Source organism: Ischnura elegans, chromosome 10, assembly GCF_921293095.1.
Source record: "Ischnura elegans chromosome 10, ioIscEleg1.1, whole genome shotgun sequence".
Classification (NCBI taxonomy): domain Eukaryota; kingdom Metazoa; phylum Arthropoda; class Insecta; order Odonata; family Coenagrionidae; genus Ischnura; species Ischnura elegans.
This window is the reverse complement of record NC_060255.1, coordinates 5,730,263-5,791,166: the sequence shown is the minus strand read 5'-3', so window position 1 is coordinate 5,791,166 and position 60,904 is coordinate 5,730,263. Positions and strand designations below refer to the sequence as shown.

Sequence of the window (60,904 nt, the reverse complement as noted above, 5' to 3'; positions counted from 1 at the left end):
AACGTGCTCTTATTATTAAATGCATGCATTCTCAGGAAGAAAACTATATGTCCACTGGTGTGATAAAGAGGTATTCAGAGACTCCACCCAAAGGTTGGTTTGGATAGGTGATGGTAAAGCTCACCCCAGACTAAACTACAGGTATGTGAATATGCCACAATTGAAAAAGGGGGGCTTTCCCTGGACCACCTAAAGGATTTTGTTTGGGTTTGTCTCAAGGCTTCATCCAGGACATGAACCCAGGACCCTTTCATCAGCAGCCAATTGCTTTGCCAACTAGGCTACCAAACTCCTCCCTAACAAGAAATGAAGTTCTAAAAAAAAGGCAGTTTCAAATATCCAAGAGGAAGAGAAATTATTTTGCCTAAAACAAAAAAGAAGTAATCATCATCCTGAATTTATGCCAGTCATCATTAGTCAGCATAATCAATTCTGAGGAAAATTTAAAATTATTAGGAACAATTTATTAAATAAGGTTGATACATGCCATTAAAAAACATCCAATGTGGGTCTGTATATTGTGAAGTCAACAACAATTAAGGAAAAAAACAATTACAAATACATACATAAATGCTAATACTGCATTTACATTATGAACTGTCATGGTCAGTCATAATAACTGCTGCCCTTTAAACTTTATTGAAAAATAAAATATCATCAGCCTATTAAAAAAATAACTTCGTTGCATTCATCACAGGAACAATATCGTTAACAACCAAGTCGCAACTATTTGGCAAAAAATAAACTTAGTTCATTCCTAACAGAAGTCACTGATATTACAATACATTCCTAGACATCAAGTTAGAATGTGATAAAATAAACCATATCTTCCTCAGCAGTAGGCTACAAATATAAATTCCAAATAATTCCACATAAATGCATATATAGATAACCAATAGCTCAATAGCAATGCTTTGAAAAATCACAGATAATAAATACATAAAAAATGTATTTTGAGAGCTTCCCAAACAGTCATAATTTCGTAGCAACTGAACACATCAAGTGCTTTTACACATTAAAATAAATAATTTGATTCCTCCTCCCTGAACTAAAGCTTACTCCTTTTCCCACATTGGTAGGGCCAATCAAAATTCAATAAAAATCACAATTTGATCAGCATTAGAATGTTCTCAGATGAATTCCCCTAAGGATTCCTAAGATTTAAAACCATATTACTACCATTTCAAAATGTTCTAGCTGATGCCAGAAACACACTCGTTACCATGAAGGAACATATTAATAATAAAGTAGGAGGATGCACAAAAAAGAGCATATCAACAAGATTAGTTGAATTATTACTCAATAGATATCATATCACAAAAAATAAACTTCAAAATTCATGCATTCATGAGCAATAATGAGTGACTCATTCAATTATGATACATGATGGCACAACCATAGTTGGACACACATTAGATCCTGAGGTTTAAGAAAACAAAAGAAAAATATAATTAGTGCTGTCGCCCAAAGGAATCAGCATTTCGAGAAGATATGCCACCACCACCACCTCCTCCTACCCAACCCGGACTGCCCACGTGACCCCTGATTGGACGGCCGTGGTGAATGGAGCGATCTGCGGGCCTCAGCGGGTAAGAGCCGCCCATGCCGTGAGACGGAGGAGATGAGTGCGGACCGGGCGACGCTCCCAGTCGATCAAAGAGAGTCGCTTTTGGCACAAAAGGCGGCACTTTGTCCCACAGGCTACAAAGCAGGTTGCCCACACTCGGCTCAATTTCCTGCGGGTTGCAATGCAGAGAGATAAGTACCCACATAATTCCACTAGGCTCACAGTTATTATCCTCCTGGCACAAAATATGTAATAGACTTTCTCAGCCACTTCATAACACATTCAAGGCAGGCTCAATTTTCATGAATGTTGTCAGAATCGTCCGATAAAATAAAGAGAAAAAAATAGAGAGAGATTTTCCCTCCATAACTTATGCTCAAGTACTGCTATTTTCAAACGGCACACACACGGGTCGAAAGAGGCAAGCTTGCTGAAGGCCATGCAAACAATCGGAGGACTCGGAAGTGGATATTAGTGACACAAAGGCTGCCTGTCTGACGTCAGTTGACATGCTCTGCCCTGAATGTGTTAAGCATCTTTCACACCACTCAAGATACCTTGAACAAGGAACGCAGAACAAGTCGTCATGAATGCTAAAATGAGATTCAAGACGGTCTTTCAAGAGTGACTGCTTGACATATCTTCAATTGTGTTGAACAACCTTTCACACTGTAGTAAAAAGCTTGAACTGACTTGAATAAGGATAGCACACATGATCGACAAAGGACTAATGTAAAGTGAGGCCCTGAGAGAATAATAATCATAATTTTAAGTACAGGCAACAAATTTGCTATAATTTCTATCAGAGCTGAACTTCTCTTCTGCTTCATGTGGTAGTTCACTGAATATAAACACCTTTGCTCATCATAAAATTTAATGAGGATGGTCACAATACTCATCCCATCTCCAAGGGAGTGCTGGGAAGCCTAGAAAACCTGCACTGATTGGTCAAAACTAGAGATGTGTGAATAGTATCCACGAAAACTTGAATACCTCAAATACTGGAAAGTATTCGATATTCGAGATCTCGAATAATTATGCTAAAGGTACGACCTCGATACATTGAATTTCGTGCCATACACTGCTGCATGCACATCGTTTGTAGTTGACTCGGAAAAATGTAGATAACTCTAGTCGTTTAGTGCATGCAGCGCCGTTTTAGGCAAGTTGACGAACTACATCAGAGTCGGTGAATTAAATAGGTGAAAAGAGTTCGGCGTGGGGAACCGAAAACGATTGGGTGAAAAAATCTAAAAACCCCCACCAGGAAAACCTCAGTGCCATGGGATAGTAACTACGTTATATTACATTTCGACAATTGAGACAGGGGCAAAACATAATTTCTTAACCGGTAATGCCGGAATTAAAAAGTTTCTGTGATTGTAGTGGTAATTTTATATTTTAATATCAATGAAATTCTGAATCATAAGATGCAAATTTTATTCTTTTCGCACTAACAGTTATGGAGATACAGCCTGGTACCATATGGTACTGCTAGGTGTTTAAGGGGTCAAGCAATCGAAATTTAAAAAACATTTGGAAAATCACATTTTAATGCCAAAAACATTAATTATTTATTATTTTTGCAATTTAAATTCAATTTCATCCAGAAGTACTCAAAAATATTGGTTATATTTTAATAATTATTAAATATTAGAGATGGGTTGAATAGTAGATTTCTCGAACTGTAATATCAAATTTGAATATTAAATCAATGCTTGAATATTCGAATACCTTTAATTTCAAATACCTCGAATACTAGAATTGTGCAAAGCATCTTAAACGTACGTTTTTTCTTCTATTTCACTCGATGAATGTATAAATAAAAAGGTATACATATATCAAATGCATTTTAAAAATCAACTTTTTTATTTTGAATAAATTCCCAACATTGATTGTTGTTGCTTTACATCAGCTATTTTCGGTTGCACTTTTTCTAAGGTATCTGTTTTTTTTGGGTGACTTTGTTTAGACAGACTTGTCATCTCCAAAGCCAACTGATTTTTTATCATCCCAACTTATTTTTAATAGAATGAGAAGTTTGAGCATAGAATGAGAAGTTTGAGCAAAGAATGAGAAGTGGTGAAAATAGTTTTTTTGAATGCTGCTGTATTGATGCATTCAGCCAAGAACCCACGCATATGTCATTTTTTAATAATATTTTAATGAAAATTTCAATCCTTTTTCAGCTTCGACGCATTATTGCAGATCCGTTTTTTGGCATAAAGAAACAAAACTAATGTCAGGGGCAGCCCGCATCCTTGCAGTCTTCAAATTTGTGATGATCTTCCCGATGAGTTCCCCAAGAAGGTACCCCAAAAGTCGATTTTTTTTTCCCGCCATTTTAAATTTTTTTGGAGGGGTTTTGTGGGGGAAACTGGGGATTTTCGGATTTTTGCCCGATCATTTTCGATTCCCCATGTCAAACGATATCTTTTCACCACTGTCATCCGTGAATCTGATGTAGTTCGTCAACTTGCATAAAACGGCGCTGCATGCACTAAACAGCTTGAGTCTTCAATGTGTCGTCATGGCACACGGACCTGTAATTTCACTTAGAATATACTTGTGCAGATAATTGCGTGGACAGTGTCGTGACTGACCTTGACATTTGATCGAAAAACCAATTTTTCTTTTGAACTGTCAATTGTAGAACTAAAATCTAGTTTGAGAGATTTTTTAAGGTTTAATGATAAAATTCACGGCTTTTTACAGGTTATTTCACGGTGCACAAAATTCATGGCTTATTCACAGTGTTAAGGTTTTCATGGTTGAGTGGGAACCCTGATTAATTACAGCTTGAAAAAAGCAAACTTTTAGGAAAAATGTAATTAAAAACATTTCCATCAATTTAAAACTCTAAAAAACCCAACAAAATTACGGTTAATGGCAAAAAAGTTTCATTTAGCATTGGACTACCATCTGGTACCATACGGTACTGCTAGGCGTTAAGATCCTCTGAAACTTAAACCCTCCTAGTTGCAAACATAACACAGTCACAGTCTAAACATAATAGAAAAATCATCTATCAATTGGAGCAATTCAGATTTTAGAGGATAATTAAATAAGACTGGTATGACTGACGTGATAAATTACTCTGTCTAGTAAAAATGACAGCAAAAGATAAATTATTTTCCCATGTAACAAGCTTCAAAACCAATCAAGGAAATACATGATCACAAAGCACAAGAAGGGTGAGTCTGAAAAATGAATCTTTTCCTCATTGGTATCTCTCCATGATCTCACTTCACTTGTTCCATCATATGAAATCTTGTTACCAACATACCTGTCCATCACGGCTGCTTTGCACTTTCCGGTTTTCGTTGAATGGATTGAGGAGATGACGACAGGCTTGGAAAGGGATGTTTGCTCGCTTGAGCCACTCTACAGGCCGAGGAGCTCCCAAGTTTGGCGCGGTGAGTTCTGGACACCTCTCACCTTCAACAGTTCCTTCGCCACGCAAGCGGGCAAAACCTTGGAAGTGACCACTACCCTGTACACTGAAAATTAGCAAAACAATCTTCCCTTCCTGGAAGAAAAAATAATAGTAAATAGATCACGAATATGGAGGGGAACCATGCAACATTGGAGACAATATTGACAAAAGCATTGATATGTCAAGAGATTAACTGCTAAAAATATGGGGCATTTCAAAGCACGTACAAAGACAGCACAAATTCAAAAATTTTTAAATAAAATAATTCCTCCTTTGAGTAAACTAAATTACAAAACATAAACTCACAGAGCTTACATCTGAAGAAGGTCATAATCTTTACTGAGAGGAGCTGATGCAAAAAAATATATCACTAAATATAAAAACATTGAAAGAAGGCATTTTTGACAGCATGCATTACAGGCAAACTAGGTGAAATGCTTTACCTTCAATGGTTTAAGGAGCTTCCGTTCCGTAGTTGGAGTAAATGCCCAAACACCTCGACCCAAAGATGCCTCAATCGCCTTTTGGCTGTTGGCTTTTATAACAAAGTACCTCACAGCGGCAGATATTGTATTCCCTTGGGCCATTTCTAGAAATACATTTCAATAAAGAAAGCAATGAACAAATAAATTCCATTGATTGAATAATAGTAAATCCTCAAATTTCATGCACAAATTATTTAATCATTCATACTGCGAAAAAGGTTAGTGTTTAGTTTGGAGGAGCATGATGCACTGTCCTCCTTGAAAAATTAAACGTAGCTGCCATCTAGCATTGAAAAAAATGGTTCCAAATCACTGTTAAACTGATACATATGGTTGAGGGATTGGACAATCAGAACAAGATAAAGTAAAAAGAGTGAATGGCAATCATGGGGTACACAGAAAATGGTGAGTTGCTTAGCCCACTGATACAATGAGATTTGCATTTGAAGTTTAAAGAAAAGTAAACCTTGTACAAAAGGTCACAAAGATTCTTCATGATAAAACTGTAATGGCCCGAAATTCGGGGGCCATTTGCAAATTATTTCGCGAAGGACAGGGCTGTTTGCGAGGCAGAGGACGATACACAAACAGCCCTGTTTTGTCATAAAATGGGAGATCCGGGAGGAGGAGAAGGAAAGGCAATGACCGAAAGACTGGCAGATAAGAATAAACACCATTAATGGAACGCTCACGGGTTCTAACTTTTCGAAGGGGGGGTTTAGTTTAAAAGATATGTTTTCGCGGAATACCCCCCACCTGGGCTTTTTGAACGTCTCTACGTCATTCGAGAGATACTATATAAAGGTAAACCGGGAGATACTTGAGGTCTTCTACTTCGAGTCTTCGACTACTTCGGGGTGAAGTTTTGATCGCGAAAGGCGTTATTGTGCACGCCTTGATTATTGTAAACTCTTGTCTCGCGCCTGCTTGGCTCGTCGATACCCGCTTCCCGGGATCTGGTATTTTTGCTTTCACTCTCTGCATACCTTGCTTTTAGGCCCTCTCTTGTGGGCCATTTTCGCCATCAGCTTCCGTTACTTGCGAAATCTAGACTTCATAATCCCTTCCCCCTCCGGGAACTTGGGAAATTCCTCGCGACCTATGCATCGCTAGGCCAGTATTTGCCAGTCCATCGCTCGTCGCCACAGCGTGCTGCCGCCTTCTCCTGCCTCCAGCCTCCCAGTGTGGTTCGTGCCGTGCCGAAACAAAAGGTAGAGTTCCTTTTTCTTTTATTAAAATGCAATCCATGTGCTATCATTGATACCCGACGCCAAGGGCAAGAGCCCACGTTAAAATAGTTCGGATTCGAGTCCGGCTTATCCGGGGCCGGGTCGCGACAATGGTGGCTTGCAGTGGGATTTTCTTCTTGAAACGCTCATAAGGGGTGGGATAATTCTGTTTGTGGGGAAGAATCAAGTTAATTTACTATTTTATTTGCCTCCGACTTGCTTGCCAGTGATTAACTTTTTGCCTTTTGCTCGGTCAATAAATTTTCAAATAACTACCGCTACCGTGGGTTTCTTCTTTTAAAAGAAAGGGATCGCGAATAACAAGACATAATTCGTAGGAATGTCTCAGTTTTTCTTTTAAACCGGTGTTAAGTTTTACTTCGTAATTTATTTTTTTGATCACGGGGAAAGTAACGTAACTTTCGCAGAATTTATCTGTGTGTGGTTTTTACTTCTTCAATCCCCCTTTTCTCTTGTATATTTGCGGGAATATTCCGCGTGAGCTTACGCTTTGTAACGTTCCCCCCCTTAAGGACCTCTTCCACGAGGGAAGTAGGCCCATGAGCAGCCTAGGTACTGTAAGACCCCAATTTTGGGACCCCTTACAAATGTCGGGATCGTGATATGTCTGTGGATTGTGTTTTAATGGCTCTATCTTTTTTGTAAAGCTTAGAAGTGTTCCCCCTTTTTTTCGTTTCCTTTTTTCCCGATTGCGTGTTGGCCGTGTAAGGGTTACATATGCTAGATTTCTTTTGTTTTGATAGTTCCGTATTGAATATTTTTTCTTTTGTTAGTGGTTTCATTGATTTCTTAACGGTATACTAGCCGGAATAAAATTTTATATGTCAGTTCAGTTATTTAAAGTACTTTAAACTCAACCGAAAATGCCGGAAACAACCGCGGCTGCCCCCCCAAACGTAACGGGTTTATTGTACGCGATAGACACCTACGAGGGTGAGGGTAATATAGAAGATTTTCTGTTATCAATTGAAACCGCGGCCACTTTGGGCCAATGGGAGGACGCGCATAGAGTAATGGTATTGAAACTCCGCGTAAAAGGGAAAGCGCGGCAATTCACCAATACTTTTGCCCTTGAAGGAGGTCTAGATTGGGCTAAATGGAGACGGGCGATGACGGACAGGTTTTCCGAGCGCGAAACACCCGCAATTAAATTACGCCGGTTACTTGATTGCAAGCAAGGGCCGCGCGAATCAGTTAGAGATTTCGCGGAAAGGGTTCAGGCTCTCGGCGAGTCCCCTCAGGACGCCGCGACCGATCCACAAGAACGGAAGTGGAAGGATAAAGCGAGGGACGAAATGGTTTTGATGCAATTTTTGCAAGGGTTACGGGAAGGAATTAGACGTTTTGTCATGATTCGGGAGCCCGCGACTCTCGCGGAGGCGGTACGATTAGCCAAGATGGAGGAGACGAACGATGAACAAAATAGGCATGGGCTATGTTTAGCCACCGGCCATGCTCCTTCCGAGCAAGCCCCGGAAAATCCGCGGAGACAAACATTGGCGCCTTCAGCGCAACCTCCGATGTGTTTTTCGTGCGGACAGTTGGGACACATTTCACGTGATTGTGGACGAAAAACAGTGCGTTGTTTTCGCTGTAATACTAATGGACATATGGTTCGAGATTGCCGAGAAACTCTTGCCCCGCGGCGACCACCCCCCACCCACGAAACCTACATACCACCCCAGCAACGAGGGACCGGACGAAATTGGGAAACCAGGAACACCCCTCCACCACCCCTCCCGCGCGAAAGACGGCCTCAACCCCCTCCGGCCAGGGATGCGATGAACCGACGTCGAGGCCAGGCGCCAGGTGGACCTCAACCTTCCCCAAACGGCAGTCCCTCCGGGCACTTCCCCCACCGCGCGGAGAGGAATTCCCAATGGTGAAAGCTGAGCGGGGGAGAATAACACAAAACTGTGGGTCACCAATGGGAGTGGGTTACGGTTCGGATTAATGAGACTTGTAAAACTCTTCTTGTGGACACGGGCGCCACATTATCCATCATTACCGAAGCAATTGCCCACCCCTACCGACCCCTTATGCCTCCTACGACACAACTTTGTGGCGTAACTGGACATCCTCTCGCCCTCCTGGGCTCCGTCACCCTTCCGGTGCGTATAGGTAACGCAATTTTCGTGCATGATTTTCAAGTCGTAGGACCGGACTTTAAGTTATCCACAGACGGTATAATTGGACTCGATCTCCTTAAAAACATTGGGGCGAGCCTGGACTTAAAAGCCGAGACATTGCAAGTGAGTAGCCAGGTCCTCCGCCTGAAATCAGTGACATTTAATGCAGGGACCGGTGTGTGCACGGGAGTGAAGGGTAAACGAAAGACAAAGCCTAGGAGGAGAAGACGCAGAAAGGTGACGATGAAGGAAGAGACAAAGGAATCGCCGGAGGCTTCACCTCCGACGGAAGAGACAAGACGTGTCGAACCGCGTAAAGACATTAGTGGACTAGTGAAAGTGAAAGAAAGACTTATTCTCTCACCGCGGAGCGAAACTCTAGTCGAAGGTAGCGTGTTCGGACTCGAAGGGCATGCGCCCGGAGAAATGTTAATGGAACCCGCGCAGATTTTTAATCACGGAATTATGGTGGGAAGAGGGATCGTAATGTGTGATGAAAACCAGCAGATCCCAGTAAAATTAATTAACGTTTCTCGGGAAAAAATTGAACTCCCCGCTAATACCATCGTAGGAGCGATCACGCCCAATTTCGTTATAAAACCTCAGTCACTCGTAGGTAACGGGAATAAGGGAAAGCGCCTCCCGATAGAGTTAGAAAATAGCTGTGCTGCTTTGCCGGAGGACGAAGGAAAGCAGTTACGACGCGTTTTGCTCGAATATGCCGATGTATTTCATTCGGAAGACGTTCCGTTAGGAAAAACGGCGCGAGTTAAACACGCTATTAATACCGGTGATCATCCCCCGATATTTCGGCCCCCGTATCGAGTCCCTCAGACTCAGAGAGAAACGGTCAGAGAACATGTCGCAGAAATGCTAGCGTAGGGGATTATTCGCGACTCCACGTCACCATGGAGCGCGCCGGTAGTACTGGTCACGAAGAAATCAGAAAGCGGAGAAGAAAAACTCCGTTTTTGCACTGATTTTAGGGCCCTTAATAAAATTACGCGGAGGGATGAGTATCCTTTGCCTAATATACAGGAGACCCTCGACCAGTTAGGAGGTGCCAAGTATTTTTCCACTCTTGATATGGCTAGTGGGTATTGGCAGATCAAAGTAGAGCCACGGGACAAACCGCTTTCTCTACACCCGATGGACATTATGAATATCAGAGAATGCCTTTCGGTCTTGCAAATAGCACTAGTACATTTCAGCGCCTAATGGATACGGTATTATCGGGATTAAAGGGTAATGAATGCCTTGTATATCTAGACGATATAATTGTTTTCGAGCGTAATGTTAACGAGCACCTCGCTCATTTGAGTGACGTCTTCGGACGATTAAGGGATTCGGGATTAACGTTAAAACCTGCCAAATGCACGTTTTTGCAGCGCTCGGTGAAATATTTGGGTCATATTATTTCATCCGAGGGAGTAGAGCCCGATCCGAGTAAGATTGTAGCAATTAAAAATTTTCCCCCACCACATAATTTGAAAACCCTTAGAGGATTTTTGGGGTTGGTGGGATATTATCACCGATTCATTCCAAATTTCGCACAAATAGCCAAACCTCTCACGGAATTAACGAGAAAAGGAGTAAAATTTGATTGGGCGCCGGAGGTTAATATTGCTTTCGAGACGCTTAGGAATATTTTATGTCAGGAGCCGGTTTTGCGGTATCCTGAATTTACAAAACCTTTTGTCTTGCACACAGATGCATCCGGAGAGGCTTTAGGCGCGGTATTGGCACAGAAAGATGCCACCGGCGAATACGTGGTCGCGTACGCTAGCCGACAATTGAATAGAGCGGAGCGAAATTATAGCGCCACTGAAAGGGAATGTCTCGCCGTAGTATGGGCTATTAAGTATTTTAGGTGCTATCTGTATGGAAGAGCGTTTACCGTGGTCACGGATCACCGCCCACTTAAATGGTTATTTTCATTAAAAGACGCTTCATCGCGCCTTACGTGATGGTCGTTACTCCTAAGTGAGTACGATTTCGAGATACAGCACCGGCCCGGAAAAACACACCAAAACGCAGACGCTTTGTCTCGAAACCCTGTGGGAGCCATTCAGCCCCCGTTCGAACCCGTATGGGATCGTCAATTAATTAGGGACGAACAAGCGAATGATCAGAGGTGTAAAAGAGAGAGAGAGAGAGTGAATGAGAGAGAGAGTAATTTGTTTGTGGAGAATGAGCTCCTATACAGAAAGAACCTTCGGGGGGAAGGTCAATTAGTAGCTCCTGCGAGCATGAAGGATAGAATTTTGAGAGCCTATCATGACTCACCATGGGCAGGACATATGGGGATTAAGCGTACACTCGGTACGATCCGCGCGAGGTTTTGGTGGCCGAAAATGCATCAGGACGTAGTTAAGTTTTGCATGCAGTGCCGGTCATGCCAGCTGAGGAAAGATCCTCAGAAATTAAATAGGCCCCCATTACAACCCTTACCAGAGGTAAATGGACCCCTACAGAGGGCCGCCATGGATATAGTGGGTCCCCTTCCGCGGACAGATAGAGGAAATAAGTACATACTCACTTTCCAAGACGCATTTACGAAGTACCCAGAAGCCATTGCAATACCCGATCAAAAGGCAGAGACCGTGGCTAGGGCCTTCGTAGAGACAATTATTACGTGTCATGGAGTCCCTCGGCAATTGCTGACGGATAGAGGTGCTAATTTCACGTCGCAACTCATGTGCGAGATATGTCGCATTTTAGGAATAAAGAAACTCCAGACTACTGCGTATCACGCAGCAGGAAACGGTTTAATTGAGCGGAGCCACAGAACATTGATGGATATTCTATCCCATTTTGTGGATAAATATCAAAGGACCTGGGATATTTGGTTGCCATTCGCCCTTTTAGCATATCGGAGCTCCCCTCACGCCGTTACTCAAGAAACTCCTTATTTCTTAATGCATGGACGCCATATTGAGTTGCCGTTTGATGATATTACCTCGCCTTATGAAGTAAATTACGCTACGGACCATAACTACGCGGCCGAACTTCAGGCGCGTTTAAAACTCGCGTTTCAGGCAGTGACGGAACGATTACGCGCAGGTCAAGTAGCGCAGGCGAAGGAATATAATAAACGTGCCGCGGAAGCACAATTTCGAATAGGGGATTCAGTGTATTTAAAGAAAGAGGTGGTACGTCCAGGGACGACTCGGAAACTCGATAAGCATTGGGTAGGTCCGTATAAAGTGACGGAACAGACTAGCCCAGTGAACTATAGGATTCACAGTACTATAGACCCTAGGGATAAACAATTAGTGCATGTGAACCGTTTGAAGGTGTGTAGAGAGCCCGAGATTGGTGGTACCCCTCTAAACACTCCCCTCCGACGACGGGAAATAGTGAAAGTGAAAGAAGACAACGCTAAGAAGTCTTCCCCTCCCGTCCCCCCTCCCTGTGTATTCCCTGGTGAAGTGACAGGAGTCCCCTCCCCTCAACCAGCACCACACCCTCCCCCGGCACCGCCGTACGCACTACGCAGCCGAGGATCTCTTCCTCCGCAGTGGTGACATCAGTTCCGGCATGGGTGATGGAAATGACTAGAATTTTAATTTTGTTTTCTTTTTATCCTCCAATTCAGAGGAAGTGATTATTGAAATATTTTAAATATTTGATTGTCCTTTTGTTTTATTTTCTGATTCCTGGGTTTTTGTGATGTTTTGACAATCAAAAGACTTGCTTAATAGCATGACCAATTAGGATATCTTGTTGCTATGTCGTCAAGTTATGAACAAAAACTGACAAAACAAGATATCATACACAATATTTTTTGGTGTTTGCTCTTTTGTATAGTAACTTATTTTACTCCTTGTTTATGATGGGTTTACAGTGTGTTTATTTCCAATTGTGGTTGATTCTCAATGCTTATCTTACAGAACTAAAAGTTTCTTTTCCTGATCAACCGCAAAGTTAACCCAATGCCTTTCTCTTTCCGGTGTCACAGTCGAATCAAATTTGTCTTCTCAGGGGGCATAATGAAAAAACTAAATCAACTAAGGCAGCAATTACAGATTCAGATTTAGTGATTAAAGGAAGAAGAGGATTAATTCAAATCACGCTGATAGTTAGGTGTCGTTGCTCTCCCACACGTAAATTTAAAATATATATATCTGCAATGCAATGTCCTCTTAGCAATTTAAATATACTGCTTTGAGTATATTGGTTTCGTAACGCTCAGGTAAACTCTGCTTTGAAATTCCTTTTTTTTTGTTGCATTCAGTTATGGGTACGATTAGATTATAGAAATTAATGACAAAATAATGGCAATGTTTTTTTGAAAACATGTTTCAGCCAACACCAAGGATGACTACCTGGTGGATGGTGGTCCGGGCCGTTTGCGCGGTGACCAGCGCAAAACAGGAGGAGACGGAATATGTAGGGAAGGGCGTAGCCTTTTTGGAGGAAGGAAAATTCCTCCTGGGAGGTGAAACCTGGGTATTGGGATTTAGTATCGACATCGACCACTACATTGACGTGACAAGCCACCTCATGACGGAGGTGCAGACGTTATTAGCGAAGGGTAAGGGGACCACACCGACTGACGTTGGAAACCAAACCCTTTTGACAGCCGATTTCAAATCCATTGTCCAGGATATCCTCATAACGGAGGGTAGTCGATTAGAAACGGCCGTAAATAAGCTGTTAATTAAACTATGGAAATTTGAAGATTCGTTGAAAAGACAACGGAGAGGCCTTATTAACGTTGGCGGCGATATTATGAAATTTTTATTCGGGACCGCGACAGAGGCAGATTTAACAAAATTAATGAAGGAAGATGGCATTCTCCATTCCGCAATCAATAAAAACATTCACGTGATTAAGCTACAGGCGTCACTTATAAATTCCACTTACACCATGGCCAAGAAAAATAAAGCAATCATCGAGAAAATCGCGAGTGTAACCGAACGACTCGCAAAGGAAGTTAACCTTATTAACATTGATTTGGGTGAAGATTTGAGAGTTATGGCTCACCGCCTGGCGAGTACGTTCGCGATTTCGTCTTGCTTCCGTCAATTAGAAGCAGTACTGACTGAAATCAGGGAAGACCTCATCCTCCTTGAACACGCCTGGGAGAGCACAATTCATAATCAGCTTAGCCCTTATTTATTAGCTCCGCGGACTTATTATCATCCTTAAAACAAGTCCAGTCACACCTTGCGACTGGAACAAAATTCCCCTTCCCCCTCACTCCTTCGGAGATTTACAAATATTACGCGTTGGCACGCGTATCTTACGCCATCGTAGAAGGGAAAATCAGAATTATGGCGGAGATCCCGATGCAATCGGGTAATCAATTATTTCGGCTTTTCAAAGTAGTGCCACTCCCCGTCAGATTGCCAAACGTAAACGCATCAATTGAAATAGTCCCGGAGGTGCCTTATCTAGCCGTTTCAGAAAATAGGTTAAGACACATGCTGCTGTATGATGGAGACATGTATGCATGTACTTATGGCCCCTTGACCATCTGCCCCCCTAGGCAACAAGTGACGGAGTATCCATACTCATCTTGCCTGTATGGAATTTACACGGGGGAGGACAAACCCCTTGACTGTGACACCCGGATTATCACCCACCCCAGTCCCCGCTTCTTCCGAAGCAAAGGCACCAACCGCTGGGTCTTCAGCGTGCCGCACCGCAGCCGCCTCCTGCAGCGATGCCCCGCGGGAAAGGAGTCGCTCAACGTGACCGAGACCTTTCTCGCCGAGACGGGCGTCGTAGAACTAAACGAAGGTTGCTCGGCCTACAGCGAGGGGCAGGTGCTAACGGCATATCAGCACCGCAGCCAACGCGTCTCGCCAAGAGCAGAGGAGGTCGCTATGCCGGACATCCACCGGATTTTGCCGGCAAGACTTCGCGACTACATCAACACCCCCACCATCGAACGTCAGCAACGGCTCGCATACATCATCGAGGCAGCGAAAGCAGCGCCCGGCGGAGGAGCTGACATCCCGACGGCGCAGGTGGAGAGGATGCTGTCGGAGGCTGAGGACCTGGAGGAGACAACGGGGATAGGCGGCACCACATCATTTCTCCCTTACATTGGAGGGGCACTGCTGCTACTCGTCATCCTACTCATCGTAGGTGGCCTGATCATCCGCCGATGGAGGAGGAGGGCGACGAAGCCGACACCACTGCCAGCGGCCCGGGAAGAAACGGAATGGCTGCAACTCCATTCGGCGCCTACCCCAAGGCTCATCCCAGCGGCTATTGAGGAGACGGTGTGGCGGCACACGCGCGCACCGCCCACCGCCCCCCCCGGCCCCAGCGGAAGAAGAAGAGACGAAAACGGCCCCGGAACCAGAGAGCCCCCTTCTTCAGCGGGGAAGAATACCCCGCCCCCATAGATTAATTTCATTTTTTTTTAAATCTGTTTTCTCGTCGTTTGTTTATTTTATTTTTTTGGGATCTGTGTCACAGACTTTCGCACGGGATGTGGGATACTGTTTTGTTGTATCTATGAACATTTTTTTTTGTCTTTTCCAATTGCCTGATGTGTTCTGTACTCATTCCTCTTTTTTTTTTCTCATCTCCATTTATAGTCTATTATTATGCCAGTGCCCCAGGCCTCAGAGCAAGGGTGGACGGCGGCGGAGCGGGAAATTCCTCGCGACCTATGCATCGCTAGGCCAGTATTTGCCAGTCCATCGCTCGTCGCCACAGCGTGCTGCCGCCTTCTCCTGCCTCCAGCCTCCCAGTGTGGTTCGTGCCGTGCCGAAACAAAAGGTAGAGTTCCTTTTTCTTTTATTAAAATGCAATCCATGTGCTATCATTGATACCCGACGCCAAGGGCAAGAGCCCACGTTAAAATAGTTCGGATTCGAGTCCCGGCTTATCCGGGGCCGGGTCGCGACAAAACGAAATCTAAAACCCTGTAAAATTGAAATGCTTCTCTGTTGATGATTCATGATTCAGACATGTTTATCTTTCGATCTGTTAACATTGTATACGATAAACCCTCATATAACGAATTCAAAGCAGCCAGGAAAATAGAGAGCTCATTGCAATGAGTTTTGGTATACATGGGTGATTTGAGGGTTGCATTTCCCACGATGAACAAAGAATTTCTGCAAATTGACGATGTGAGCCACCAATATAGCAAATGCAGTGGACTCCTACTGAGTGGTTTATTTATTATTGAGGCCAGTGGTGTAACTATGGGGGGGTTGAGGGGATGTAAACCCCTCAAAGCCTCAGAGAAATATAAATTAATTAAAACTATTGCCTAGTTTTTGAAATTTAATAATAGCATCTGCTCAAGTTGAATTCTAACTTCCAAAATGATGTTAAATGTATTTCCAGGCATGTCATTTTTCAAAAAATTTCCCATTGCCTAGGGGGTGTGGGTCGCCACCCCAGGTGATCCTCCCCCCCCCCCCCTCCCCCCCTAAAGTATATTCCTGGTTATGCCGCTGATTGAGGCTATAGATTCCACCTCAGGTTAGAAATTCCACTTGAAAATAGCTGACCAGACGAACTTCAAGCCTATTTAAAATACTTTCATTCTGGTATTTCTGCATATTGCTCTGCCATCAAAGGTGCGTAGCTGATCTGGTATCCCTTTGCTTTATTGTGTCAGAAGGCCACAAAATTTCTTCACTAACCATACTCACATCTTTGGATTTTGAACCTTCCAAGAAGATATATCCTAGTTTTAAGCGAAAAATTCATGAATTGCCGACAATAAAACACTGACAGCTATTGTTAATTTTTCCATTAAATACTTTAAATTTAAATAAAAACTTGTCAATAATTGTACATAAATAATAATTTGTGCAAAATAAATGTGTGTTTCATATATTTTTGACCATGTAAATGAACAACGAAACAAAAATAGTTGCTTTATTTGGAGAAATATTACCTTGGACCAAAAGACAACACATCCGCCCCTTCTTTTGAGGCTTGAGTTTCAGGAAAAAATTCAAAAAATGGGTTTGAATATAGTCCCCCCTTTACTTATACCACAGGCATTTTTGGAAAAAAAAGAGGGGTCTATATTCAGACAAATACAGTAGAGATCTTTATCATTTCCCTAAAATATCATGTACAGTGCAACCTCGATATAACGACACCCCACGGTGTACTAATAAACACTCGCTATAGCGAATTGTCGCTTTACCGGAGGTGGAGCAAATAATAGCCAATTTACCTGTTGCGAACAGATATACAGGAACAGGAGTGGTGCGGCGACAGATAAACATCTATCCCATAAACGTAAGCATAAATCCAGACGAAAGGCGATGTTTTTTTGCATCACTAAATTTCCTTACTCAAACAATGACTAACTATTCAAACAATTTATAAGCGCCGCACTGAATAAAAATCATGGAAAGCATTGTTTCGTCAATCATTATGCCAATGCACAACCGATGAAGCCATTTTTCTATGCACTTAATTAGTTCATTTACGTGATCATTCTATTATTTTGGTATTTTCCACTGAAAATTCAAAAATTAATTGATAAAACAGTATCGCGGTTATTTAATGCCTCAAATGTTTCCATTGGTGTATGTTTATTGTTTCTGTACGTTATGCGGCAGTGAAGTGAAATAACGCATTACATTTGTTTCTACAGGCGAAAACGGTGGAAGGTTGTATAACGTTCCCGCCTTGGAAGACTTTTTCTATCAAATAATGTAATACCTACATAATCTACGGTAAAAAGTTTGCTAAGCTTGAAAAATGATGTGATTAAAATTGCCGTTGTTGAAAAAAAGTTTCTTTTTGAGTGTTACGCTTGCGATGTATTTGAAGTAATACACCGAGTTTACCACGGCACTGCAAATGAGAGTTAGTTGTTCTGCGAGTTCTTCCAGCGGCCACCAGGGGATGCTCGGCTACCCACGTGACAAAAGAGAGCGCCAGTACGACTCCGACCTCTGACGCGAATAGTTCACCCTTGTAAATCCGCAACGGAAAATAAATACGTCCATCTGGGCAATTCACGCTGAGTATCATTGCTTCGTACATCCTACATCATCGCTAAGGTGCACTACCTACCTTTAGAGGCATCATTGCAAGAAATACCTCATACTGCAAGGGTTTTGTCGAGGAGTTGTATGTAAAAAAAGTTCCGTTTCGTCTATGTTATATGACGCAGTCCTTTCTTCGATCGGAGTCCTTTCTTCCACGACTTCGGGTTTACACCGCAGGCATCACCAGCAATTATGAGGGGAGATAACGCTTTGGTGCTTTGCATTAGTATAATCAACCTTCTGCACTCTTAAAATTCTCGATTCGCAATCTATCCCTGAAATGTTCCGCTTTAGGCTTGGGCGTAGCCCCTTTCTCAGAAGTTCCCGCAGATTGGAATGGGCAAAACCACCCGAACAAAGCTCCTTATAACTATTCATCGTCTGCATTCCTTGGGCGCTTCTGTGTTTTTATAATTTTGCGGAGCGAATAGGAAGATAAATTAATTTCGACACTCTCATATTACTCCTTTATTTTTATTTTCTCACTTAGACGTGTTTGGTGTTTTTTGGCCATGGTGTCTGCCATCAAATGCTTTCTATTCACGCAACTCACGGACGTGCGGGTATGCTGCCGACTGCTTTCTGCCGTCCGAGGAACAAAAGAAGATGAAGCATTCGCGAATGCTTATGCCACAATTGTTTCACCAAAATTAACCACTTATTTATCGCACGACAGTTTACCACATAAATTTGAGACTGAGCACTCCATTAACTTCATATCTAACAGATCGCTAGAAATTACAGAGGTTAAGGAGTCTTGATGAAAGTCTTCCGGCGGTGAAACCCTCGCTATGGCGAGAGGCAGCACCAAAAGGGTGTCGTAAAAACGAATTTTTTAACACGCTTATTATAGGGTCAATTGACGGTGCATCGGCTATCTCTCGTTATAGCGGGAGTGTCGCTATAGCCCGTACTCGCTTTAACGAGGTTCCACTGTATTAATCTCAAAATAATATTTTGGGCGGACGCAGGTTAAAAAAAATCCTCTTCTCTTCCTCATTAACACATCATTCTTCCTCAAAATCTGTTCTCCCTCCTTTAAAATACCTCCCCAGCTTACTACTCACTCCGTCTGTACCTTATATCACCTTCGTACCTCATCTACATACATGATACCCTCTCCTCTTGGACTTTCCCCTTCAATTCACAATAAGGCCTATCTCCTTTCATTCTATCTAAAAAAAACTATTTTTTTCTTCCCCTCCCTCGTTTACCTAACAAGTTACCCTCTAACACTGTTTTCAACATCCCCTCCCAGCTAAGTAATCACTCCATCCATACCTTCTCTCTCCTCCATATCTCATCTAAAACCTACATCTGCTCACCCACCATGCCCAGCACTTTGTCGTTCCTCCCCCTCTCCATCCACTTCTCCTTCTCCATTCGTCTCCACACCCACATCTCGAATGCCTCGAGTCTTCTCTCGTCCTCTGTATGATTGCTTCAGGGCATGTAAACTTGAACCACCACCAGGTTGGTGGATCATGATTCAATTTCCACGACCAGAATCCAATCGCTTGCTTGATCTACACCTACCACCACATGCTTACCCATCCTCCCCTTTATCACCAAAGCTACCCTCATTGATTTTCCTCCATAACACTAGAGATAACTCTGAACCCATCACTCCAGTAGTCCCCACCATCCTTCCACCTCACTTCGCACAGTCCCAAGCTATCTATTCTCCCTTTCTCCATTTCTTTTTTGATGCTTTCTATCTCACCCACCCTCATCACGGTCCTCACATTCCATGTCCCTACACTCATTGCTGTTTTCCTCTTCTCCATCTTCTTGGCCTCTCTTATTCTTCTTTGGATGCTGCTGATAGATACAAATTATAAACTAAGATTATAAGTGCTAAATACAATCAAAACTTACCCTCTTTTTCAGAAGAACAGTCAAATCCACCATGTGACCTCATCCTCTGCATTCGACCTCGGTCTCCATCATCAACCATTCCCCTTTCATCGTAACCATGCGATTCATCTGAGATCATACCACGGGCTGAACCTAAAGAAAAATGAAGTTTGGTAGCTCAGGACAGCACATACACTACCGCAAGGTATAGCATCCTCCTCTAATTCAATAAAAACAGTAATTTGAAGATTTAAAACAGCAGATGTAATGTTGATGTTATTTGCAATGCAAAAGAAAAAAATACTTAATATCTATGCGCTTATGGAATCATATCTTTAAGAAAGATTATTCAAGATAGTCAGGAAGAAAATACATTCCACTAATCCAAAATGAATGTTCAATACAGCATTGTGGAGTTGGGCTGATCAACCATGAGTCATTCAATTGAATGAATCACAGAGAATAACTTCAGTCCATAGATTTATCAGAAAAGATTCTTTGATGAATGCATGAGCCATGGTCAATGCTCAACTCAGGGGGAATCACAAATATTAATAATTACAAAAGTAATAAAGTTACATTGATTACTGAATTTCTTAATTTAAAAAGTATAACTGGAGGAACTCAAATGACCTATAAGAAAAAAAATCCATACACTGACTCAAAGACCCTAAGGAGAGTTTATCTATGAAAGTAACGGAGTTGTACACACACTAAGCCACCATATTCTCTACAAGGACTTCCACTTTAAGGCAGAATGAGATAGTGAATTTTGACTTCCACTTTTCCCAAATTATCAAGTTGAACCACCCAGATCTGGGTGTAAAGAGACATGCCTGTAAAAACCTTCCCAACCATCAATGCCCCACAATCCATTTCACCCCTCTTTCCAATTACAGCATTTATGTTTCATGGAGAAAGAACTATAACCAGGGGTGATTCAAAATTAAAGTGAAATTGTAGTGCATAATAGCTAAAAACCTCCAAGTTTTCTTGTCAACAGTAATTAAAAATGTTTGAGGACCTATGCAAAAGAGCAAGTAAAAAAATGTTTGCATACATCCCAGTAATTTTTAATGGGAAAACCAATATTGGCAAGTACAAATGCAGGCCTTTCTTCATTTGCTGATTCCAACTATTATCACTTGGGCAACTTAGTAGCAATTCTAAAATCCAAATGGATAAATGAATAAAATTTCTAGCTTTAGCAACCAATATTTAACCATAACAATATATTTTCATAACATATTATGTAATTGCATAAGGCTAAAATCATATAAATCTCTCTTAATTCAGCAATACAGTATTTCATTTGCAATCACAGAATCTGAATTAATGGAAGCAGGCATGCCATTCACTTGAGAAGATACAAAGGCTTGAATAGGCACTAATCAAGCCTATCATACATTTTTTTCTGATGCTGAACATAAATATAATAAATTAAAAAAGAAGAACTTTGTGCTTTCACATTAATATTTATTCACGACCATGGTTTCAACGTTAGACGCCATCATCAGGTGTCTAACGTCTAACGTTGAAACCATGGTCGTGAATAAATATTAATGGGAAAGCACAAAGTTCTTCTTTTTTAATTTAATTATGAATCGCTTTCACCAAGTTACACCTCAAACAATCAATTTTAATATATATAATATATTTTTGTTAAGGTAGACTCAAAAAACATACTGTAAAAGCAAGTGTGTAAGTTGTAAAAGTAAGTAAAAGTATAGTTGTTCATTCTCTAAATCTTGCCAGCCACCATTGATCATTCACAATTATTGAGTAACCTGCTTCCTTGATTACGCTCCTCACTGTGATAGAAGGTGATTCATAAAACTCATTCACATTAACTACACATTAAAGTGACGGGAGTCAATTAAAAGTCATTGAACCCAACTCTGCAGCAGAGCAAAAGCAAACTTAATTCATTACCTTTCCAGAGCATAATCTAAATGTTCAACTACTGCAGTCACATCTTAGAAATACAAGCAAATAATAGCATATATATCAAAGGATACAAGAAAATATATTTCAACTGAAGACAAATATAAAATAACCCACTTTTACAACATTGAAAACAAATGGATATTGATATTATAAAAAAGGGAGAGGAGTTTATTTTCAGTGCAATATTCTATCACTCCAATTTACAGCACCCAAGATAGTAAAGACGACAGCAAAATAGTAAGAGCTTACAGATACCAAATTGAGATTCAGGTACAGCAGGTTTTGGCCTCTGCCCAATTCCTGGAGGTTGCTGGATTCCCAGTGCTTGCTCCTCTGCAACCAGCACACTTACAACAGATCTTAGAACTGATTCATCCACCTGAAAGAAAATGATGATAGAAAACAACCATTGACTACAAGAAACTTGCATTGTAAAAACAGGGACAGTAATGCAATTAAATTACAACAGATACCACTCCTCAAGATAAAATTCTATGCCCCTAATACATATGTGCTAGCTCATTCCCAAAATAATTGTCCTTCATTTGATGTCAATGGAGTGCAATTTGTGCAAAAGGTAAACAAAAATGAAAGAGTGACCAGTACATTCGTACTAGAGTTGCAATGCCACTCTTGTGTTGATAAAAATGTCACAAAAACTTCAGCCTAAGAAGGGAAAATATATCTAATAACACCTACATGATCACTACTGACTTCCTTGAACCTATAGGTTTAGGAATTAGCCCTCACTATCAGTAATCAAAGTGTTTGACTTGTTCATCTTGTGGTGCATCATTTATATTAAATGAGCAAATGGTTAGGTACAAGATAAACTTAGAGGTGTTGCTTCACACAACATCCCATGCTAATGGGTGCATTCAGAAGTAGAAAAATTATTTTGTACTCTGACTAACTTTTCCCAATCATTTCCCATGGATTGCATGTCATTTGAAGCAAAACACAGTCACTTTCTTTCCTCCATCAAACTTTGTATAGATTGTTATTAATAATTCTGGTTCTATTAGGTCACGTTATACCAATTTTAGCCATTTTCAATGGGGCTTAAATAAGATGAAATGAACTAGATTATAAATACTCTGAAAACTCCATGGTTCCATACCAATTTTTATCAGAGGAATTTCAATAAGTTTTATGGCCATATTATCACATTATACAACAATTATTACAGAGTAAGCAGATATGATTGAGCTTAGGCATTCACAAACCTGCGACCAAGGCCTGGTAGGAGCCCTAAGTCTTCTCAGCAAGAGTGAATGGAATTTTTGTCGGAGCTGCAAAGCCAAATGCGCAGCTTCAGCGTCAATGCGAAATACCACCCAGTCATCAATTTTCAGGATGGTTGATGAGCCATCGCCTCGCTCCTCCGCTTCACTATCACTCTCCATTTCTGCTACCCCATCACCAGAGTACACTGCGGACATCATCAACTCACTTAATATTCCAATACTCAAGGCACGATTGAGCGCACAAACAACTCAAACAATCACAACATTTGTTGAGAAAACCCAATAGTGATTGAATAAATTACACTGCTACTTTTATGACTAAGTTTTCACCAAGCAACAAAATTATGAAGATTATATTATACCCATATTACTGGCAGCCATATTCCAAACTTAACATTATTAGTAATACAGCAATTGGTTTACCATCAGCTTCTGAAAGTGCATCAGGTGGTAATCTGGATGAACCAGCAAAAAGAGCCACCGTGATGGGGCTAACTAAGGTGCATCCACGTGCTAAACGCAGCCGTCCCATTTGGCTCATTTCATCATACAGCAGCCAATCGGATGGAAGCTCTGCGACCGCAGACTTGTGAGATGCTGCCACAGTGGTCCGTGGAGACTTTGGAAGAGCTCTCAATGTTGACGACTGATGGAAGAGCACTTTACTTTCTTTTCTGCAAATAAAAGTCAATGACATTAGTGAATCAATCATGTCAAGAAACAAAAAAAAACTCACAAAAGCACTTACTGAGTCCTCAGCTGGCAGTGTTCACGATCCACACGAATAAGATTTGGATAGAGTCCAGCACAAAGGGCAGCCTTCACCACAGCCCACTGCTCAGAATTTGTATTCAAATCTCTGATGTCACCACCGCCTCTCGCTCGTACAAACCCAGAGGCTCGTAATTGTCCAAGAAGCCGACTACGCAAGGCAACCACCATTTCCATTGTAGACGATGATATTAAGTTCTTCTCACAAAAAACTTGATCCCGGCCAAGACTCCTCGCTTGCTGCCAAACCTGTGAAGGAAACGCAATGTCTATGATATGAACTTAATGCAAAAAATTTAATATAGTAAATCTGAGTTAGTAAATCAGCCCTCAAAATTTTATATGATCATGATTAGCAATGATATTACAATTGACTAGCGGCTGAGCTTAAAGCCATTTTGTGTGTGCACCTGGTCCAGGCTTTGCCCACGCGGTGGGTCTAGCCCTATATTTAGAGGTTAGTTGCGATATAAGCAAGTGTACTTGTCAAATAAGCAGTCATTGACCAAGAGCAATGTTGTTCTGATGGAATGCAGTCAATCCTTGCAAAAGGTAGGCCATTTCAATGATTCTAAAACCTGTGAAGAAACTGTGACTTGCCGATAGGAGGCTGCCAAAAATTATGTTTCTTAACACCCTGAGAAGTGGGCACCAGTTAATGAAAATGAAGGTGGCCGTGGCACTCATATCACTGCAAGTGTGGTAACATTCACTTTAATGGCTGTAGAACTGTGATGTAGAAGGCAAGGGGAAACTGATAAATTATTTTCTTGAGGAGTCACAGAGCAAAGCAAATAAAAGACATGATAAAGACGTGGAAATATTTTGGAGGTAAAACAGTCCCACATTGGAATCTGTGAGTGGTGACTACTGAAGAGGAAACATAGGTCAAAGGAGAAAGCAAATACAGGTTATAAGGATAGGAACATGGAATGTTAGATCACCTCAAACCTGGGGAAGACAGGAGAATCTGATGGATCTGCAATTTTCGTGCCAAGCAAGGTCAAAATAAGAGGATAAGGCAGATACCTAATTTTTTTCAAAATGCTTCTCTAAGTATGAATTTCTAGGATTTAGCCAACAATAGCAGGTCTTACTGTGAATTGAAGAGAGAAGTCCAAGCTGGGAGGAGAGATGGGCAGGGATGATCATCAAAATGCTCCACGTAAACCTACCTTAGACCAGTATATGCAATACTTTAATAATATGTGTGTAATAATATGATGGGATGCAACAGTCTAATGAAAATTATTGCCGATGGATGGGTGGGGGGGGGGGGAAGATTGGCAGAGGGTAGTTCACAGAAGAGATACATAGAGCAGTCGATGGAGGATGAAAAGCATAATTATTATGTACAACCTAAAACATAAGCCGAATGGAAAATTGAGAGGACAGCTGCTTCAAATAAATCTTACGGTTGTGACTGTTAATGATGAATGACTACCATTGAATACTACAATTTACTCCATAGCACTTTTCACAGGCACTGCAGTTAGAAGGATTTACAAAATTCTTTGGACAGGTTTAGTTTAACGCAAAGAACTTTGATGCTGGAAGGTTTCCTCAGCCCTCAATTGGCAGAGAGAGAAACTTTATGCAATAATGATTACCTGCATCACAAATATGTGCATCAGAATAAAACGGAACATCATCTAGAAATGTTTTCATTATTGCAGGATATAATTCAAGCCATCTTTAATGATCTCTACAGATGTTAAAAGAAGAAACCAAAGGTACAAAATGTTACATAGGAATTTCAAGCACATCTTTACCCCAAAATACTTTTTTTGGTAGTAAAATGATAAAATAATACATCACAAAGATGAGAGAAGATTCTATGCTGAACAAACTTAAACTCAAATACCTGAAATGCTCTCAATAAAGCCATATGGTCACTATAAGAACCAGCGGCAAGCTTCTTTCTGCTGGAATCACTGGCCCTCTTCTGCGAAGGCAGGCTTGGAAGAATGAATGGATCCCTGCAATGACATAGCACATTGCATCAAAATCTGCAAAGGGAATCCAATATGCTCAAGTGTTAAGTTTTAATGCAAATTAATTAGGTATGAACATCATGCTAGAGTCATATAGTAAGGATTGACATTAGAAAAACCACTCCACAAAATTCTTCATCAGTGAATGGCTGCAGAAACATGAACCCCAAAACACTTAAGATTTCATTCTTATGAATGCATATCATCTCTGTTGCTGCATCACGAGACCCATTGTATTAGGGATTAAATTCTAGATTGTTATCCCTAAGGTTGAGGAAAGAGAGTAAAGGGTAATGAATATTAATTGGGTGTTTTACCACCCAAGTTTTATCCATTCCTGGGATGGCCAAAAAGTAAGTTGCATGGGCTAGAACTTTAGGTAAATAAAGACATGAAATTCCATTGTTTAAAAATGGCCATGAAAAAAATCATTTGGCTTAGCTGCAATTTGAACCTGGATATCCTTATAGCCACTATAATGTATACCACCAGTTTCACTCTGAAAAAGATCATTTAGTGGGATGAAAAGAAGGGGAGAGAGGGTGCAAAGGAATAGCATCAAAACAGGCCATCAACCATCTGTTCACATTGATTCCTTCTTAAAAAATGTGAAATTAATAATTTTGTGTCCACAAAAATTACCACTTTGAAAAAACCAATACTTAAGAGCCATTTTTTTATTTTGCAAAACAGTTTAAACAGTATTTTCTTATTTGAGGAGGCAACCTGCATGCCAATTTCCATGAAAATATGGAAGGCCAAGGGTCAACAGCAGTCTGTTTAGGAGTGAAATGACTTAAGTAAGACCCAAATTCATTGGCACCCCACACCACGCACCTAGGTCACCCATGCTCATTTTGCACTCACCTGTGAGCCATGCAAGTGACAATGGTGAGGACTGGATCCAAGCACTTGAGGACAATTGAATATAGGAGCATTTTCCCAAGATGAGGCTCAAGAGGAAGGTCTGGCAGGTGATGTCCCAGTTCCGTCAGATCTTCCCATGAATCCAGGGCATCCATCATCTAGGAATAATCATACCATCACTGATTTTCAGTTTCCAAATAAAAGACCAAGTTCTTAATTTGTAACAAGAAATCAACCAATAATTCCTGAGAAAAGTACTTTTGATAAAGAGGTAAAATTGAGCAGAGATTTCTTATCAAACCTAATGATGGAGACGAAAACTTAGCACGTAATTGAAAGAGACATACTTCTTTCATGATCATTTTCTTAGCTATTTCCACTGCACTGTCTGAATCAAATTCATAGGCAAATTTTGCATCAATTCTATTGTCTAACTAGTTGTTTAGAGTGGGGAAGGGTAGAAAAGGGAAAGCAGGAGTGTGCCACAGATGGTATGCACATAATGACCAACAGTGGTGCCGACTCCATGGGGCCTGAGGGGGCCCGAGCCCCCCCAAAAATTCGCTACAGATGTGAGGAAAAAATTTGTCAGGCTTGTCCCCGGAGTGTCCAGATATCAAGATTCGAGTGATCAGGGTTCTAATGTTGATCATATGACTCTTCTAAAATGCTTAAAAAACTCAAAATTCACTACTAATAAAATTTACCGGGCCAAGGTCCCCGGTTTAGGCCCCCCAAATAATTTTTGTAAGTCCCCCCTAATGACCAATGATTAGAGCAAGTATGGAAACATTTAACCATGAAACTCATATTTATCTCTGTTAGTGCAGCAATTCACAAGGGTAAATAATACACTTCATTTTCCACATTCACGACATCATCAAATTGCTTACCTTCAACATCTGGACAGAATGCCTTGTCACGAGAAATGGAGGGGGCTCGATGGCTTTTGCGAGAAAATCGGCAATGGCAATGTTAGAGGGAGCCAGCAACTTTGCATTAAGGCATAATTCCTGTGAAGTTGTAATGACAGGCATTAGAGACACACGAAATGGCTAAATAGTAACTTTAAATTTATCATCTTATTTCATATTAAATGTAGAAAACTCAGAATTAAGTATACAATTGACTTGTACATCAAGTGACCTCTCCAAACATGCATTTTTTGAAAGTGTAAAGACTTTCACACATCCTTTTCTTTCAATGACTGCAAAAAACTTATGTAATCTGGGTGTATTGGCTTTATCAATTCTTAACCAACCTAGGACAAAGAAAAGTTTGGCTCCAGGAGAATGTTGAGAGAGGAGAAGAGAAAAATCTCTTACTATCTGGAATTGTACACAACCATAAGATTTTTTAAATCTTCAACTGCATTTGTAATTTTGTGTACAAGCCAAATTTTTATGCAAAAGAAACTCCAAAGCCACACCTTCAACTTGAAAAATAAATCTCATAAAAGAAAGACATCGAAGTCTGAACACACACACACTACAACCTTTAAAACATAAACAATGAAGGCACCTTCATTCTCAACTATGTAATATGTATCCCATTATGATTATGATGAGGATTTTCAGATATAATTTGGCAAGGAAAATACAAACTTGGAGAGGAACTCTGAGGATTTCCGGTGTTTGATATGGCTGCATTGCTTGGTAGCGGATCCGAGAGAAGATATGGTAGCAGTAGCCCCGACGTGTTCTGCCAGCTCTCCCCCTTCGCTGCTGGCAACAGGCCTTGGAGGCCCATGACGTGTGGAGGGTGTTTATGCCACTTAATGCATCAAACGACCTCTGGGAGTGGCAAAGTATTAATCAGCAAATTAGATATTTGAACTTAACTGATAGAGAAACACTTTTCTAACACTTTATTTGTACTCTTTAGAGTACAGAGCAAAAAAATGTAATACCTCCTTAACTTTCCCCGAATCAATGACAAATACAACATCATCAATAGTTATACTAGTTTCTGCAATATTTGTCGAGAGAATTATCTTTCTTACACCAGCGGGAGAGGGATGAAAAACTCTTTTTTGATCAATAGTCTGTAAAAGAAAGATACTAAAAGTAAGCATTAATCAAAGAAGACGCTACATGCTAAGTGGTCCAACTATTTGGGCCTCCAAAAGTACTATGTAGCTATCTAAGGTTAGTAGCTAATAAATTGTTTGAATGAGATATTCTCTATCATATGAGGGCAGAAGACATAATTTTGGAATTTTTATAACAGCAAAACAAATTTAGAAAAAAATTGGTGACCAAAGTTACTACTCATTAGCTTTTCTTTAACACCAGAAATGGTTTAATTACCAAAAGGAAAACATACCTGCATATTGGAGTGCAAAATAAATAAGTTAAATTTCATTACATCCACCATTTTCTTTTCCTCCTGATAAATTTTATCTCTCAATGAAGTAATTTCTTCATATCCTGGCAAGAAAACCAAGACTGCTCCTATAAATAAAAGTCCCATTTTATATAAGCATTGATATTATTGCAGTGAGACAGATATTGTAAGAATTTTTTTTAACATCAACAAGAAACCAGGGTAAATGAAAAACAACTGATTAAATTTCATTTCAATTGCAATCATCTCTCACAGAGGGTAAGGATCATTTTTGGTTTTTGCTAGTGATGGGTCGGTTCGATTCCTCGATTCTCAGCCAAGAATCGGAATCGAAAATGAGTACTTGCCAATGTGAAAAATCGATTCCGATTCCCGTAGTACTTCGAACCACAAATTTAAATATGACCGCGTTTCCAACAGTCATTTGAATTTTCGCACCGCGTTATCGTAAAGACAAAAAACATTATCTTCTAGGGATTTGCGAGTACTCGAAAGTTCGAGTAGAGTGGAGTAGTTGGTACTTTTATGCGCTTAAGTAGTTGGTACTCGACTCGAGCGTTTCGAGTAGCTTTGCAAATGTCGAGTCGAGTAAGTTACGGTTACAGGGCTTTCGAAGCTAGTAGGTCCAGCAATCTGCCGACAGGAAGTGTTATCATGAAACTCATGTAGTAATACAGTTTTTAAAGCCGATAAGTAATTCCAATGTCTTGGCTTGGTAGTTTTAGCTTGCTGTACACTCTACAGTTGTCGACGTAGGTGCCGAATACCTTTACGCCAGCCGCGGCGGCCGATCGTCTTCCGACCCGGCGCACACCGCGGTGCACCGGTCCGAAATCGGAAAAAGCTGGAATCAAGTCCAAAATCACCTTTTTGGGGATAGAGGCTTGAAACTTAGCGTAAATACTCATAAATCATTACCAGATATATACTTATATGCCATTTTACCTAAATACGACGCTTTAGTGATGATACAGTGGCCCAAACATGACCAACTTTTCAAAACCACGCGCGATCTCGTTAATCCTCGAAAAGTTTTAAATTTATCCAGGAGGTGTTGCGTTGGTATGATTTTTATGGAATAAAAAACACAATATCCTTTCACTTGGTGCTTTTTCTATACATCCAATGACTTTTGAAGATTTTGGCTTTCATCTGTCTGGTTTTACAACGCGAAATGGTCGATCCGTTTTTCACTTGAAGTTTGACATAAAGTAGAAACTATCTTTCGTTTGTGAAAAATATAACTCGGAAAATTTGAACCACAATATAAAGTAGAGATTTCTAAAAATTACTAAGCAGAAATCTTGGAAAAACACTTTTGCAAAGAAGGAAATAAGAGCGATTTTTTAATCGCACGTCAAGGCTGAGCTACACGCCGTGGAACTCGGTAACTGAGGCCGATTTTTCAAGTTTTTTTAAACTTTAGTCTTGAAAATTGTCATTTAAAGCACGGACAATCGTCTTCATTGACTTAAAAAACTAAAATGAGGGTGTTAAAAAGGGTTATATATAGATCGACTTGACCATTTAACACATTACTCGAGTGAAAATACTAAGGATTGGATATTTTTCAGGAACCATCCCACGCATAAGAAATATGGCTCGGGTATTCAAGTAAAGTGAAGAGATTAAGTTGGCATGCTTAAGAGAGAGGAAAATGAACTGTTTCCTCGAAAGGCAACAGCCGATACCCTCTTTCCCTCTCCACCTTCGCAGAGGTGAGTCGCGCGGAAAGCAGAGTTTTCACATCACAAGGCATCAATTAGCCTTTTTTAATACAACGTCCGTCCGATGTGATATTCATTTGTAGCTTTTAGTTTCTTTCTTGAACTTAAAAAAGCAAGAGTTTTAAGGTTGATTAAACGATGTGAGAAGTATAGGTATTTTTGGCCCTACAAAACCAAAGCTAAGTTCTTTAGTTCATTTGCTTGGGCAACCTGAGTTCCATGAGGTTTTAAGATCCACAAAGATCGATGATATACTTCAAGTTTCCAAAATCTTGCAATTTTGGGAGGAAAGTACTTTCCCAGTCACACAATTATGTAGCAAAAGGCAATTTTCTGCAGGCAGTAATACTGTAACATGGAGACATCAAAACCTGCTGGCTGAGCATGAGCATGTTGGTTTTTTTGCTTGAGAATTTGAAAGGGCCAAATATTACACGATTAATATAAGCAGTATTTAATCTTAATCATAACTGTGAATATGACTTTACTCAGGGCTCTCCCTTGTATTTATAAGTGGTCTTTTTCTTGGAGCCTATGTCGTCAGAATCGATGGAATCTGTATCGGTAGAATCAGAATCGAAATGTCAGAATCGGAATCGGGATCGGAATCGATAAAATTTTGGAATCGACCCATCACTAGTTTTTGCAAAATTAAGTTTACCCTCTTTAAATTTACGAATCCATATTAAATACACTTAGTTTTGTTATTGAATAAATTTCAACTTAAACAAGAATTTCAATAATAAAAAAATAGAATTAACTCACATTAGAGGGTTCTTTCAACTTTAATTTTCATTAAATATTTATGTGGACTAGTATCAACATGTAATTCAATACACCCATATAATATAAAACTACAGCCCCAAATTTCACAGTCATTGCCCAGTAACTTAACACAAATGCTTAGCACTGAAAATTTTTCCTCACCATTTTCTTGGTTGGAGTGGATTTTTAGGAGGAGAGCCATAATTAAGTCAATGTTCACTTTTTCATCGTTAAAGCCTTGATGATAAACATCAAGCAAGTCCTTATCCTCCTGGCTTAATTCAACTAATGAATTATCAACACTGGACTCGGCGGCTTCAATTTCTGGAGAATTCCTGAAACCAAATATTATACACGTTTTTGCTATCTTTCTTCAACTCTAAAGGTTAATTAAGCATCCAACTCCCCACACCATTATTTTCAATAGAATCAGTGATAAGAGAGATGCAATGCTTACGACAGTACAATGCTTAGGAGTAAAAACCGGAACATTGTAAAATTCATCACTAAGGGAGAAACTCCATTGCCTCCTGCTTGTTATTGGCCAAGGTTTTTAGATGAATGACTCACTTTGAAATCAAAGGCCACTCAGTTCTCCTTTGGACTTGCAGCCCGTCAGTAGATAAGAAATTTGTGTATGAGACCCATCCCCCATTTTCAGCTTCAATTTCTGGGATAAAAGGTGCGTCTACAACACAAGTGTATTCGGTATTGTCTGGCATTGGAGGGGGGGTATGAGGGGGGGTAAGATTGGACAACTTTACTGTGACAACTTAAAACACCGAAGCTGCAATACCATTTCTGATAGTGCACATTTATCAAATATAACTTCAAAGGAAAAAGTGGCCTAAACAATCATTTGTAAACATTTTCTATGACACTACAGAAAAATCAAGTACAGTGGAACCTCGTTAAAGTGAGTACGGGCTATAGCGAGACCCCCGCTATTACGAGAGTTAGCCGATGCACCGTCAATTGACCCTATAAAATGCATGTTAAAAAATTCGTTTTTACGAGGCCCTTTTGGTGTTGGCTCTCGCCATAGCGAGGGTTTCACCGCCGGAAAAAATTACATCAAGACTCCTTCATCTCTGTAATTGCTAGCGATCTGTTAGAAATGAAGTTAATGGAGTGCTCAGTCTCAAATTTATGTGGTAAACTGTCGTTCGATTAATAAGTAGTTAATTTTGTGATAATATTGTGGCATTAGCATCCGCGAACGTTCGTGAGTAGCGTGAATAGAAAGCATTTGATGGCAGACACCACGGCCAAAAAAACAACAAACACGTCTAAGCGAGAAAATAAAAATAAAGGAGTAATATGAGAGTGTTGAAATTAATTTATCCTCCTATTTGCTTTTCACGATAAAAAAAAACAAAAGCGTCCAAGGAATGTAGACTATGTAGAGTTATAAGGAGCTTTGTTCGGGTGGTTTTGCCCACTCCAATCCTCGGGAACTTCTGAGAAAGGGGCTACGCCTAAGCCTAAAGCAAAGTATTTAAGGATAGATTGCGAATCAAGAATTTCAAGAGTGAGGAAGGTTGATTATACTAATACAAAGCACCAAAGCGTTATCTCTCGTCATAATTGCTGGTGATGCCGGCGGTGTAAACCCGAAGTCGTGGAAGAATCATCAATAATAATATACATCAATAAAATACACCCATGGAAACATTTGAGGTATTAAATAACCACGATACGGTTTTATCAGTAAATTTTTGAATTTTCAGTGGAAAATGCCAAAATAATAAAATGATTACGTAGATGCACTGATTAAGTGCATAGAAAAACGGCTTTGTCGGTTGTGCTTTGGCATAATGATTGACAAAACCATGCTTTGCATGATTTTTATTCAGTACGGCGCTCATAAATTGTTTGAATAGTTAGTCGTTGTTTGAGTAAGGAAATTTGGTGATGCAAAAAAAAACATCGCCTTTCGTCTGGATTTATGCTTACGGTTATCGGATAGAAACTTCTTTGTCGCCGCACCACTCCTGTTCCAGTATAACTGTTCTCAACAGGTATATTGGCTATTATTTGCTCCACCTCCGGTAAAGCGACAATTCGTTATAGCGAGTGTTTATTGGTGCACCGTGGGGTCTCGTTTTATCGAGGTTGCACTGTACCTTATTCCTCGATAATAATTCCAAGTGCTAATATATCCATATTTTAATATATATCGAGGAATTAGCACATAGTGCATTATTTCTACTGTCATGCCATCATTCAAAGAATTAGAACTTGTAATTTTAGAAGTGAAAGCACTTCAGATGTACGTGCACAAGCGTTCTTGAAATACTTGGCTCTTAACATAGTGTTGTGGCCTCCCTTGTTTTCCCTTTTGATGCTGCCCTGAGTCCCTGAGGAAGAGGCCAGAATGGTTGCCACCGCTGTAGGACTGCCCTGGAACCCTTGGAACAGTAGTTGTAATCAGTGGTGGATCCAGGATAGGGACAAGGGGGGGGCCAAGTAGGGGGTTACCTCCCAGCAGTATTGCGGGTCCGAACAAAATTACCATTCTACCTAGAGTAAAATGGATATAAAAGGAGGGGCCCTCCATAGATCCGCCACTGGTTGTAAAGTCAGACTCACTCAAATTGACCATTTGCCCTTTCAAAGACAGTTATTCATGCCATTGGAATTTCGGCAACTTTGAGAATTTTTATCTCAGGAACGTTACCTAGCCCTCCAGATTTTTGCATTGTGCAAGATTCATCATCTTCTATCACCTCAATTCTTTTAAAATCAACATGTTCTCCATGGAAATCAAATTTAACAGAGAAGGGGCAATACATGAATTTGCATAGTCCAAAGGTTACACATTCCAAAAACCTAACACTACACACCTCATACAAGGAGAATCGCATCATAAACTTACATATATGCCTCCAAAAGGTCAATCACAGCAGTCTGCTTCATATGCCGAGCCCAATCTAAAGCACTCCAGCCATTGGGTGCCTTCAAGTTCAAGTTAGCACCCAAGTTAAGTAGCTGCTCCACAGTATTTACGTTTCCCCTACTAGCTGCCACCATTAGAGATGTGACTGACGTCTCAGAATGCTGTAATAGAAAATAGAACAATATTTTCCCTTCACTATTCAGTACGGTAGCCCAGAGCACCACTTAGTATCATAAATGACATATATAGTAAACTCACAATTATACAAAGCAGGATATTACAAAATTTTTGATAATACGAAGTTAAATTGTGGTCCCGGCGAAAAGCGTATGGTAAATACATGGCGCTATTCGATAATACGAAGTTCTGATAATACAAAATGTTTTCAAATAACAAATATTAGGCTCGGTCACCAAGAGCAAAAGGGTATTATCATTTTTGGGAATTCACGAAATTGAACCAATACACCACCTAAATATCTTGAGAAATGATAAAACGTTGTGGTAGGAAAAAAATGAATGTGGATAATATCGTTTCTCTCTTTATTTCCATTCCCCTTCATTCACCTGAAAATACAGTAGGAACAAAAAATATTAACCTACGAAGGTTATTTTGGAAACCCTTGTTATGACCCTTGTTTTTCTTTTTTTCTTGCCAGTGAGTGATAGAGGGCATCACAAATGGCGGGTTAGGCGGGCCGCTGTTAAAATTTCGTAGGCGTTGGAAACAAATATCTATCTTATGCGTAGATAATAGGTACCGTATAAGCGCGTGTAAGAGGCGCACCTTTTTTCCCAGACATTGCAGCCGAAAATGGGGGTGCGCCTCTTACACAAACTTTTATTCTCCCCCCCTCCCCTTCCCCGGTCGCAAGTCCAAGGGGAACTGAGTGGCCTTGATTTTCAGCGTGAGTCAGTCATCTGAAACCCTGGGTCAAAATCAAGCGGCAGGCAGGGGAGTTTCTCCCTTAGTGACGTATTTTTAAAATGCTCCTGTTTGAATTTCTTGCAAGCATCGCGCCGTCACGTCGGTACCTCAGAGGTGAACATACAAAAGATCGCGCGGGGTGATTCGCTCCGGAGCGCGCGCTAAATTTACAGCCGCGAGTGGGCATCCCGCGGCATTTATACTGCATATAGTAATCGGTTATCAAACGTAGAGAAACGCGTATTTTTGACGGACATACCTGGTTAATAGTCAATATCTGACTTGCCGAGTAATTTCCATTACGCTGAGGACCTGATTTTCCAAAAATCATCTTCGGACGCTAATATGAGGATTTTTGCAACTGGAAATTATATTGGAGTCAAAACCTGCGCTTTCAAAAATTCGAACGAGTGTGTTCATTGTTAGACTAAATTGTGGATGGAAGAAATCAGAAATGCTTATAAGTGAAGAGCGCGGAAGGAGAGGTCCAGGGGAAAGAGCGCGATCCCACCGTCTTCGAAGCAAGCAACGAAATACGGAGGGGAAGGAGCGCGCTCCCTCCCCTCCGTATCTCAAGCTACGAGGCTATGAGCGAAGGAGCACGGGAAGAACACGTCCGATCTTGCACGTGACGTAGTTGCCTTCAAAGCGAAGGGGCGAAGGCGCAGCAATGTGATATATGCAGTTAGCGTTGCCTAAGGTTTCCAGTCCGTCTCGTCTTGTTTGAGTGCGCTTATGCTACGCTTGTTTCTTCCGAAATTGTCCTGTTTGGACTATTTTGAATATTAGTAGCCTTGTTGTAACTATAAATCTTTGTGTCAATCAATTAGAGCTTAAAAAACTTAAATTCTGTCAGATATGCGTCGCGTTAGATCTCTTTCTTTTTTGAACCTCGTGCGTGTCATACAATTATTGAAAGCTATCGAGATATCTTCGGGCTCAGTAAATGACTCCCCCTTGCATTTGGCCTCCATAAACTGGGAGATCGATCAAGGTCAGTTGTGAGACGGGGTAGGGATGAAACACGTTTTCATTGTTCCCCTGTAACTTGATGTTTTCCTATTTTCCTGTGGGGTCTCGGAAAGGAAAAATAAACGGCAGAGGCATTGGCTGATGGAGGGCCGAGTGTGGTTCCGTTAAATCTACGACGTGGTTATTATCCTACGGCGCTGAGATTGCCCCGATTGTTGTCCAAGCTCTGGGGAAGGATCATGCTAAATGCCTGTCGTGTTTTGCCTTAAAATTTTCCACGGCTGCAATTTTATTGCAATACTCCTGCGAGAGCATTTAAACAAAATTGTTCGTGAGTAGGACAAGCATCGTAGAGCGACGGCGTATGCGAAGAGAGGATCGGAACTCTTTCTACTCCCTCTTATACCGCTATTACCGCCGCAGTTATCAAAATTTTCTCTTTCAATTAATATTGAAAGATTCAATTAATATTGAAAGAGGAAAATTCGATAACTGTCAAAATTCCAGGCGCACGTCTGCAACACCGCGCGATAGTATAACAAAATGCCGCAAAATTTTTTCTTCATAGCTCCGATGCTCAAAATAGGGGTGCGCCTCTTACACGTGTGCACCTCATACACAAGCTTATACGGTAGTTCCTATTCGCTACTGACAACAAAATTCTTAGATTAAATTTTCAATATGTTGTTTGAATACATTTTCTGAAATGGACAGGAATTTCTTTAGCGCTAAGATCGCTGATATTTAACAATAAAGAATGGGAAGTTTAGGGTCGTGTGAATTGTAACGATCTTTCACAGCATAAAATCAATAAGAAAGAGCATTTTTTTAAATTCTATCTTAAATAGGCACTGAAAACGTTAAACAAGGCTACTTAAGACAGAAAAAGGGCGGTGGGAACAAGAGCAAACATTTTTTAGCGACTTATTAAAAATGTTTGAAATTACGCAACTCTATCGAAAGGGCCTATTTTCTGGTCCCGTTGACTTCGCATAATTGAGAGTTTACTGTATGATACAAACTTCAACCATGGTCCTCCAATGAATGTAGGGAAGACAGCAATGCATTCAGAACTTGCAGAATGAAGGATACTCCAAGGATGTGCAGAGTAGAGAAGAATAGAGGGAGGGTGGTCTTTGTAAACTGTGAGGACGAGCCGAGCAGATCGCTAAGACCACAAAATTCCTCTCTTTTATGATGATGGAATGAAAGAGAGGCATTCCACCACATCACCAAAAACAACTACATATTTTTATTATACATTATTAGGAAAATAGTTGCAACTAACCTGGTAATCCACGTACACGTTTTCAGAGAGCACAAGATGAAGAAGCTGGGTAAAAGCATCTTCTGACCCAGAAAGCCATGCCTCAGACATACATCGATCCATCTCTTCTATCAGCCAAGGTTCCAGCTCAACTTTTTCTGGTACATTTTCCGTTGAAGAGCACTGTGGAAAAAGGACAAAGACCAGGAGTAAAAATAATTTGGACTTTTAAGATCTATACACAAAATGATTAAATCTTAAAGTTCCATAAATTCTAAATTAAAGTTCACTATTTGAGCATTAAGGCAATCTGGGAGGTGCCATCAAGGAAACACAGCCAAAATAGTTAACAATAGATGGTGATATTTTGTGGAAACAAGTAACGGGTAACATAACAATCAGAAAAAAGTTTGTATGGTCTACAGTTTCTTTACTATTAACCAACCCTGGTTTCAATAAACTACGTCAATTGAGTTAACATCTATTTTATCTTCAGAAGGCAAATAAATGGCTATAGAGGCAAAGATTATCGGAGAATAAAAACTGTGAATTTCGTCATAAAAATCTGTCAATTTCGGTTTAAAATTTCGTCATAGAATTTCAATTTCGTCACAAAAAATACAGTTTGGTCATAAAAATTCACTCGTCATAAATATTCCATTTTTATCCCCAGAACAATAATTTAAACGATAAAAATGCTTATGACCATATTAAATATATTTTTAATGGTAAAAACCTTGATAAAGAAGGGTCAAAGCAAATGCTAAAGGAATAAGTTAAGCATTTGTTAGATACATATACCATAAGCACTCTTTGCTATGTGTGTACATATTTCAACCTCATAACGCTAGAGAAATAATAATAATAATAATATTTATTTATCACCGTTGGCAAAATACAATGCATGGCTACGTCAAGATTTGCATTCAAAAAAGATGCAATATAAAAATACAAAAGACATTAGGAGAAGCGTTTTCCATAAGTATATATTGTAACCGGTGCATTCTGCCCGCTTACATAGTGGCGCATGAGACGGGAGTGCGAGGTAAAGGAAGGCCGTTTTTTTTTTCTTTTGATATGTGTTCGTGTGAATGTGTGCGTGAGTGTCATGAATCATTGAGTCCCCATTTGATGTTTCCCTATTTTCCTCCCCACAATGTGTAATGCTCTCCCTTCCCCCCCCCCCCCCTCCTAATGTGTGCAAGTCGAATTCTTAAGACGAAGAAGAACGTGGTTTCCCCCCCCCCCCCCGTGTCCTTGGTGAAGTGACCGTCCAGCCCCAAGTGCATCATCCCTTTCTTTCCCCTGACCCCCCCCTCCCCGGTGTTTCCTCCCCTCAATGGCTATATAACGTGGTGCACCGGAGGAAAACAGGCTTAGATGATTTTCTTTTTTGGCGATTCCGAAAAAAAAAAACGCTCCCAAGAGTAGGCGGAGTGTGGGGAGGCAGAGAAAAAGTTGGTGGAGAGATCCCGAGAGAGAGAGAGGGTGCCCAACGCGAGTCGGAGTTGCAAGGTAGACTCGTGGTGCCGATGAAAGGATCTCCCAACTGTCGCAGAGAAGCCATCTCCCACTCGTGAACCTGCCGGAGTTGACGCAGAGCAGCCTACGCCGCGGAACGGAATCGCCACGATCAGCAGATCGAGAGCCCCGAAAATTCAACAAACTGTAAGAGAAAAAGCCACGAAATCCCATTCCCCCCCCCCCCCCCCAACCCCCCCGCTCAAGGAACAGAAGAAAATTCCCACTTCACCAAGTCAAGAAGAGAATTCATTAAAAACATTGATAAAATTCCCCGCACAAATAGAGAAGAGGACAGTACTTCCCCCTATTACCGTGTGAATTTCTGTGCAATATCTATTTCGTTGTTTCATATTTCCATCCCCCCCCCCCGTTTCTTGTTTTTTTTTATTTGTCCCCTTTTCTTGTGGTTTTTGTATGGGTTATGAATGTGAAAACGTGTAGCGTGATTTTTTTTTGGGTTTAGGTTAAGGACTGAAATTTTTCTGTTGTGCAGCATAGTGAATTATGCGTTGTATTTCATTGAATTCAAGGAGAAGAGGTTAATTGTTACTTTTGCCATTGATTTGCTTGTATTTGTAAATGATCATATTTAAACTCATTAAATTTATGTTGAGCGAACTACGCAGTCGAACGGCTTTCTTTATCCGAACGCTCCTGTCTCAGGTCTCATCACCCCTAAACTTCCCCTCCTACCCTTTCCCAAAATCCCATTCCCTCACCCCAGGTGCACGGAATATCCCCGCTATACCTCTGACCTCCCCTTTTGCCCTCCAATCTCCCCCTCCCCGAATGTGCCCCGCATGGTGGGGTTACAATATACAGGCGGTCCTCGACTTTCGTACACTCGACTTTCGTACAATTCGCACTTTCGTACATTCAAAATTGACACCTTTTACTCGACTTTCGTACGCTAAATTCGGACTTTCGGACGCTGGTCTGTAATTTTTTTAAAATTCCCGCTATGTTTATTGCGCATCCCAACATTCAATTGTTTCAAATTGCAGTATTGGCAGTATATGCGAACAATATGAACGTATATAATGAAGGGAATTGTTGGTAATTGACTCTGGTCTAGGTGATTTATTTGGGAGAGAGACTGCCTGCTATAGGCTTCTTCATCAAGAGAAGAAGAAAGCCTTCATTGAAGATATTTTTCTAAAGAAGTTGACTAGACATCATCGAATAGCTTTCAATAAAACTAGTAAGATCTTCTTTCTAATTGTGTTTTTTCGTTTGAGTGCTGTTTAATTCATGTAAACCTTCAGCAACGATATTGCACGACATATCACCCGAATTCCGTTTGTCTTTTGTCTTCTTTGAATAACATGCGGAATATACGCGATCACGAATGTCACCTGCCAAACATCGAATTTTGGTGTAAAAATTAAAAGGTATCCAGAGTGCGGGTTCAACGAATACATTTTTTTATGCTACTTGATATGTCCTTTTATTTATAGTGGACGTAATAAGTGGAATGTCAACTTAAACGCCAAGAGGAAGTTTCACTCGATAGCCAACGGAGTTCTTGTTTTTTAAACTTATATTTGCATTTTCTGCGTATTTTCGAAATAAATTATATGATTTGAGGAGTTTTATTAATATATTATTAAAATTAAGTCAATTGAAATGAATTCCGTGAAAAAAAGGTTTTAGTACGTAAATTCCGCTCTTTTGGAACGTAACCCCTAATTAGTATGGAAGTCAATGGTTCGACTTTCGTACAATTCGACTTTCGTACAAGTTTTCGGGAACGCATTGTGTACGAAAGTCGGGGACCGCCTGTATATATACAATAAAAATACAGAAAAGGGAAAACCGTACAAAAATACATTTCAATATCATATGTCTTTATGAGAGTCTTCAAGGTATTCAGAGACACTGTAATAGCACTTTCTGAATAGAATATTTTTAACCCTCCATTTAAACACAGCAGGTGAAGAGACGGATTTAATTTCCTCAGGGATGTGATTAAAAATTGCAGAGGCAGAGTGGTAGGGGCCTTTCAGACAGAGAGAACTTGAGTATTGCTGAGTGTCTAAATTATTTCTAGAGCGGGTAGAGTAATTGTGGTAAGAGGCATTAGCAGGAAATTTGTCCCGGTTGGAGTGTATAAAGCAAGCACATGTCAAAATATATAAAGAAGGGTGTGTGAGGATTTTTGCATTGGAAAAAAGAGGTTTACCTGGGGTACGTATGCAGACTTGAAACATTGCCTTGATGGCTTGCTTTTGTGCAGAAAAGGCTTTACTTGAGGCAGCTGAATTTCCCCAGAACAAAATGCCATAGGATAAGTGAGTGCGTATTTTAGCGAAATACAGTTTTTTCAAAGTATCTAGAGACACAACTGGTGCTAACATCCTGATCATGAAGGTGCCTACATATACTTTGCTGATTGTGGCTTGAATATGATGTGACCAATCTAGGGTCTCGGAAATGATAAGTCCAAGGAACTTAGAGGTACTTATGCTGTTTCCGTGTGGATTTTTATTATTACTTGGGAAGAGATCTACCTTATTGGATCTCTTATGCAGAAATTGAAGGAAGACTGTTTTTTCTTCATTGAGCATGAGGTTATTTTTGCTGCACCATTGTTGCATTTCGTTGACAGTAATATTTCTGAGATGGATTAGGTTTTGGGGACTGTCGGCTGTGATGATAGCAGATGTATCGTCTGCATAGAGAATTAATTTGCCATGGGATAGGTGGTTTGGAAGGTCATTGATGAACAATAGGAATAGGAGCGGTCCCAGGAGAGACCCTTGGGGTACCCCACAGGAGAGTTTCATGGCACTGGATTTAACAGTAGAGTGACTGATGGAATAGCAGACAACTTGCATCCTTTCACTCAGATAGGACATGATCCATTTAAGGGGCAAACCAACGATGCCGAAAGCACAGAGCTTATTTTTTTAGAATGTTGTGGTCAATGAGATCAAAAGCCTTACTTAGGTCAAAGAAGATTCCAAGGGTTATGTGGGAGTTGTACAGACGAGGAATATTTTTGAATGGTCTACATTTCACTGTTTCATTGGCCTGCATTATGTAAAAAACATATAGTTTTCACTTAACATATTGATAGCAAAAGTCTTTAAGGTCTTACACAAAAATATAATATCAACACTCACAAATATGTATTTATCTACTAATAGGTTGCTTCTATCTATAAAAGTTTTTTTTTTGGAATATGCCATCTGAAATTATTCACTCTATGGAATTTAAAATTTGCTGAATCCTTCTTTTACTGGAATTGAGATCCATTGGTCAAACTTGACTTAAATTCTGCATTTTTTGGAATTTTAGTGGTTCTTTTATTTATATTTCCATACATTGAAAAACCTCTTTTTGCAGCTACATTTGCCACAGGTATCCACAGGGTTTTCACACAATTTTCTACAAAATGGGGAAAATCATTTTAAAGGGCAAGAATAAGTGAAAATACTGAAAATTCTTTTCCTTCTTCCCAGTGGCGGCTGGTGGTAATTTATCTAGGGTGTGCATTAGAGCAGATATAGGATGATTTAATTATATTATGTTAATCCTAATCCATGAGCGTCATATTTCGTCGTAATAGAATACATAGCAAGCAAAACATATCACTGGTACACTCTACCCTTAAAATTGCATGAACAGAAATAATATTAGCATGTATGAAAATAATTATTCTCAACACACCTTTACAAGTGACGGTAGTTGAAATTCATTCTCTTTTCCTTACACCCTATGAGGAAGTAGTGTAGAAAACGGCTATACAGATGGCTCTGTAGACGGACTAGGATCCTGGGCGCAGGTAGTGTAGGTGGCGGCTACACCACTACACTACCTGCTAGTCAGTCACCAAAAACATGCGCGTGCGCATTCGCATGGTTTTGAGTCTGCTCCCATCGCCCCTTTGAACAGCACATACCCCCCTGCTTACCTCGTCCCGCCAGAGCTCCCTCAAGCGATCGCACAGACCGAAAATGCGCCCGGCATGATGCCACGGGATCGCACACTTGTAGAGCGGTGAATTCGAAAAGGAGATAGCTGTAGCGTTCGGAGGCTCATGTTTCTTGCATATGCAGACAGTACTTTTATCCTTCGCGTTGCAAAGGAATAGTTTTCTTTTATAATTTATTCATCTTTGGGTGTGCACTTGCTAACATGCGTATACGCACGCGCCGCCACTGCTTCTTCCTGAACTGATCCAACAGAATCCTTCAAAGCAGAATAGCCAAGAAGTTCTTGAGTTTCTGTTAATGATAATATGAGGACGTTAACAACAATTGTGCTTAAGTCCTTCACATCAGTTGTCAATATACACCTTGTGTTGAATAATCTTCCCATGGCTGTAACAATGTTCCTCCCTGGGTCACTGTATACAAGGAATGACAATCTTTCCGCCTATTTGCTTCAGGACCTCACACATGGAAAGTTGCACAGATTTTTTGAGACTATTAAGAGAAGATTCATTTTCTTTTCCAAAGTGAGCATTGCTGATTAGGGTAAATGAATTCAAAAAATTAAGGTTGAGTCGGTTCTTAAATTTTTTTGGTTCTTAATAGATACCGGTTTGGTTCTCCCCCACCGGTTCTCGATACTCAGTTCCAAGGATGAACTCTAATTATCTGAATTAATGGCAAATTTAAATGAAAAACCACAAGAAGTGAATGAAAATAATTTCACAAAAGATGTTAATCAGCAGGAAAGCCCTGTAAAAAAATGTCTCCATATTTTATTTGCCAAGTAAAAAAGTTAAATAACAAGTAGTTAAGAATGCATGATCGACCAATATGTCTCATTACATCAGGCTGCCACTGGTTCTTTCACCAGGTTTTTTGTTGTAACTTGTAAGTCAGATCAAAATACATTCTGTGATGTAGCTAGCTTAAATTGTTGCTTTAATTGACAACTTATTTGCATGCTTCACTGTCTCCGTTCTTATAACCTCAACAATAAACTGCTCAACACGCCGGTACAGCGACACTGGATAAACTGAGCGGCCATGAATTAACGCAAAATTGTAAAGCGGTGTTGCATTCTGCAGGATAACCACCCATTTCCATGCCTTGCATAGGTTTATCAAGCTACGAATAGGCCCTCGAAACACATTTTGCTCGTATGTCGAAGAATTACTGTATATATATACATGAATCAATCTTAAGACCACTCTCAGACGAAACGATTTTCCGCGGGCGCCGTCCACAGCACGGCACACGGCGTTGCAGAGAATCGTCTCATCAGAGAGCCGCCTGAATTTCACGGGAACGGCGGCCGACGAAAGGTCGTTTCGTCTGAAAGCGGCCTCAATGTAGCGTAGTCTATATTGCGTTCAACGAACTGCATCCCCCGTAGATGGCGCATCGCCAGGCCCGTTTGAAATGGGCGCCGTGCCGTCAACGGCGCGATTCGACTCGTTTGAAGATATCCTAGACCTATAGTCAATTGAGAAAACCTCACCATGCTGTAGACGGTGGCAGACGAAAAGTCAGCTCGTTTGAAAGCGGCCTACGTGGCCGCGGCTATGGAAGGAGGAGATAATATCCTCCTCCTCCTTCTTCCGCAGTCGCGGCTACAGAATGCTACAATGTTGGCGAGAGTGACAAACTGACGAACCCTTAAATGCGGGAGTTAGTAAACAACTCTCAAAAGAAAAAAAAACGTGAACGCCATGCAATCGGAAAGTAATATATGCGTTTTTTTAACTTTTTTTTCACTTTTTGGCCATGAATACGCTGCAGACCATTTCGGCTTTGGGCGCCAAATTCAAATCCTCGCCACAGTTCCGAGCCGGTTGCAAAGCACCGACTTTATGCGATCGGTTCTTGATACCGGTTTTTAAATAGACCTTGAAGAGAAGTATTTTTTATCGGAAATGGTAGAAAATATCGTGCCAAATTCACAGAAAAAGTGCTTAAACGCGAAATTTCGCGGAACCAAGTGAATTTCGCGCAGCCTTGGAAATTTCGCGTTATAATTTGCGTTTCGCTGTTCGCGAAAATTAGGTGCCCCTACTAATGACCATCACCAGTAATGTGGTATTCATTGCGAGTGATAGTATTTTCTTTTGGATCTAAGTTTAACACTCAAAACCTCATTCTCTTGTTAAGGTAAATAGCAGCAGGTAAATATTCTTCACGCAATACAATTTCTAATAGCATTCCGCATATCGTAACATGGAATATGCAATTTCTATATTACGAGGTCACATGATGTTTAGCCTCCCAGAAAGAATATGCACGCTTACTATTGAAGAAATGTTGGGAGAAACACTACCCCCGGCTCTCCCAGGGTTCATCCACTGAGACTGACATTGGAATGGATCAAAAAATGGATATATCCATCCACTAGTAGGAAGATGCTGTGAATTGATGTTGGGGTGGACTGTGCGATAAACGTGGGTCTTCCTCTTTTGAATAGATCAAATGGAGGAATAGGTATATGTCCCGCTATTTGAAGAGTAGCAGACCTCTAAGCCACACTCAATTGAAAACCCATGAGCTTTCGATAAGGGAAGCTGCTGAGGTGTGGAGTGGGTGAGGTAGGGCTCTCTGAAGGAATGCGGGAAGGGGAGTAGAGCACAATGCAGCACTGCAGAGGAAGAAGCGAGAAAGGGTGGAGTTTTCCTGTCATTCGGAGGAGGAAAGTCCTTGATGAATACACTTGCTGGCAAGAAATGCTTGGGTGGGGTTAGCTGGCAACGCACTCCTTCTGCTCACTCATTTGAGTACGTATTCAAGGAAATATTTCTCACTGCGCTCAACTTCAAACGTCTCCATTTCAAATTGTCCAAATGCAATATTGCCAGTGCAAACATTGGAGTTTTCAGAATAGCAATCTTTACTTGTCTGCTGGGAAAAAAAGGGCCCTTCTAGTGCATTGAAGAAGTGAAAAGAACGAGGGATCAGTAACTTTAACGTAGTTTATATTCTCTTTATTTGCTAACGTATGACATTTTCAACTTGTTTGAATGTGCTTTAGCAACTACTTACTACAGTTTAATAGTTTTAGGCTTCAAAGAGTGCACATTCTAAAATAAGAAAACTTCAGCAAAGGACTGAATAAAATCATCAGGATATTCACAAGGTTATGGAGCACTTTGAAAATACGTAATTTACAGAAATTAATCTACAATAGTTGCGGTATTTTAAGTGTTAATAATTGCTCACTATCATTATAGGAAATCTTTTTATGGTGAATCAAACAATATTAAGAAATTTATTTGACATGCTGGAATACTTGCATGCCCCTGCAAACACAACCTGCATATCACCTCCAAACAGAGTAACCCGACAGAGAAGTCATGATTTTTTTGGTCCCAAGAAATTTGTTGTACAGAGGTTTTACTGCAGTTGTTTGGTTAACAAAGATTTAGTGATTATAAGTACCAGCACTAAAACTATAAGAGAAATGAGAAACTGAAAACAATATGAAATGAAGAAGTTGACTGTCTCAAAATGCTGAAATGACATACAGGGAGAACAATCAAAATGCACGAGTATAAATAATACCTTATTCCCTTGTCCTAGGATAGGAGTTGCATTTGACTTCTGGTCATCATCGCAAGATATGCTGGTGTTCTTCAATCCCTCTGAAATGGTTTCAGTCCATTTCTCAAGCCTCTCCCTCTGTTCTCGTCTCTTCTCTACCAAGCTCCTGGTTGTGCCATTCAGGTACCCTGTGCTGTTTAGAAAATATAATTTATGTTATGTATATAATTCAATGTTATAATATAATTTATGTATAATAAAAAAATATGACATAGTATCAACCAAAATCTAATCAACTTCTCCAATTAAAATTTATTTTATCACCTTAAAATACAATTATAGAGTGCTTTAGAGTACGAATGGCTGGTATGAAATCTGTAATAGGGTAGTTTCCTTCATCAAAGAAAACGAAAGGCATTGATTGTGATTCGTAACCCACCATTAGTGTATTCATAATATAAAAATTATTTGGCTCTAGAAATTCTAGTTTAGACGAATGTTAATGGTCAATTTTAACCTCATTCGAAAAAGGCCAGATTGGCGCCCGTGTGATGCCACTCCATGTGACGTCACAGGGACCTAGATACTATACGAGTAGTCAGGAGTTTTACATCGTCTGAGATTACCAATACATGCATGTGGCACAGAGCTCAGGGACACATCTCTTAACAATCACTTATTAAAATTGCCTATGGTCGGAAAGTTTCCTTCGTTTGATAGGGTATTAATAATCCTTATTTAAGCCAAGCGCTACCTACTAGCAGGGCACTCTTCTACCTTCTATTTTGCACAAGAATAAGATGTGAATAACCAGTTCAATACTATTCTTAAAGATAATCGAAAAAAAGTTTCCAATTAATTTGTTGTTGTTTTGCAGGTTGCTTATTTAATTTTATTGGAAAATATGTATAATTCGAAAATAGATACTTCAGATTAATTCCCATTCTTTCAGTATCTAGAATTTTGAATGAAAGAGTTTACACACTTTTTTAAATAAATAAAAGATCGTATCACTTTTCCACAAGACTTTTTAATGCATACAATGCGTTTCGGCTCACTGAGCCATCATCTGGTACAAGACCAGACGATGTCTTGTACCAGATTATGGCTCAGTGAGCCGAAACGCATTGTATGCATTGAAAAGTCTTGTGGAAAAGTACTGCGATCTTTTATTTATTTAAATATGTCTAACTTCCCCCAACTGAAGCCTGAATCTATTGAGTTTACACACACTTATTTGTAAAACAGCACAACAAGGTTAAATATCCTCTTTCAAAGCAATTAAAAATTAAATGCAGACTAGAACTAACCTTTTCAGAATATCCTCTAAGAAGAACTCTTCCACAGGATACAGGTTCCCAGGAACTATAATGAACAGGATTCCAATCAATGGTGGATAAATATTAACATTTCTCAAAAAAATGCTTAATAAATAATGATGGGGAAGAAAAGGAGCATGCAAGTTCCTTAGGAGACCACACAAAGATTCACAAGAATTAATACATAATGACATGAGCAATATGGAATCCAGGACTGTCATGCCAATTTCCCTTATTTTGTGTTTATCAAAACAGCTCAATGAAAATATTAGCCAAGGTTTAGTTAATTTAAGAGTCAGAAATTATTTTTTATCACTGAGGAATCTCAATTCTTGTTTAGTAATCAATACCACTTAGTGGGGCAGATAAAGAAAAATAGCTGACAGCAATAAACAAAGGAGTTAAACGTTACACCTCCATATCAGCAAACCAAGCCAGTTCCATGAAAACATTTAATACATAGATACCATAGAAGCAGTCAATTAGCATGCGCATTGGATAAAACATAGGTAACTCAATAGTCAGAGATTTTTCGGCTTAGAAATGCGATTTTCTGAGGGATATCCAAAAGAAATTTCTAAGAAGGTATGTTCTTAAACTGCCCATGCTATTTTTCACATTACATTATAACACTGGGAAAAAATCTAAGCGGATTTCATTATATTCAGCGAAAGAAATAAAAATCTGAAACTGTAAGTTTGTTAAGTGACACTTCTCAGTTCTTTCCACACAGCTTTATTTTTACCCCATCATCATCAACCTCAACAATCCTTAGATTAGTTTGACGGAGCTCTCCACTCAGTTCTCTCGTCAGATGATCTTTTCACACCTACGTATTTCTTATCTTTCACATCCTTCCTCACTTGTTCCATATATTCCATTCGAGGTCTTCCTTTTCCTTTCTAGTCATCTACTTGTCCTTCGACGATTGTCTTCATCAGGTCATCATGCTCCAAGATATGGCCACTGAGGTTGTTCTGTCTTCTTATTAAGGTTTACATGAGGCTTCCCTTCTCCCCTACTCTTCCTAGGACTTCCTCATTGATAACTTGGTCGATCCATTTGATCATCAACATTCTCCTGAAGCACCATATTTCGAAGGCCTCAATCCTTGCTTTCTTCGCAGAGGCATTGTCCATGCCTCGCTTCCACTTAGAAGCATACTCCAAATATAAGTTTTGACACACTGTTTCCTTACTTCTATATGTAAGTTTCCCGCTGTATGCAGGTCTTTCTTTTGATGGAATGCTCTCTTCGCCTGGGCTATTCTGCTGATAATTTCTTTCTTGCTTATCCCGTCGCTAGTTATCCTGCTTCTCAAATAACAGAATTCATCCACCTCCACCACTTCTTGCTTCCCTATTTTAATGTTAGTCTTGACTTCTTCTCTTCTGCTGCAAACTAATATCCTGGTTTTCTTCGTGCTTACTTTAAGCTGACATTTACCCGTTACCCTTCCCATATTAACCAGAATATTTTTCAAATCCTTCTCTGTCTTACATATGACGGCTATGTCATTGGCAAATATTAGCATGCTATTTTTTCTACATGTATATTCACTTCCAAGGCCTTTTCTTTGATTTCGTTAATGGCTTTCCTGATGTAAATGCTAAAACTGCAGGTGACCTCAATAACCCCAAGGAGGTAAAATGAGGAAGCCAATAGGAGGGGGAGTTGGCTCCCCCCTTCAAAATGATGCATTGTTCCCCTATGAAAAAATTGCATAAACCTGTACAAAATTTGTATACAATTGTATACGCCTGCATAAAATTTGTATACATTCTTATACAATTGTGATGACAATGTATAAGAATTAATGTAACAATTGTCATGACAATGTATAAGAATGTATACAAATTTTATACAGGTTTATACAATTTTTCATAGGGGTTGTTAAATCGATCAGGGTAGTTACAAAGCTGTGCGGAAAGTACAAAGTAGTTTCACCAAGCATGTTTAAAGTACAGAAATTCTACCAAGTATTACCTTCATCCATTAATTTGAAAATATATAATCTTGCAAGTAAAATTCAATTTTAAATGTCACACTTCAACATGATACACTAAAATCAACATGATACATAGAAAGGCAATTACAAAGGCATGCTCTAACCTGATAGGACAGGACATCCTCCAAAATACTTGACAAACAACTGGGTGTCCATTGTTGCAGACATAAGAATAAGCCTAAGGTTTTGAAACCTAGAAAGTGATTCACGCAAAACAATAAGTAGAAAGTCCGAGAATCTGTCCCTCTCATGTACTTCATCCACTATAACATGTGTCACAGTCGCAAGGGCTGAATCACCACCCATTAATGTTCGAAGCAGAACTCCATTTGTACAGTATGTGAGCACCGTTTTGGGAGAAACCCTGTAAAACAAGATGGCAATGTTTTGCATTAAAGATTACCCAAATATGTAGTTATGCCTTTATCTCACAGTAATTTGCAACATCATTTTAAATGAGATCACTGAAGTCCCAATAAGCATCTCCCTTTATCATAAATTATTTGGGACTTAACGAATCATGAAAAAAAATCGCTTATAAAGAGCGCTCAATCAATTTCCCAAGATTATGCCCTCATGGAGATTTACATTCACATCATGAACTATATACTGTAACAGGAAGGCTAACAGGCTTCACATATTGAGCAAAATTTACAATTACAAATTAATCATCTAAGGAGAGGTTTTTAATTCTAATTCTAATTTCTATGATTCTAATTATTCATGTTTAACTATGACACAGAATAATCTCACACACTCATTACTTCATTACTGTTTGAGACCTTGGATGCATAACAAAATAAATCTCGAACAATTCAAACACACCCCCCTCATCTGGAATTTCAGAGTAATTTAAAAGAATTTTTGCATTTCAGTAAATTCAGATTCCCACATAGAGTAGACTCTCGTTAATACGAACATCGTTATTACGAAGCAAATTGTTGGTCCCGACGAAAAGGCCTATCCAATCCATAGTAAAAGAAATGTGATTACGATATTTTTGTTATTACGAATTTATGAACCTCAGTCCCGGTCCCGGCAGTTACAAAATGAACTTTAATACCATGTTCCACATAATAGAAATGGCATTAAGGTGGATGTACACTATGCTAGGTTATCATAATTGATCTACGTTTAAGTTCACTTCTTTTACTATGACCAAGAGCATCAATTACGGTTCTTTCTTCAGTTGGAGGTACTTCAATATGCATGCAACATCATATAATAAGCGTCATTCCTGAGGAATTATGGTGACCCACTCATAAACGCTTGTAAATTGGACGTACAGTTAGTCCTCTTCCTACACACATTCAATTTACGAACTCTCAGAGATACGAACAAAATTCAAGCGCGCCCGAAATTTCAAATTTGGAGCCTCTGGAGATTGCCAATGCGACACAACGTGACATATAGGAACTCACACTATGGGCTTAGTCTGAACCAAGTATCATTTAATCAGGCGTGAAGTCACGAACTGTTCAGCGTTTCGCCCATTCTTTCTTCTCGTGCCTACTCAGCAGGATGTCTAATCAGGTAAGTTTAATGACATGATGTAACAAATGGTAATGAGTAAAACGACACAAAGAATGCGTAGGATAAAACCGAAAGTAGCACGATACGTTGTGAGAATGAGATGCAACAGCGTAATAACTTTGGTCTCCATCCGTACAATCCATATGGAAATGCATGGCGGACGGACAGACATTCTCTTTTATACATCGATGGCTATGTTCTAACAACACGGATCTCAAAAATAGCAGATTTTCAGGAGAGCAATAAAACGATTAATATTTGTTACTTGAACACTGAAATTAAAAACCAGAAATTCATAAAATTAAAAAAGAAGCATTCATTTGCAAACGAAGAGTTGTTTTTTGGTAGTATTTTATTTTTTAATGTTATTACGATTTGTTTAAGATAACTGTCTCAAACTGGCCGAATTTTTGAGATACGTGTTGTCAGAACTTAGCCATCGATATATAGATATTTGTACTGAAAAAGTTCACACCCATAAATATCAAAAGTTCTATAAATTTGTAAAATCTTTTTAAATAATTTTTCATAACCATTATTTACTATTCAAAACAGGACTTGTACAAACATAACATTAGTACATAGTACCCAGAGGCAGATCCAGAATAGAGAAAAAGGAGGGGGCTAAGTGAAGGTTAAATTCCAACAGTTGTGGGGGTCCGATAAAAATTACAATTCTATCTAGTTTAAAGTATACCGGGACTAGCCGCGGTGATAACTTTTACGGGAGTCACCCGCAAAGCACAATCGTGCGAAAGATCCACAGAGAAAAAATCATTCGCCTTGACCGGGATTCGAACCCGGATCCCCCGATTTCCGGTCGAGTGCTTTAGCCAGTTAAGATACCGAGGCGTCATTCTTCCCTGTGGATATTATCTATCTAGTGTAAATTGGATACCCATAGATCCGCCACTAGTATGTAGTACCGAAATTAAGAGTTCAATAATTTTCTAGCCTGTTTTGTAACATGATAAATAATTTAAAAATTTTTAGTTTAAAATGTTCCATGATAGGAAAAGCGATACATCAATCCCAAAATTTCTTACCTGCTCTCAAGCCTGACTTGGTATCCAACCGACTGCCCAATCCTTTCATCTCTTTCAGCTGATACTCGCTCACTCACTGTTATGGCGGATAATCGTCGTGGTTGAGTACAAATTATTCGGCAGGGCCTTGCAGTTTGATTACAATGCTCCATTATGTATTGGGGAACCTATAAAAGAAATTATCAGCCTGGTCAAGGAAAAATTCGAATGGGAAGAGAAACCTGTTATAGTTATAATGCTCAAATCTCCACTTCAGTGACCTGGAGACACCAGCTACAATGGTGGCAAAACTGCCACAGCTGTAAAAACTGACAATCATTTATGCAACTGCCAACCCAGGATTGATATTCTATGGCCCTCCATTTCTTCCTATCCTGAGGCAGTTACTAAAATTTCCTGAGGTTCTTCTCCCTGGTCACCTTCTTGATTTGCCCGAAGAATATATCTCACCTTCCTTGTGGGAATTTCATTATATTTTTAATATACATCTGCTCAATATATATGAGACACAGATCTGGGATTGACCAGGATAGGTAAGTCGTATCGAATCACAGTGCAATGGCAGAAACCATATTCTAGACACAGAGCATCACAGTTGCATTGCACAAATTTGCACGAGAGGTATTTGCTGGTCTATGAACAATAAGGCCCAATCATACCATCCACAACATTCAGAAACAATAAACAGTACTCTCAGGAATCAGGTATATCCAATTGTGCTCAGATATCCCACAGTCACATATGCATTACCCTTGGACAAAAGAACTGAAATCTATGGATATTTTCATAGGCGAGGTTTACTGTCAGAAATTTTCATCAGTCAGTAAATTCCAACTTTTCTTTTCACTCTTATTCAATTGAGAATGACCTTCACAATTTGGCACAGAAGCACCTCCTGAAATCAGTATACATATGAAGAAGTCAATTTTGCAGTCACGTGTTACCGTATAAGCACGTGTAAGAGCGGACCTTTTTTCCCCAGAAATTGCAGCCAAAAATGGGGGTGCGCCTCTTACACAAACTTCTTATCTTCCCCTCCTCCCTTCCCCCGGTCGCAAGCCCAAGAGGAACTGAGGGGCCTTGGTTTTCAGTGCAAGTCATTCATCTAAAAACCAAGGTCAAAAACAAGCCGGAGGCAGGGGAGTTTTTCCCTTAGAGACATATTTTTACAATGCTCCTGTATGCGATTCTTACTCGTGAGCATCACGCTGTCACGTCGATACCTGAGATGTGAACATGGAAAAGATCGTGCGGGGTATTTCGCTCCGTAGGGCGCGCTAAATTTACTGCTACATGCTAAGAGTGGTACACCACAGCATTTATACATACTGCATATAGTATTTGCTTATCAAACATAGAGAAACGTGCAGTTTTGAAGTTATCTATAGTCAGCATCTGTCTTGCCGAGTAATTTCCATTGTGCTAAGGGCCTGATTATTCAAAAATCACCTTCAGACGCTGTTATTAAGGGTTATTGAAAACTATATTGGTGTCAAAACCTGCTGTTTAAAAAATTCAAACGAGTGGGTACATTGTCGGACTAAAAGTCAGATAGAAGAAATCGGAAATGCATATAAGAGAAGAGCGCTGAAGGAGAGGTAGAGAGGAAGGAGCGCGCTCCCTCCGCCCTACGCAATGAGGATACAGGCGAAGGAGAAAGGGAAGAACACGTCCGATCTTGCATGTGACGTCGTTGCCTTCAAAGTAAAGGGGCGAAGACGCAGCAATGTGATATGTGCAATTTGAGTTACCTGAAGTTTCCAGTCCCTCTTCTCTTGGTTGAATGTGCTCATGCTACCCTTGTTTCTTCTGAAATTGTGCTGTTTGGACTATTTTGAATATTAGTAGCCTCGTTGTAACTATAAAACTTTGTGTTAATCAATTAGAGATTAAAAAACTTACATTCTGACAGATAGGCATCGCGTTAGATCTCTTTGTTTTTTGAACCTCGTGCGTATATATATGCTCATACAATGATTGAAAGCTATCGAGATATCTTCGGGCTCAGTAGGTGACTCACCTAGCATTTTGCCTCCAGAAACTGGGAAAATTGAAGCTGGGAGATCGAACAAGGTCAGTTGGTGAGATGGGGTAGGGATGAATCAAATTTTGATTGTTCCCGCGTAACTTGATATTTTCCTTAGAGGCAAGTGATTTATGGTCCATGGGGTCTTAGAAAGGAAAAAACGTCAGAGGCATGGGTTGATGGAGGGCCAGGGGTGATTTTGTGAAATCTACACTGTGGATATTATCTTACTCAGCTTCCCCTGATTGTTGTTCAATCTCTTGGGAAGATTCACGCTATGTGCCTGTTGTGTTTTGCTTTAAAATTTTCCACGGCTGAAATACTATTGCAAATTTCCTACAAGAGCTTTTAAAAAAATGTTCGTGAGTAGGACAAGCATCGTAGCGCAACGGCGTATGCGAAGAGAGGATCGCAACCCTTTCCACTCCCTGTTATGGGACGTTGCATTCACGAAAACATTGATTGAAAATTTCGGATTCAGATTCAATTTCTTCGATGAATTTGGATCCGAAGTACATTAACCCCTTTAATGGGGACCAATTTTTTGGTAGTCACCAACCTGGTGGGGGTTATTTACCTTTCGATAGAAATATTTGAAATTTTCTACAATAATACCTTTTTGCATTTCGAGTACAAATATTGAAAAAAAAAAATTTTTAACAACAAAAAAAATTTTAAACAATTTTTTATTTAGTACAAATTCCTTTTTTTCATGCAATTTTTTATAGAAAAAAATCACTTACCGACCAGGATGCTTCTTCATTGTTTTACACATTCACACTGGATTTGAGTTTTACTATTTACACTATGTATATATGTATAAGCATTATAAATAATATAAGTGAACTTCTTCTTGCCCTTAGGTGGGCACATAGGAAAATTTAGCGGTGGAGATAAACGAAAAATAAAAAACAGGAACTTACGGGGAAAGGTTGTTTCAAATTTTCAATGGGACGCAGCCCATCTTTCTCAAGTGAGAAGAGGAGGGAAAGTGAGGAAAGGGCATAAGGAAGGGCTCCTCCGTATTTGTGTAAAATCTAATGAATAAGATCTAATCTGAATTTGAGATAAGTCTCTTTTCCTCCATTCTTCCTGTATATTACATAAGAGTTGAAGACACATAAATCAAGAAGATGTCTGAATATCTTTTGATAATATTTCTTCATTCTTTTCCGCGCTGTACTGTAGTTGACCATATACTGATCTGAGAGATCAACTCCTCCCATTGACTCATTGTAACCAATAACGAATCGTTGGAGATCGCTTTGGCGCTCATTCTGCCACCCCCGAAAGTACCGTTACTCCCAAGGCTGGCAACGCCGGTCGGCCAGATGGAGGGGAGCGGAGGGGAAAAGGGAAGCAGATGGAGGGGAAAGGAGAAGTGGAAAGGAGAAGTGGAAGGGACAGCGCTTCCCATTGGCTACTTTCTATTTTCCACCCAGCCGCCTTCAGTTCAGAAAAATGGTATAGTACCAGCGGTCATTCCCACTGACACATTTGAATATTCTTCCTCTGCGTTACTGTCACTTGTACTCTCTTCTTCTTCACTAAGCTCCAACATTTCATTTATAATATCTTCAGGCAGAGTAGGTGGTCTCTTAGCCATTATAGCAATAAATAAGGAAAATTACCAAAACGATTATAAACTAGACACTGATGAAATATTCAATGAAAATGCCAAAAAACAAACACCGAGAATGGGAGCACATGCAAGATGAAAAATTCCGGAGGAGGAAAGTACTTGATGGGGATGTCAAATAATAGATAAAACACGTTTGAAAGCTGTGCAAAAGAAAGAAAACTGAATATAGAAAATTATAAATCACTGAAAACACTGTAGCAAATTGTACCTGAATTGGAACTTACAAAACAAGCAATATTCAAAGAAATTTCAAACGTTCGAAATTTCCTCGTAACTGCGCACGACAAAAATAAGAAAAAAACACTGCTAAATGAAACACGTCTATCCACAAAAACATGCGTGCTAAAACTAAACTTCTCTGTAAGAAATGTGACAAGGGGTAAGTGCAATAAAAAGAACCGTTCTTTGGACCCAAAAATACCATAAAATCTTCACCCAAATAAAGCATGTTTGTGCCCCTGCTGCTATGAGAACAGAGTTTTAAAAAATCACGCTAGATGTCAGACCCATGCAGAGCATAGGCAAGAAAGAATTGCATTTCTATGCGCTCTGCCCAGTGAAGGAAAATTCTTTTTCTATAGCGCGTCTCCAGACGCGCTCCCCGTTTCACGAACGTCCTCGGTGTGCGTCTAGAGACGCGCTCCCCAGTAAAGGGGTTAAGGTGAAGGGCATTATTCGTGGATATTTGGATCTGAGGTATCCGATCTGACTGTACCTAGTAAGCATCATAAGGTTAAGGCTACAAATGAATATCCACTCATATCCGAGCGCCATACATATTGAGTAAACTTAGTGGAAAAACGCCGCGTGAATTATTAGTAGTAAAAGTGGAAATTTTAATGACTGTCGAAAGTCCAGACATAAGTCTGCAACATCGGGAGATAGGATAAAAAAATGCCGAAAAGTTTTTTTTTTGCTTGAGACGGCACTCTGGTATTTACATAGCATGAATAAGTGATTAACTCCCAAGAATTTGCTTCAAGAAATTAGAAGTTAGAAACAAAATATTTACTCAAGAGGCAAGATGATTTAGTGAGCATCACAGCCCGGATTTGAATATAATGCGGTAGCAGTGATGCCAAGAAGCAGGCTCTCAGTACATGGCAATCTTGTATTTAAAGTTGTAATTGACCAACAATACTGCTATAAAACACAATAGCCTGTGGTGAGATCTCTGCCCAGCACTGGGTGATCAGTTTGGCTTGTGGCCTCGACAACTTCTCAACACTGACCCCGTTCAACAACACGCAGCCTGGCACGTAGACTGAGTCTACTCCACACATGAAGCTATGATGCCTCAATTTTGCTGATCTTTCGTGAAGACTCCATGTCCCAACATGAGAATTCATTCAGCTGAATTGTGCCAGGGTACTTAACCACTCCAGTTACAAGTATTGCACTCATGATGGTTAGATGTTTAATGGCTGGCGAATTAAACATCGTGGATCCAGGATAGAGGCAAGGGGGGACCTGGATCAGGGGCTTGGGGGGTAACCTCCCAGCAGTAGTGGGGGTCCAAACAAAATTACCATTTTATCTAATATAAATTGGATATCTTGGGAGGAGGGGCTTTAGTCCCTCTCTGGATCCACCACTCGCCAATGGTGAAATAATTTTTTTTATTATTGACCATCATTACAATATTAGAGATAATTACCTGAGTAGTTTTTCCAGAGCCTGTTTCTCCAGAAATAATAATGACTTGATTATTGTTGATGTTATACATGATTTCTCCTTTCAAGTGCCAAACAGGAAGCGACTTTCTGAAGTTATGCAACTCCATAGACATTGACAGGCAAGGGACTTGAGGAACACCATTGGTTAGACGTCCAGTAGCTTTATTGAAATCTCTTGCTATTAAAAAAAATAGAGATATTAGAAAAAGCATCTCTTAAGATGTGTCTTATCCAAAAATTAAATATCCATAAATTATTCATACAAATAACCCTCCTAACTTAAGATTCTGGATTTCATTTGCTTGAAATTTCATTAAATGACGGAAGTAGTAAATCAAACATGACATCAGACACTACATGTCACGCTTGCACAGGAAAGAGGGCGAGATTCCACTTTCTATGTTGGATGAAAACCAGTACAAACCTTCTGTGTTGATAAGCCTATCCCTTTCCGTCAAAGGCAATAGTTCCTGCCTTTCTTTATTGGTGAGTGGGTACTTGTGAAGCAATAAATATATATTTTGGCGGGAGGAATGCAGCAATTGAAAAACAGCATCTGCTTGAACAATTGTCGAACCCTCTCGTTTATAGACGGTAAGATATCGACTGGCGCCTTTCCTGCATTTAAAATGTATAGAAATTCATAAGGCTCAAGATTTTTGATAAATTAAAAAAAATCCACATAAATCAACAACTTACCCTCTACTTTTTGACTTCAAACCCAGCTGAAGAGCGACTTGATGAATGTAAGCCCTTTCCTCTGATGTTAGCGAGGATGGAAACTCCAACTCTAAAATGAAATTTCAGCCAATAAAATGAAAAAAAAAAAACTAGCTAAACCTAGGTTGACACCTTACCGGGAGGGTTACAAATAGCAAAGTAATACCTTTCTGGTCTTCAGTCAAGTTGAATTTCTTCAAGGAGAGATCGACCGCTATTTTCACGTCTTCTCCTACAATTGGTACTTTATTCCTCCTCGGCATGATTTTTTTGAGTTGATAGACCCTGAAAATCGAAGGTTATGAACCAAAATCGTATTACAAGTCTCTAACAAGCACATAACTACTTTGGATAACTCCAAATCGACCTATGTCTAATGTGCATAGGCGAACTTACTACAAAATTATCACCGTGATATCAGTGAAGCTCCAAGATTCTGAATTACTTGATACAGCAACACATTTTACAACAATGCTGGCAGTCCGAGGGCCACTTAACGGTACGACATTTGCAACAATTATCACCAAGCTAAGCTTTCCTCATGCGATCTAGACTTCTCATCAGTTCCTAACCAACTCCTCCATGATTTTAAATCACTATCAACGTAAAATTACTCACAGCACATCAATGACAGCAATTTTACATTTCCAGTAGCGTTCTACATAACCATCACAACAATTATTCCCGATCCCCCACCTCTTTTCCGTCGTAACCTTTGCCGACCACCGATGCCAGCCCGTAAAAGCCAACGTTGCCAACAGCAGAAATTAAAATAACGTGAGAGGTTTTTATTAGTGTGGCAATAACAACGAAACTGTCAGTTCAGCGGTTCTGGCGGTTATGCTGGTTAATATGTGGGGTAGGAGCTGGACATCTGATTCCGTGGGTGAGGGATCGGATTTAAGGGCTTACAACTTAATCCCCCTCGGAGTCCTTCGCAAGAAGAGGTTCCCATCTAATGATATTAAAAAGCAACATTGAAACCGCGAAACCATACATTATAAATATCAGGGTTTAACAGCTCCAATCCAATATTACAAAGAAAATCAGGTCTGTCATTGTCCGTCAGAGCTGGAGGAGACTAAATTTTGGAGACTGGAGGGACGGCAAACGTGCGGAAAGACAATAATAAATAATTAAGATAATTAATATCCGTGCATGTGAATACATCTGCTAGAGCGCCACTACGACAGAACTACAAACAAATGAAGATATAGGTGCCATAGAAACCTTTATGGTAGATGAGAATTTTTTCTCCTTCTTTTTAATCAGCGTCACTATGATACTAATTCCAACTACCTGTATTAAAATGAGTGGTGATATTCGTCACACTTCCGCCAATCTCGGCGCCACGGTTAACTTCGCAAGTGTGTAGTTCGGTTTTCCCGTTTACAAATAACGTCCGTACAGCCACTGCTTCAGATATTGTATTAGGATTGTATGAGAATGCTGCGAATTTCACTTGAATGTACACGGATATTAATTTTTCACTCATGCAATCACTCCCTAGCAGCAAAATATCATGAAAAAAATATTTTAACATATATTTTAAGAACATTTTGACAACATATTAGGTCTCTCTTTATAGACTTCAAATTTTTTTTCATTATTCCTAAATGATTTTCAACGTAAGTCCAAATCGATTTAGCAACATCAAAATTATTTAACAGCAGAAGTTTCAAATATGTCTTACCCTTCAAGGAGGTATGATTTTAAAGTAGGCTGCAACATTAAAATTTCAACCTCCCTTTACAAAATTCGTACCACACTTAAAATCAACATGAATAACATTAAAGAAAGAGAATCCACATGACTGCGTCCAGTGTACATAAATACTTTTGCGTACCACAGAAGTTTACTGCAAGTGGTGTGATGTGCCCAAATAGCAATGAACCTCTCAGAGACGTCTCACTACGGTCTCGAATATCACGTATGCCTCACAGATGTCTCGGAGATGTAATTGTGAGACGTTCAGGAATTAAAAAAAAAACATATTTAAACCCCATCAATGCCTTCCATATATATTTTTCGGTGCAAATCTGCAGTTTTGATTTTTAAAATCACGACATTTAATATGGGTTTCTTACCCCAGTAGCATCTTTTGTCGGCCCGACTTCGGTTCGACATCGTTTTTGTGTCGTATATGTCGGCCGACATATACGACATCAGATCGAAGTAGGACCGACATCGCTTCACAGCGTACTGCAGCCGACTTAAGGCGATGTTGGACTGACCTAGGAACGACGTCGAGGTAAAACCTTGGTGAAAAAGTATTCAGTGGCGTGACTATGTGGGGGATGAGGGGATATATTCCCCCCAAAGCTCAGAGAAATAATAAATTTATTTAAAAATTTTATCTAGTTCTGAAATATAACTACTGCATCTACTTAAAGTAAAATCTGTAGTGCCAAAATGATGTAAAATGTATTTCTAGGCATGTCATTTTTTTAAAATGTTCCTGTACCGCTGTTGCCTGGGGAGGGGTGGCCATCCCACCCTTC

At 40.0% G+C, this 60,904-nt stretch overlaps 1 protein-coding gene across 4 annotated transcripts; it reads right to left on the bottom strand.

Moving 5' to 3' along the window:
• Positions 1-442: 442 nt before the first annotated feature.
• LOC124166375 (3'-5' RNA helicase YTHDC2-like) lies at positions 443-59,527 on the bottom strand. Of its 4 annotated transcripts, none has more exons than XM_046543878.1 (26): positions 58,800-59,527; positions 58,570-58,688; positions 58,383-58,473; positions 58,108-58,301; positions 57,665-57,861; positions 52,340-52,506; positions 49,865-50,124; positions 47,744-47,798; positions 46,455-46,626; positions 37,465-37,626; positions 34,257-34,438; positions 31,541-31,713; positions 28,866-28,993; positions 28,450-28,584; positions 28,145-28,333; positions 27,434-27,553; positions 26,541-26,698; positions 25,544-25,658; positions 23,657-23,928; positions 23,332-23,582; positions 22,888-23,093; positions 21,917-22,040; positions 19,736-19,867; positions 5,447-5,592; positions 4,854-5,096; positions 443-1,736 (listed from the first exon to the last, which is right to left on the bottom strand). In XM_046543878.1, exons 2-26 carry the CDS (start codon positions 58,664-58,666, stop codon positions 1,452-1,454), a joined length of 4,254 nt encoding a protein of 1,417 aa, XP_046399834.1. In that variant the 5' UTR covers positions 58,667-58,688; positions 58,800-59,527; the 3' UTR covers positions 443-1,451. The 4 variants fall into 4 exon arrangements, with proteins under 4 accessions (XP_046399834.1, XP_046399831.1, XP_046399832.1 ...); XM_046543875.1 differs by having other exon boundaries at positions 21,911-22,040; positions 58,800-59,526; XM_046543876.1 differs by having other exon boundaries at positions 21,911-22,040; positions 58,814-59,526.
• Positions 59,528-60,904: the final 1,377 nt, after the last annotated feature.

Bases quoted from the DNA above. Each gene is read 5' to 3' on its own strand.
- LOC124166375 (XM_046543875.1), bottom strand. From the start codon at position 58,666: ATGCCGAGGAGGAATAAAGTACCAATTGTAGGAGAAGACGTGAAAATA. The intron at 37,627-46,454 runs GTATTATTTATA...CTTTTTCCACAG, and splicing joins TCCTAGGACAAGGGAATAAG to TGCTCTTCAACGGAAAATGT. The intron at 23,929-25,543 runs GTATTTGAGTTT...TTTCCTTCACAG, and splicing joins CTTTATTGAGAGCATTTCAG to GTTTGGCAGCAAGCGAGGAG.